The following is a 72,089-nucleotide window of genomic DNA, read 5'->3' on the forward strand; positions in this document are numbered from 1 at the left end:
GCTTTGATCAGGCTGTTGGAGAGCTTTTTTAACCGAGGCCACTGTGTATAAGCCATTAGAGTTTAGGGTCCACGCTGGAGAGTCTTTTCCATTTTCGCAAAAGCTTGCATTTAGGGAGTTTTTTAACTCAGCCCACAGAGGATATTCCCACTCTCTTAACTGTCTTCTTGGATTTAGATCCCAATCCATCAAGGTATTATTCCACATGTCTCTTATTGAGCTGTCCTTATTTGTAGATAGAGCAAATAATCTGGGGTAGTGCAAAGACAGAGGACTATTTTGATGCCAGTGACTATGCCAAAAGGAGAAGCTTCTGCCATTTTTAATTTTCCAGGAAACATGTCTTTGAAACCACTCCAAGCCTTTGCAAATGGAAAACCATGGGGAACGGCTGCTGCTATGATTGCAAACACAAGGAATGTCCCCTTTGGATAGGCTTCTATATTTTGCATTTATTATTTTCTTCCATAGGGGGGAATCTTCATGGATGTATCTCCAGAGCCATTTTGTTAGAAGAGCAAAGTTTGTGTCTTTCAGTCGACTTATGCCCAGCCCTCCTCTCTCTTTTGGAGAAGTAATCTTCGCCCAATTAACTAGGTGTAGTTTATGGGTCTCTGGTGGGTTCTTCCATAAGAAATTTCTCCAGGTTTTTTCAATGTTTTTGCAGGTTGATACAGGGGCTTTGAAGATTGATAGCTGATAAGTAGGAAGGCTAGCCAAAGAAGATTTAATCAGAGTAATTTTACCTCCTTTAGATAACATAGAATATTTCCAGCTGGCAAGTTTTTTGTTTATCTTTTCTTCAACGTTCTTCCAGAAAGTCTTTGTGGTTTGTTTACCTCCGAGAGGAACTCCAAGGTAGTTGATTGGAAGAAATTTTGTAGAAATTCCCCATTGTGAAGCTATCTGTTCAGTTCTTGCAGCATCAACATTTATAGGAGAAATGGTGGATTTATTTAGATTGATACTCAGCCCCGATGCAAGCTGGAAGAGGTTGATGATATTCTTTAAATTTTGAATTGAGTGCTCATCATCTTCTACAAAAAGCAGAATATCATCTGCAAAGAGTAAGTGTGTCAGATTTATGTTGCCTTCCATTTTCACCCCTTTGATTTTTTCACCCACAGAGTTCAGCAGCCTGCTTATATAATCCATTGCTAGGACAAATATAAAAGGGGAGATAGGGTCTCCTTGTCTTATGCCACGGGAAGGTTGAATTTTGCCTCTCGGTCTGCCGTTGATGATAATAGAGTACTGCACACTGCTAATACAAGCTCTTATCCACCTCCTCCATCTGAAGGGGTACCCCTTTTTCATAAGCATGAAATCAATGAATCTCCAGTTCAGTTTGTCAAATGCTTTTTCAATATCCAGCTTTATAACAAAGCCTTGAATTTTTTTAACTCTCCAATAGTCGATGGCTTCATTTGCAACTAAGATAGCATCTATGATTTGTCTGCCTTTTACAAAGGCCATTTGATTCTCTGCCACTGTGGATGGAAGAGTTTCTTTTAGTCTTTCCGCAATGACTTTGGCAATAAGTTTGTAAATGGAGGTCGTTAAACTTATAGGTCTGTAATCCGCAGGCTCCGCACACTTTTCCTTTTTGGCAATTAGAGCAATATTTGTGATGTTTACTGCTTTGTTAATGATACAGTTTGAGTGGAAGTCTCTGAATATGTTGAGAATTTCTTCCTTGAGGTCAGACCAAGTTGATTTATAGAATTCCATGGTAAAGCCATCTGGACCCGGGCTTTTATTGTTTGAGAAAGCAGTAAGGGCTGCATGAATTTCCTCCTCCGTGAAACAAGAGCATAAATTTTGTGCTTGGGTGGTTGATATAGGAGACCAACTAAGATTATCAATAAGCCAAGGGCTTTCCTCTCCACCCCCTTTGTAAATGTCTTCAAAGTGATCTAAGAAGGCTTTTGCAATGCTCTCATTTGTTGAACAAGGAACACCATCGACGGATTTAATATTTGATATAATGCTTCTTCTTTGTCTGGCAGTGCAGATTTTGTGGAAGAAAGATGTATTTTCATCTCCTTCAGTGATCCACAACCTCTTGCTTTTTTGGTACCATATTTGAGCTTCTTTGAATCCGGACATAAGGACATCAGCTTTTAATCTAGTCCTACGGAGGCTAAGCTCTTCAGATAAGTTTCCTTCAGCTTCTATTCTGTCTATGTTGTCGATTTCTTTTATCCAAGCATTTTTATCTTCATCACTGTAGCATTTGTTTTTTCTTTGCTCATTTCTTATAATGGCAGATAGTTGCTTTAGCTTTCTCATAAAAGAAAAGCCTGGGTGCCCCTCCTGTCTCAAATTTTTCCACCAATATGTGACATTTTTTTTGAACCATGATTCTTTCAGATGTACATTTATAAGCTTAAAGGGAGAAGGGCCCCAACTGATCATGGAGGATTCCAGTGCAATTGGGAAATGATCTGAAGTAACTCGCGAGAGGGTCTTTGAATAGTGGGCAGTGAATAAATTTTCCCAATTTGTTGTATAAAGGAATCTGTCGATCCTGGAGAGAACTGGTTGAACTCTGAGATTAGACCAAGTAAATTTTGCATTTGTGAGGGGAGGATCAATAAGATTGCTGTCAGAAATGAATTTGTTAAAACATCTCATACTGTGTTTACTTGGATTTTGAGTAGAAGTCTCAGAGGAGAATCTCACTACGTTGAAGTCTCCCGCTAACAGCCAGGTTGGGGAGCATTTGTTTTTTAGGTCCAATAATTCAGCCCAAAAAGATTTCCTGTTCCGACCACCCGAGGGTCCATATATAGCCGACAACCACCAGGCCGAACTCGAAGGCCCATCAGGGGTGTTTATGTTAATGGATAGAGAGCAAGTTCCTTCAATGAAATCAGTCACATTAAATCTGAGATCATCCCACATTATAATGATTCCTCCAGAGTTACCAGAAGCACTTATAGCACGCCATTTTACACTTATGGAGCTCCACAATGATTTAATAATTTTTTTTGTAACCACAGAAATTTTTGTCTCAACTAAAATCACAAAGTCAGGAAGATAGCGGGAAAGAAGATTTTTTATTTGAACTCTTTTTGAGGGAGAGGTTAACCCTCTAGTATTCCAGCTTACAATTTTCATTTAAACATAGAATTCCCCTTTTCGAAGTTCCCAGCTGGAGATCTGCCCATGTAAGCATTTGAGGTCGGGTTCATGTTGGTGTCCCAGTCCACCGGTGCCAATTTGAGGTTGTTTGTTTTTAACCATTCAATCAATTTCTCTTTGAAATTTTCTTCTTCAGTTTTCTCCTCCCCTCTTTCTTCTTCGGATTTTTCTTCATTCTCAGAGACTAGAAGCTGCTCAATGCTGTCTTTTATAATATCAGAGTGTGTTGGAGATGTGGGCGATTGTGAGATTGATAGTTGTTCTGGGCTTGATAAAAATTCATCAGAGAAGGGAGATAAAGGCCCAAGGTCCACTGTGAGACTGAAGGAGTTTGGCTCTTTAACCTCGTTAATGGGCTGAATTTTTAGCCCGCTGCCTTTTGTCTTTTTCTCATTTTGGGCGTCTGGATTTGTATTTGGGCTCTTTATTCTGTACATCTTTTTACTTTTCCCCTTTATTTCTTCTCTGAATTTCTTCATCAATTTCTTCTTTGGGCTTTCAAGTGGGCTTTTTAACTTCATTAGGGCCTGTGGGGCACTCTTTGGATCGTATAGCAATGTCTTGGATTTCGGGGATTCAAAAGAAACTTTCCTTTTGCCTTTTTTCTGTCCAGCTGATTTTGAATTTTCCCCTCTATAAAAAAATTTCCCTCCTTTTTGGCTGATCACTGTCATCTCGTCATCATTAGCCTTCATCTTTCTTTTCTCACTTGAGTCGCTGTCGCCGTCATAATTCAAAAAGTCCATCATTGCTCCCAATTTTTTATTTTTTTCCAAATTCTGACCGTTGTCCTTCTTTCCGACCACCATGGATACTGCTTTTTCCGGCGAGACTGCGAAATTATCTTCAAATAAGTATTGCTCACTGTTCATGTTGAATTCATCAAATCTTTTGGCTGCTTCTCTAGTAAAAGTACCATGGATACTAGGACTTCTCTCCCGATGCCATTTCCCTTCAGTTTTGACTATAACTTGTACAATAAAGCTGTGTTCTTCTTTGTCAAACAGTTTGATATACGCTGGAATGAAACCCGTGTAGTTGTCCTTGATTTTGATGGAAGCTTCAAAGATGTCCGTGAGCTCCCTTGTTTCTTTTGCCACTTCAACGAATCCACCACAGGCATCACCAATTTGAATAAAACTCTCCAAATTCCACGCATGCAGAGGAACCCCTCGCACCTTTATCCATCCTCCATAACTTGGGATGACTTTTGGTGATGCATGGGTTTTCTAGCTCCATTCTTCGAACTTGACATAAAAGCGACCCACTGTGGTCCATCCTATAATTCAGCTTTCTCTTAAAAGTCGAACCCTAATTTTCATCATCCTCTAATAACACTTGAAATTAAATATCTACCCAAATTGTGGTATAAGTTTCATTCAATGAGAACATTGAACTTAGTAGTTAATTAAATTTTTTATTTAATTTGTAAATGCATAATTAAATTGGTCAATTGTAGTGTCAAAAGAGATCATATGGGATATCTTGTACCAAATAATTTTTGTTGTCAAATTTTTATTAAAAAAGAAACAATTGTTAGAAGTCCCAAATACCAAAAATTCCTTCCTATTTTTAGTTTGGAGATCTTAAATAGAAGAAAAACATTCATGAATAATGTTGGACAGTTATATATATAACTTTTGTAAATGATTGTAAAGGACAAAATTGTTAAAATTATTTATAGTATATAACAAAATTATAGGTTCTATCATTAATAGAAGAAGTCTATTCTTATTTATCAGTGATAGAATCTAAAATTTGATATATATATATATATATATATATTTTGCTATATATGAAATTGCTCCCATATTATTTTTTTTAATTATAAACTTATAATTATGTATATTTTTTTATATGATCTAACTTAGCTTGTGTGTGTACACATACATACATGTATATATATATAGTTTTGGAGAAGAGGATGACGTACAAAGTAAAAAAGATTTACACATACTTCCTACTGTACTAAAATAAATGTAGACTTCGATATCAATAAAAGGTTGTTTACATACATTAGAAACTTATCAAAGAATTTACAAAAACAACTTTGCAACTTTGTTTTTAGTAAGATAGGGCATGAAGATTTGAACATCTGTGAGTTCTTATATTATATACTTTCTTAAAAATTTATAAGATGAATTTCAATTAATAGTTTGGAATTGTCGATCCAAATAAATCACAGGTTGGTAGATATGATACTTTTATGTTACAACAACGGTAAATTTGTACCAATAAAATTATAGAAAGGCCTATGCACCAGTGTAATGGTCCTTGAAGGCATATGCATCGATCACTATTTAAATTATAGAGTGCATAAATGTAACAAGTCTAGAGTGGTTACGAAATCAACAAATAAAGAATACATTTAAAATGTAAAGTGGTAGATAATCAAAAAATAGATTTACGTGGATGAAGAGAGAATAATTTTATAAGAGAGAATGTTATAAAATACGAATTATCGATGTATCTAGGATTTGAGAGTTTATATAATGTACTTTTCTAAAACTTAAGATCTTAATAATAAATAACCATAAAAAATTAAATATGCTAAATATGAAAATTCTACCAATTAAAATTTTGGGAGGGTTAGTCTCAAATCCTACGAGTGCACCATTCTAGACCTCACAATTAGATGAGCATCTTATACTTAGTCGATCAAAGCGTGATATAACATATTTGCAAAAAGGAGTTTATAATTAAAAATACAATTGTTTACTGTAAAACTAGAACGATACATATTTATAGGAATATACGAGCTAGCTAGACTGTCCCAAGTAGGGATTTATAGTCCAATCAAGATAACCTTTCAACTCACATGTAAACAAGCCATGCTGGGATTGGGCATTTCAACTCATCAAGCTAAACCTTCTCTCTTTTGGTCGATCTGATCTAGAATGATCATCTCTGTTACAATATTTAATTTCATATAAGTATTAATGATTTGAGTGTCAAGTTGTTGAATTAAAAATAAATAAATAAACCTAGAAAGTGAGAAATTAATCATGAAGTTAACAACAGAAGTTCTCAATAATGAAATAAAATGAATCTATTCAAATTTAGTCACCAAAAAAGTTATGAAGACAAGTTTGAAGGTATATGAAAAAACAAAACCTCACCCAATGCAATTATAATATATGTAGACATAGTAACTATTTTGGAAAAAAAAAAAAAAAAAAAAGAAAAAGAAGGAACCCCCACACATAACATAACATCTCACCATGGGATGAAATAATTGTGTGTAGTTGCTTTAAAACATTGTCCCATGAATCGGTTGTTGGCTGACTTTTGAACAGCATGTAACGACCCAACTCCTTATGCTGAATCGAAGTCATTACTAAATATAGAACAAGTGGTTTAAGTCTAAAAATTTTATTAAAAGCATACGGTTCAAGAAATTCATTTATAAAAACATAAACAAGGTAGTCATGCAAAAATGTAAAAACGTTCTGAAATCCTACTCGGGCCCTATCTACATAAAAGATAGTGAAAAATAAAAAGTACTCAAACTCAAATGCTAAAATCTGAAATAAGAAATAAGCGGAAGCGGTAGTCCCTATGGCCCTCCTCGGTCTCACTTCGGGTCGCTCGCCAGCTTGCCCTTGCCCTTGCCTCGTCCTCTACCTGAAAACATAAAATGGAGAGAATGAGTATAAAAATACTCAGTAAGGGACCCACTACTAGTCCCACTAGGTGCCTGTTAACTTCCTGTTAGAGCCCTGATAACTGGTACCCAATCTCTGGCACGTTCCCGAACACGTGCAATCATGCGCTCCCGTAGGAACGTAACTCTGGTCTTCGGTGCCCGGGGACACCTAGGACAGTCGGGATGCGAGGACCCCGTCGAGTCACTCGAGTCATGTCTATATCATGCTAGACTGGCGTCCCGTCGGACCACACAGTCCTCAATAGGTGGTGATCCCGAAGGACACCCATGCAGGTACGACTCTAACAGAAATCAAGCTAACAGGTACCCTAATTGCAGTAAACATACACATGGCATCAGCATATAACATGTCACATAAATCATTTCTACACTCTCCGTCCCGACATTCGTCGTAACCATAATAGATCTTGCCACACATAACAGGCTATAGCACAACTATATCGTCATTTGCATCATACTAGCATTTATTTCAGGCATCATACTGTCAAATCCTCAACATGCAACATCGGGCATACACAGTCTCATACTTCAAACATGAAACTAGTAGTAGAATCTCTTACCTGGAGATCTACTTGTCGAGTCCTAACCGCGAGGCAGTACGCTTTCCAAGCGACGAAGTCCTAACTGTTTCATAAGTCAAAATTCGTAAATAGGTCGCCAACGACTAACGGTTCAAGACTCAATTGAAATAACTTACCCTAGAGAGGTTGCAGTGCTCGAGCCCCTACTGAAGAAATCCCGCGCTGCAGCAATTTCTTGGTCCAAGACGTCCCTTGAGGAAAAATAATTTAATTTAGACCCAAATTAATTTAACTAACGTCCGAGCATGGAGTCTTACCGGAAAAACCACAATAATTAATTAGATTACCAAAATTTAGGTGGATGGAGCCAAATTAGTCCTGGCGGCTCGGCTGGAAGAAGACAGGACCGGCTCGGCTTGGGCAGACGCGGCTCGGCTCGGTACAGGAAGCTACGCGGGCGGCTCGGCTTGCAACAGGGAGGAGATGCGGCTCGGCTACGCGGAACGCGCGGCGCGGCTTCCCACGCGGACGCGGTTCACACGCGGGGAGGGCTGGACGCGGCGCGGCTTCAGTTTCGGCTTCGGGCGCGCGGACGGTGGAGCGGCTCCGGGTTCGTTCGTCGGCTGGAGTGAAGCGCGGCGGATCGGCTTTGAGCGGCGGCTGCGGGAGACGGCTGGGCGCGGAGCGAAGCGGCTCCCTTCGGCTCGATCGGGTGGCGCGGCTGACGGAACTCCTCGGATCGACGCGGCGCTGCGAGCTTCGGCGGATCGGCTTGATCGAAGCGACGCGGCGCGGCTCAGCTACTCTCCTGATCGGAGCGGCGCGGCGTCGGCGGTCCCCCCTTAGGTCGAAGCGGCGCGGCGGGTTCCGGCTCGGCTGGCGGCTGCGGACTCGGCTGCAGACGCGCGGAGGATGGCTCGGCTTCCCTTCGGCTTGCAGACGCGCGGTGGATCGGCTCGGCGCTTGTCGAAGCTGGCGGCGTGCGGCGTGCGGCGGCGGCGTGCGGCGGCGACGTGCGGCGGCGCGGAGGGTGGCGGCGGCTAGGGTTTCCCTTTTTTTTTTTCTTTTCTTCTTTGGGGAGATGAGGAGTCTCACGTCTCCCAATGCCTCTTTTTAAAAGAAATCCCAAAATAAAAAAGAATTTAATAGCCCCCTTTTCCTCTCTCTCCACCCTTGACCCTTTCCAAGGCAATTAATTAATTTGCCACTCCATTGATTTACTAATTTACCCCTAACTTCAATAGTTTATAAAAAAGGAAACAACTTTAGTTTAATAAGGATAATATTAACTACACTTAGTATTAATATTATTAGTGGTCCAAAATAACAAAGGAAACCGAAAAATGTTGGGCGTTACAATCTTCCCTCCTAAAAAAAAACTTTCGTCCTCGAAAGTTCTAATCCTCGAACAGCTCGGGGTGCTGGGCTCTAATGTCCTCTTCTTTCTCCCACGTTGCCTCTTCCACTCCATGGTTTTGCCAAAGGATTTTGACCAGTGGAATTTCTCGACTGCGAAGCTTCTTGACCTCCCTTGCCAGGACCTCGACAGGCTGCTCCTCGTAGCTCAGATTCTCGCTAACCTGCAGTGGCTCGAAGTCCACCACATGTGTTGGGTCTGCGACATATTTCCTCAGCATGGAGATATGGAATACGTCGTGCACTGCAGCAAACGATGGGGGGTAGCGCCAAGCGGTAAGCCACGGGGCCAATCCGCTCCAATATCTCGAACGGCCCTACGAAGCGTGGGCTCAGCTTCCCCTTCTTTGCGAACCTCAGAACACCCTTCATGGGTGCAACCTTCAGAAAGACCATATCTCCCACTTCAAACTCGAGGTCCTTACGTCGTACATCAGCGTAACTCTTCTGTCTGCTCTGGGCTGTCAGCATACGAGCTCGGATCTTCTGTATGGCTGCGTTGGTCGTCTGCACTAATTCGGGGCCTAGCATCCTCTGCTCTCCAACCTCGCCCCAGCAGACAGGGGATCTACAGCACTTGCCATACAGAGCCTCGAACGGTGCCATACCGATAGTAGCCTGGTAGCTGTTGTTATAGGCAAACTCCATCAGATGCAGATGGGAGTCCCAACTTCCTGAAAACTCTAGTACGCAGGCTCGCAGCATGTCCTCCAAAATCTGGTTCAATCTCTCTGTCTGACCATCAGTCTGAGGGTGGAATGCCGTGCTGAAGTCCAACCTCGTACCTAATGCAAGTTGAAGTCCTTTCCAGAACTTCGATGTGAAACGGGCGTCTCTGTCTGAAATGATGGATACGGGTACTCCATGTAGTCTCACAATCTCTGTCATATATAGCTGCCCCCACTTACTGGCAGTGTAAGTGGATTTCCCTGGCACGAAATGGGCCGACTTCGTGAGTCTGTCGACCACAACCCAGATCACCGTGTAGCCCCTCAGGGTCTTGGGCAGTCCCGTAATAAAATCCATCGACACACTCTCCCACTTCCACTCTGGCACACTCAAGGGTTGCAACAACCCTGCTGGATGCTGCCTAGGTGCCTTCACCTGTTGGCACACCAAGCATCTACTGACAAAGTCTGCCACATCCCTCTTCATGCCCCTCCACCAATAGACACTCCTTAAGTCCTGGTACATCTTCGTACTCCCAGGGTGCATGGTAAACGGGGAACTGTGGGCCTCAGTCAAAAGCTCCGTCTTAACTGCGCTGTCTTCCGGCACACACAGGCGTCCCTCAAACATAAGGCCACCGTCAGAGGATATGGAGAAGTCTTCACCTTCCTCTGTCTCTACCACGCGACGCTTCTCTGCCAAGTAAGGATCATTCAGCTGAGCAGCAATGATCTTTTGCCTCAAGGTTGGCTGAACTGTCAACTGAGCCAACTGTGCGGTAACTTCACCTACTGAGACTGCAATCTCTGCCCTCTCAAAGTCCCTGAGTAAGGGGGTCTGCTTGGTGATTAGCGCTGCTGAATGTGCAACTTTCCTACTTAGCGCATCAGCCACTACATTCGCTTTACCTGGGTGGTATAGGATCTCGCAGTCGTAGTCTTTCACCAACTCAAGCCACCTCCTCTGCCTCATGTTCAACTCCTTCTGGGTGAAGAAGTACTTCAGGCTCTTATGATCGGTGTAAATCTGAATCTTCTCACCGTACAGATAGTGCCTCCATATCTTCAGTGCAAAGACTACAGCTGCCAACTCCAAGTCATGGGTAGGGTAGTTCTGCTCATGGATCTTCAACTGGCGGGAGGCATAAGCAACTACCTTACCCTGCTGCATCAGGACACAACCTAGTCCCTTCTTGGAGGCGTCACTATAGATTACAAAGTTTCCCGAACCATCGGGCACTGTCAGGACCGGTGCAGTCACTAGCTTCTGTTTGAGCTCCTGAAAGCTCCTCTCGCAAGCTGGGCTCCAGACAAAAGGGGTTCCCTTCTTGGTCAACTGGGTCAACGGGCTGGCTATACGTGAGAAGTCTTCCACGAACCTCCTGTAGTAACCTGCCAAGCCCAGAAAACTTCGAATTTCACTAACCGTGGACGGTCGGGTCCAGTTGGTCACCGCTTCAATCTTTGCGGGATCTACTGAAACTCCCTCACTGGAAACCACGTGGCCAAGAAACGTCACCTTCCTTAACCAGAATTCACACTTGGAGAACTTGGCATACAACTTGTTGGCTCGAAGGGTCTCCAAAACTTGGTGTAAGTGCTCCTCGTGCTCAGCCTCAGTTTTTGAGTAAATGAGGATGTCGTCAATGAAGACTATGACGAACGAGTCTAGAAACTCCTTAAACACCCTGTTCATCAGATCCATGAATACTGCAGGAGCGTTAGTCAAGCCGAAAGACATCACAACGAATTCGTAATGTCCGTACCTCGATCGAAAGGCCGTCTTGGGGATGTCACCGTCCCTAATCCTCAACTGGTGATAGCCTGATCGCAGGTCGATCTTGGAGAAGACGGTGGCTCCCTGCAACTGATCGAACAGGTCATCAATCCTGGGCAAGGGGTAGCGGTTTTTGACTGTCACCTTGTTCAGCTCTCGGTAGTCAATACAAAGGCGCATTGACCCATCCTTCTTCTTCACGAACAATACTGGGGCTCCCCAAGGCGACACACTGGGCCGGATGAAGCCTTTGTCCAGCAACTCCTGTAACTGGACCTTCAACTCCTTTAGTTCGGCTGGAGCCATTCTGTAAGGGGCCCTCGAGATTGGGGCAGTGCCCGGCTCTAACTCGATAGCGAAGTCTACTTCTCTGGGAGGCGGAAGTCCTGGAAGTTCGTCTGGAAAAACATCGGGGTACTCTCTTACCACTGGTTCGGAAGATAGGGAAACTTCCGGCTCTCTCACATCCACTACGCTTGCCAAAATACCCCAAGTACCCTGGCTGAGTAGTTTACTAGCCTTCATGGCTGAGATGACCTTGGGTATACATACCATGCCTGCCCCCCTGAATTTGAAACTAGCCTCGGAGGGAGGGTTGAAGACAACTTCCTTGCCATAACAGTCTATATTTGCATGGTTGGCTGATAGCCAATCCATGCCTAGTATCACATCAAAATCCTGCATGTCTAACACTAGCAAGGTCACGTCTAACATACGATTCGCTATCTCTACCCGACATGCCTTTATTTGTTCTTTGGATAACAGGACCTCCCCAGATGGAGTAGAAACCGACAAAACACTACCCAAAGGCTCTACCTCTAAACCCACATGCTGAACGAAAACGGAGGATATAAACGAGTGGGATGACCCAGAGTCAAATAGCACAAAAGCATAGTGCCCCAAAATTGGGAGCGTACCTGTCACCACAGTGCCAGCTCGCTCGGCCTCCTGCCGGGTAGTGGCGAAAACTCTCCCCTGCTGGGCCGCAGAAGGCTGGGGCGGTGTCGTCTCAAAGGGTTTCCGAGGACACATATCAGCAGTGTGCCCCGGCTGTCTGCACCTAAAGCAGACTCCACTTCCAGCCAAGCAACGACCTCCGTGGACTCTCCCGCAGGTAGTACAAGCGGGTAGCTCTCTCAGAGTCCTCCCGGCTGCTGCAAGCTCCCGTCGGTGTCTCTGGAAGACACCTCCTGACCTCAGTGTTCGCTGCGGTGCTACGTCAGGCTGCGTCTCAACCTTTCTCTTCTGTCCCAAGGCTGACCCTCTGCCGGCAGCCTTAGACGCATCGGCTCTCTCAGGCAGGCTCAAATCCAGTGCTATACGTAGTGCATCAGCATGCGTGGCTGGGCGGAGGGCTCTGACAATGCCCTGAAGGTCTAGCCTGAGTCCTCTAACAAATTTCTCCGTCCTGGCAGCCTCATCTCTTACCATATCGGGAGCAAAGCGGGACAGCATATCGAACTCGGCGTCGTACTGCTCCACCGTCATGTCGCCTTGCTCCAAGTTTAGGAACTCTTGCAGCTTGGCGTGCTTCACATTGGCGGAGAAAAACTTAGCATAGAAGTTCTCCTTGAACTGCTCCCATGTTATTTTGCTTACATCGCCCCCTAGCATTCTCTCCGCGGTCTCCCACCAGGCGGTGCCCCTGTCCTCCAAGAAGAAGACTGCACACTGCACCTTCTGGTCTTCTGGGCACTTCATGTACCGGAAAATAGTCTCTATGGACGTCAACCACATTTGGGCCTTTGTGGGGTTGTCCATGGATCCGTCAAAGGTCTTGGGATTATACTTCCTGAAATCCCGTAAGTGTTTCGCCTCGGCCGACAGTTGAACTGGTACTGGTTGAGCTTCCTCAGGGGCTGGAGGAGCGACGGCCTGAGCCTGAACAGGGGCGGCCTGGGCCTGAGCAGGGGCGGCCTCGGCCTGAACAGGGGCGGCCTGGTTCTGCTGGGCGGCAAGGAAAGGCGCCAGAGCAGCTTGCAGCATGTCCTGATAACGCTGCTCCATTGCGGCGAGATCCGCCTGGGTGACCGGTGCGTTTGGGTCGACTGCCGGTGCAACAGGTGGCGCCTCCGGCTGGCCACGACCGGCTCCTCTGCCTCCCCTACCACCTCCTCGGCGTGTACCTCTACGTGGCGGCATTCTCCCTAAAATTCACCAACAAACTTCTCACCACAAGAACTTAACACCCTATATCTAGGTCTTAGACTATTCAGGCAAAATTGTAATCTTAACATTAGCAAGGCTTTAGACATACCTGGCGAGTGCCGAAGGACCGTATAGCCATAGGGTGAAGTAAAACCAAACAAAAATGACTTACATCGTAGGCCAGTCTACAGAACCTAAAACACTGTGCTCTGATACCAACTGTAACGACCCAACTCCTTATGCTGAATCGAAGTCATTACTAAATATAGAACAAGTGGTTTAAGTCTAAAAATTTTATTAAAAGCATACGGTTCAAGAAATTCATTTATAAAAACATAAACAAGGTAGTCATGCAAAAATGTAAAAACGTTCTGAAATCCTACTCGGGCCCTATCTACATAAAAGATAGTGAAAAATAAAAAGTACTCAAACTCAAATGCTAAAATCTGAAATAAGAAATAAGCGGAAGCGGTAGTCCCTATGGCCCTCCTCGGTCTCACTTCGGGTCGCTCGCCAGCTTGCCCTTGCCCTTGCCTCGTCCTCTACCTGAAAACATAAAATGGAGAGAATGAGTATAAAAATACTCAGTAAGGGACCCACTACTAGTCCCACTAGGTGCCTGTTAACTTCCTGTTAGAGCCCTGATAACTGGTACCCAATCTCTGGCACGTTCCCGAACACGTGCAATCATGCGCTCCCGTAGGAACGTAACTCTGGTCTTCGGTGCCCGGGGACACCTAGGACAGTCGGGATGCGAGGACCCCGTCGAGTCACTCGAGTCATGTCTATATCATGCTAGACTGGCGTCCCGTCGGACCACACAGTCCTCAATAGGTGGTGATCCCGAAGGACACCCATGCAGGTACGACTCTAACAGAAATCAAGCTAACAGGTACCCTAATTGCAGTAAACATACACATGGCATCAGCATATAACATGTCACATAAATCATTTCTACACTCTCCGTCCCGACATTCGTCGTAACCATAATAGATCTTGCCACACATAACAGGCTATAGCACAACTATATCGTCATTTGCATCATACTAGCATTTATTTCAGGCATCATACTGTCAAATCCTCAACATGCAACATCGGGCATACACAGTCTCATACTTCAAACATGAAACTAGTAGTAGAATCTCTTACCTGGAGATCTACTTGTCGAGTCCTAACCGCGAGGCAGTACGCTTTCCAAGCGACGAAGTCCTAACTGTTTCATAAGTCAAAATTCGTAAATAGGTCGCCAACGACTAACGGTTCAAGACTCAATTGAAATAACTTACCCTAGAGAGGTTGCAGTGCTCGAGCCCCTACTGAAGAAATCCCGCGCTGCAGCAATTTCTTGGTCCAAGACGTCCCTTGAGGAAAAATAATTTAATTTAGACCCAAATTAATTTAACTAACGTCCGAGCATGGAGTCTTACCGGAAAAACCACAATAATTAATTAGATTACCAAAATTTAGGTGGATGGAGCCAAATTAGTCCTGGCGGCTCGGCTGGAAGAAGACAGGACCGGCTCGGCTTGGGCAGACGCGGCTCGGCTCGGTACAGGAAGCTACGCGGGCGGCTCGGCTTGCAACAGGGAGGAGATGCGGCTCGGCTACGCGGAACGCGCGGCGCGGCTTCCCACGCGGACGCGGTTCACACGCGGGGAGGGCTGGACGCGGCGCGGCTTCAGTTTCGGCTTCGGGCGCGCGGACGGTGGAGCGGCTCCGGGTTCGTTCGTCGGCTGGAGTGAAGCGCGGCGGATCGGCTTTGAGCGGCGGCTGCGGGAGACGGCTGGGCGCGGAGCGAAGCGGCTCCCTTCGGCTCGATCGGGTGGCGCGGCTGACGGAACTCCTCGGATCGACGCGGCGCTGCGAGCTTCGGCGGATCGGCTTGATCGAAGCGACGCGGCGCGGCTCAGCTACTCTCCTGATCGGAGCGGCGCGGCGTCGGCGGTCCCCCCTTAGGTCGAAGCGGCGCGGCGGGTTCCGGCTCGGCTGGCGGCTGCGGACTCGGCTGCAGACGCGCGGAGGATGGCTCGGCTTCCCTTCGGCTTGCAGACGCGCGGTGGATCGGCTCGGCGCTTGTCGAAGCTGGCGGCGTGCGGCGTGCGGCGGCGACGTGCGGCGGCGCGGAGGGTGGCGGCGGCTAGGGTTTCCCTTTTTTTTTTTCTTTTCTTCTTTGGGGAGATGAGGAGTCTCACGTCTCCCAATGCCTCTTTTTAAAAGAAATCCCAAAATAAAAAAGAATTTAATAGCCCCCTTTTCCTCTCTCTCCACCCTTGACCCTTTCCAAGGCAATTAATTAATTTGCCACTCCATTGATTTACTAATTTACCCCTAACTTCAATAGTTTATAAAAAAGGAAACAACTTTAGTTTAATAAGGATAATATTAACTACACTTAGTATTAATATTATTAGTGGTCCAAAATAACAAAGGAAACCGAAAAATGTTGGGCGTTACACAGCATCATCGTCCATTACACTAATTGTGTCATCTATTCCTCCCAATATTTCCATGTTTTTGTCCCTACACCCATGCCATCCCATGTTTCCCAATTATCTTTTAATTAATTTCATCTTGTTCAATTTTCACATACTTTGACGAAGAGGACTTGAGAATGGTGCAGTATTATTTTCATTTTTGTAATAGGAAAAAAAAAAAAAAAGAGAGAAGAACATTCAACCATGTATGGTGTTTAATCATATACTTAAAGCCACATACTATGCTAAATATGGGTATATAATTTTGTACCTCCAACATCAATCAAATTGACTGATTTTAGAATTTTTTTTAATAAAATTTGTTCAAAATAAACTTCAAACTTAAATTAAACATTTAAAAAGTTAAACTAAAACTAAAAGGCATCCACTACTAAATTAAATTATGTTAATTATGTTTACTTTTAACAATTATAGTGTATGATAGTATAGCTTCATTCTGGTTGGGTGTTACTTTTGTTTGACTTTGTATGTAGAGCCACCAATATAATATTAAGAGACATAACATCTCTTATTGTGACATCTTTTTGTTGTTGGTCTTTCACTTATTTACTTTTGTTAATTTTATTGTACCTTTAATTTGTTGTCTAATGTCAAAATATTTAAATTGAATTAAAATATCAACTATTTTTATCAACAAATTTAACTTAATAAAAATCAAATTTAGTTGCTTTCTATTTAATAAATTATGTTTGAAAAAATATATTTCAAGTTGTTTATCCATCTCGAATATCGATTTGATTTTTTCTTCCTTTTTTCTTTTTTTATTTTTTTATCACGAGTTTAATTAATCGAGTACAAATATATAGTTCTCTTAAATCCAAGTAAGTATACAAAATTATTCTTCTATCTTAACAGCAACACATTGACTATTGTGGCATGCAATATTACATTTCCACTAATTATTTGTATCCATTTAATTAAAGTTTAATCCGTTTGCTTAATGTTTTTAGTTCATGTAGTATATTATCCATAAACCATTTTGGTTTGTGTATTTTGAATTTTCTTCTATTTACTTTTCATCCCATTTTATTATTTATCTACGTCTTTTCAATAAAACTTCAATTTAGTTATTAAAATTAATTTTTCTTGAAATTTGTTATCAAGACAATTAAAGACACACTTAGTAAACATATTATGGTAACGCGAATAAAGATTCTTTTTATTTTAGCAAAATATGAATTGAAATATAAATATCAAATTAGAAAAAAAAATAGTCGTATTTGAACCTAATTTTTCCTATAATAATTTAGGGATTTTTTTTGAAGCAATATAATTTTATATTTAGGGCATTAAACAAGGTAAGAGTAATATGAATTTGGACAATATGACCCTTTTCTTTTAGAAGATCACTATTATCCCTTTCCTTTTGGTACCTCTCATCTTCAACTATATTCAACTAGAAGTAATTAAAGAAAAAGGAGATGAACCAAACGCCGAGTTTCTATTGATATGGAGTTATTAACCATAATCAACTAAGGTTATTTTTCACATTTTTCTCATCAAACCAAAGACGACAGATTTCAAAGTTGCACATCTAAACTTTGTTTAAGAAGATTGATATATACAAATAATAATAATAAAGATGAAGAAGAAGAAAAAGTGGGGTAAGAAAGTTAGGTAAAGAAGGTGGGGACTTTTCTATCTGAAGGGTTTGAAATTTGAATCATAACACCGTTATATCTTTACAACACTTCTAATTTGTAGTTTGAATTTTAATTTTAAAGATATTTTTGAATATATCAAAATAAATCAAAATATTTACATGTATAGTACAATTCAAAATCTATCCGTATTTATTATCGATAAAATATAAAATTTAATTACATTTTAAAAATATTTTAAATGGTTTAATTATTTACAATAATTTTTTTTTATTTAATTTAATTTAATTAATTTTAATATGAAGCGACTAAACTTTAACCATAGCCTTCAATAATATTTAATTTTGAAAATAAAACCCACGGAATCAAATGTCAAATAAGATAATGCATGATATTTTGTTTGATGGGATTTCATGTATATATATATATATATATATGAATATAATATTTCAAATGATTAACGAATATTTAATATTTATAATATTATTCCTTTTTCTTCACTAACATCCAAGTTGAAAGACAAAATAAAAGGTGAGGTTTTAGCAAAAGAGAGACAGCTTTACCCTACATTTATATTCTCCATGAGATTCCCCTAAATTATATTACCTCATCTTTTCAAAATCATTCTCCTTTTTAAAAGCTCATTATCATCACTAATATCCTATTCTTTTAATCTTTTTAGTTTACTCAAAATATATAATTTATTTCGATTTTTTTCCTACGTGGAAAAAATAATTATAATAATAAAATGCGGTGAGCGTGGATCGAACACGCGACCTTCAGATCTTCAGTCTGACGCTCTCCCAACTGAGCTATCCCCGCTTGTTGATTTTAATGAAAAACTAATATAATTTTATAACTTTTCAAATAATATATTTGATTTTGTTTCACTTTTTGCTTGACCAAGTTGTTGTTGAAAAATAATTCTTAGTTTTCTGTTTATTTTTAATTTTTTTTAATAAAAATTGTTTTTAAGAAGTAAATATTCAAAAGGAAAATTGTCAAAAGTTACAAAATTGAACCATTTATAAACAAAAACCTATTAGAAACTCTAAGGTTATAATTATTTTCCATACCATTTTATAAGTTAAAAGAGAGAAATTGAAACGATACCCTTTTATTTATATTTGAATAATCTAAACAAGGAACAAATGATAAAAATATTAAGTATTATTAAAAATTTTAAAACGTGAAGGAGGAGAATTGAACTTCTAACTTCGAAATTGATGATAAGATCGCTTGACTTATTTAGTTAGGTTTATTTAAGCTATATTTTTATAGTTAATTTTCAAAATTCATATTTAAATTAATATTAAAAAGTTTATGTACTTAAAGAAATTGGGAAAAGGAAAATAATAAAATCCTTACTAAAGAAAGGACTTAAAAGTCAACCCTTAGTCGAAATGAGGATGAAAACATGTTAGTATAGATTGAAGTCCTGGTTTTCCGACTTTCGCTGTTTCTTTTTTTCTTTTTCTTTTTTTAAAAAACATATTAACATATTTCGAGTTTTTTTAGATTGGTCGGAACTTTTTGACTCTTTTGTTTCATATAGGAAAAGGAGAGCTTGAAGTTCAACTTCTAACATCGACATTGATAGTGCATGTATTATATCAATTGAGTTACATTTATTTTCATTAAAGTAGTCAAGATAAATGAAAACATAGATGTTTGTAACTTTGTATAAGAAAATTTGTTAAAATATGGATATATAAGATTAATTGATATCATACATCTAGGTTGCTACTGTTCTATGGACTAAGTGGAATGAACGTAACAAACAAAGCTTCAAGAATACTCAAAATAGGTTCATCAACATATGGGATGACATTTGCTCCTTGGTGGGAGACTTGTCCCAAAGAAAAAACAAATTAAACTCTTTAGACTACAATGCTTCAAATATTGCTATTAATAATTTACAAAGTTTTTTATGTAATCCTTTCTTGTGCTTAATTAAATATCTTCCGGGAGACAATGAGGTCGTACTAAGAAGGTACCTTTTGGAATATTTATACAAATAAATTTAAAACCATTTTTCATATTGGAACACATTTCCTTTTGATTAATAATGAAGAAAAAAGTCCAATTCGATCGATATTCATATATGTATATATAGTAAGTAAACATCTAGAAGAAAGCCCATAACTTTCTTAGTAAAAATCTTATTTCAAATGGAATTAAACTTTATCATTTTAAAGAGAGGAAAGTTCTCACGAAACTCCAAACCCAAGGAAAAGAAAGACACATATGGCAAGAGGAAGGTGACCATTAACAATGGAAAAATTCAGTCATACCTTCCAAATGAGAGTAGCCAAGAGATGACTTCTCCAAATTTGTTATTATTATTTTCTTTTTCTAAAAGGATTGTTAAAACTAATAATATATAGTTTGAATAAGGAAATATTTAACCATTTTAGAATAGTTTTGAGCACATTTAAAACACTAAATTTAAGAAAGGAGTTGTTACAAAAGGTATCCAACTAGGGTTCAAGAATCTCATCATGATTATGCTAAAAACCCTAATTCAATTAATGTTTATGTGCAATGTAACATTACAACAAATATATATATATATATGAATAGAAAAGGGAGAGGAAAAAATGGGCAAAAGGTGAATGAAAGGAGGAAGAAAAATGAACCTTTTAAGAATAAAGTAAATTATAACATAGAGAAAAAAAAAAAAAGGAAATGCAATATAATTATAATTAAATTGTGGACCCTTCTCAACCTTAACATATAGCTTTAACATTTTTCTTCTAGCAATTATTTCTCTACAAGATTGGCATCTTTTTCCTTTTTCTTCCCACATTATTGAAAAGGTAGACAAAATTCATTGAAAAAAAACAATTTTTTCCTTTTTTTTTTTTAATAAATAAAAAAAAAACTTTGGTTCTTTAATCCAACAACCTAAAAGGAAAAATTAAATCATATGGAAAGTTATGTTTAACTTCATCAATAGCCTCCTCTCCACTCATTTTTCTTGCACTTTTTTCTTTTACTTTCTACCAAATAAAATAGTAATTCCATCATAAAATTTACACCTTTTAATTTTATATATATTTTAAAAGATTGATCATGAATTTATAAATATTCTTTTAAATTTTACTCTAATTAATATTTTGACATAAAACAAAAGTTTTTCCCTCAGTCTCTTATTTTTTTGGTTGAATAAACAACAAAAGCTTCTTTTCTTGCTTTGCTTGTGTATATATTTATTCCATCACTTTTAGATTTTTGGTATGAACATTAGTATCTATTGATCTCTCTATCTCTAGTATTATTAAAGATGTGTCAGCCTAGTTAAGATATTCAAGTATATCTACTAATCCTTCGACCTCTAGTACATGTTAAAGAAACATCGTCCCAATATTTTTCTTGACATGTCACCTATTTTAGCAACCCTTCTTACACACCAGACCAAAAGTGTTGTCATTAATCCCCTCATGCCCTTGTGAATACTTTTTATATAATCTATGTTCTTATATACTAATAAACCTTCTTTTTAAGTATAACATCACACCAAACAATTATCGGTGGCTTCATCTAATTAGTAATATCATCAATATACACATATTATACAAACATATGTAATTGATTTCTTTAGAACGAAGTAGAAAATTAAAAAAACGTCAAAATCGTTGGGGAGAATAAGTCGAAATTTGAGAATGCAATCCCATGGGAGCAGAGAGCATGAAAGCACGATCAATGGACTTGAAGAACCATACCCTTTTGGATCTGAAATCATAGAAGAAATAAAATGGATAGAAACCGATTGAGGTTTGGATTTTTTCGCCTACTTCAATGCTTCCAATTATGCATTCTTTTCTCTACAAAGTATATATTAACCAAAATGTTAATTCCTATAGGTAGATGTATAATTAGTTTTACGTGTTTTAAACCCTACTTTTTTGTGCCATCCGAAATATATATATATATATATATATATATATATATATATATATATATACATTTTACATCATTAACTCATAATTCTTCCAAATTATATACTCTATTTGAAACACACTCTAACAAATTAGAAATGAAATATGCCTACGAAATTAATGATATAATAATGATCAATAACTTAAACAATAATAATATATAATAATGAAAAACATACCATTATTGTAGTAAGAGTAATGACTTTCCTTCCAACAGATACCTTGATGCGTGAATTCGTTAGAACTTAGAACAACACCGACTGTCACAAAAAAAAAGATGATACAATCACACACTAAATTTTTTTTAGAAATTAAACCGATATAGCCTTTATTCTTAAAGAAATTGAAGATGGAAAGGGAAAAGGAGTTCTTTTAATTTTATTTTAACAAAAAACAATAGAGGTTGAGTGATCATCCCCTAGCTAGGGATATATATATTTTCTTTACCAAAAGAAAATGTTCTTAGAACTCTCACATCGACTTCAAATTTATAGGAAAATATATAGAAAGAAACTGCAATTGTAAGACATTCTAAGAACCATGGAAGTAAATTACACAACGTACTAACACACACAAGCATAAAGATGTCCAAACAGATAGGAATTGATCTACTATTCCTTAACATATATTTTAACTAAATCACTTATAAATAGATCCAAAGGTCGTTCATAACTACACAACAAAGAGTACTCGTAAAAGTCGAATTATTTGAGCCTTTCGTACTTGGTTTCTTCTCGTACTTATTAACAAATATATATTTCTGGAAGATAATGATAATATGAATGTACTACGGAGTTTTACCCCTAATACAAACATTCGTGCACCTCTAAACCACGTGTAAAAAGATAAAAAGGATTCTTAGAGTTAAAAGATTCAATTTATTGAAACAACTTTAAGCTTGTTCCAATTAAAGAAATTTTTTGTGTTATCTATATATGTTAATTCTTACCCCAAACGACTTAAATCCTAACAGAATTTATATAAGGTGTGACAAATGAAACTAATTTAAAAAGTGTACAGAGTTAGCAGATAGAAAAATATAAATTGATCATGATTAATTAAACTTCAAATGTAACACAAGAATCACCAACACACACCAAACACAAGGACACAAATGACAAACTTCAAAAGGAAATGAAGGATATAAAAGGTGTGTGGTCATATACGTGGTTGAACCGCATTATTCTTTATTACCACACACACACACACATATCAGACTAAAACACACAAGACAATGCCAATAATTTGCCTTTTATTCAGACAGGCAGTGCTTCCTTATCAGTCCTTATCTGAAATTGGTACGAATTAACGCCGGTGAAAACTCCGTCGTTGCATGGCAGTACCATGCGGTTTTTTAGGCTAGTTGCGATTTGAGTATACGAAAAAGGAACTTCGCTAAACCCTCGTTTGACGACGACATTAACTTAAACTTTCGACATGGGAGGTACGGTGATGGTGGTATCACAAGACATTGGCCATTGACCAAACTCTCTCCCCATAAATCCTTCCATTTCCAAGCCTATACTGAATGTTGATATCGATTTTTCTTCTATAGATTATATAATCTTCTGAAACTTCAAATTGGGTTTCTTTAGTAGGATCTGATTCAGTAGCATTCAAACAAGGAAAATCTGATTCAGTAGCATTCAAACAATTTTCCTTGTTATCTGTTTGATAGTATGAGGTTCTATCTTAAAACCAATTGGTAATGAGAGGAGTAAGTCATCTACCTTATAAGGGGTGTGAGTCCCAACATCTCAACATTATCCACGGATACAACGGCGCAGAATGCAGTGTTTCCTACGCTACAAAGAGCCACAACGTTGTCGTGGAGGCTCACAGGTTGAAACGACAAGTTCGGATCATCTCTATTCCCATGTTCAATCAAACCATACAATTTAGGTTAAATTACATTAAAGTCTGTTATTTTTAGAACTCGAGGACACAATTATAAAACCTAAGAACATATCCATTAAAAATTGGTTTTATTCATCTCTTTTTGGAAAACATACTGTTTTTGGTTATATATAGGTTTAGGGCTATAAATGTTTATATATGCTCATCTCTTGTTTTAAAGTTTCTTAACAAAATATCTAATTCTAATCTCTTTATTTGAATAAATCTCAAATTTATTCCTTACGGTTAGATTATATTTTTATGCTTCTTTTTTTTAAAAAAAAAAACTATTTTCTATTATTTTTACTACAGGATTTGGAAACATACTGCCATATTATATTTTGTAGACTGGAAATTATTATTACACTTTAACAAATTAAGAATAAATTTAAGGTTTATAAAAGAGATATATAAATTAAAATTCGACAAACTTTGGAGTATACCAAAATGGTATTTTAAGTAAGAAAAGGTCAAACCTTATTGATGTTGGAGCCCCATTTAATTACATTGATTTTATTCTCAATAGAATTAAGGGGATTACAATGGATAACAATTTTAAGAATAATAATTAAGGGTTTTTTTTAAATAAAATATTTACACTATATATAATAATTTTAAATCCGAAAAATGTTCACCAGGGTCTAAATGAATAATCACTGCTATTGTTCAGGTCCTTTTTTGTTAACTATCTATCACAAATTTAAATGTCATCAATATATGATTACCCTCGGATATTAAATCTCATAGCAAATAAGCATACAAACAATAATTTGGGTGGAAAACTAAGCAAAATATAATTTATATAAATTCATAGTTATTAACGATATATCAAATAGTATAAAGGAAATAGTAAAATATAATAATTATTGATAAAAACATAAAATATAAATATTATAAATAGACCTTTTGTATTTAATAGTATTATAACCTAATAAAAAATGGATATGCAAACAGCTACTAATAAAAATAAACAAGGATAAATATATACTTCAAAATTATCATGATTTCTAATTTATTGATATGAAAAACCAATGATACACCTCATAGCACATCATGAGCATCAAACCTAATCATGCATAGAAAGAAATTTCAAAATATATATAACTAATATAAAATTTATAATTCTGGATATGGTGCTATATAACAATTAATAATGATAAAACATGAAAAAAGAAAACAATTGAACATTAAAAAAATAGTAACTTTAGTAAACAACATGATGTTAATTTGTAAGCTATTGATATGATAAACCGATGATAATTAAAGATAATAGTAAATTATGAACATGTAAAGACACCTACTATCACATATTGGATCTCTGTCAATAATAGTCTTTGGTTAATAATATCTATCAAAACTGTAGATATGTCATTGCTAAGTTTATTGTCAATACATCTTAGTCAATAATATCTATCGAAAAAACAAGTTAAATTTTTGTCATAGGTAATAAATGGATTAGTGATATGTATCAAATTGTTCTAAATTTATCATTATTTTGTTTTAGATTCTCATATATGTAATTGCACATGACGAAAAAGTAGTGAAAGCTAATTTAATTCTAACAAAATTTTTAGAATAACAAAATTGACTATTAATGAAAATCAATGGAAAGAAAGTAAATCGTAAAATCTAAAGACTAAATAAATGATACAAACCTCATATGTCAATGTTGAAAATATAGATTTTATAAAAATAAATCAAATAGAAATCCAATTCTCGAAGTAGAAAATGTAAAATTGTAGTCCCCTCGCAGACATCCAATAAAATTGGAACGATAAATAGAAGATTGATATGGTTCCTGTGCAAGGATGACACGTGCAAATCGAGAAATGATCTAAATTTAGGGAAAAAAAGGAAAATGTGAAACTGTAAACCTAGCAAGCATTTAGATTTAGTTTTTGCTTTCATCCTTAATCCCTACGTAAAAGAGTTGAATTTTTTTGTCAAATTCTACAAATGAGAACAAACTTTTAAAATGTAGGTTTCTTTTTTTATCTTTAAAATTAAGTTTGGTTTTTTTTAAAAGGGACATTTGTAAAAATAGCAAAATTTTTGTATGATAATAAGACTCATGTAACTCCATTTTTCAAATGTAAAAATAGCAAAAGAAAATTATGATAATAAGACACATGTCACTCAATTTTTTAAATTGAAAAATTAACAAATTTAAAAGTAGATAACCTCTAATAGCCATATTTGTCATATTCGCAATATGAAAAAAAATGTTATGAGTTTTTTTCTTTTAATTTTTTTTATCATATGATGTAATTTTACTTTAAAAAATTGATAAACAATATATAACGAATAAGAAAAATTTAGTAGTAGAATAAGTGTTTATAAATTTAATTTTCAAAAACAAAAAACTACAAACAGGCACTTTTGGCTTTTGTACCTCTCGCGGTAGCGACTATCCAATTAGGAACATGGATCCAGAACCTTCCGGACTCAACATTCTTGAGATGAAGATTTCAATCTTTCTGAGGGAAGATCTCATGGATAAAAGATGGATGATTTTTCTCTCCAGATACTTGCAAATACTTACCCTCAAATCTCAAGTACCTGCCATTGAAGCCTTTAAAGGTCACATGTTTTGGGAACACACATAACGAATTCCAATCAATAACTTTGGTGAATACACCATATGCATCCTCCCGTTCAGAATCTGGTCTACCATTCTCTATTGCCGATAACCGGTTTGTTTTATCTCGAAACAACTCGTAACCGAGCTGCACGTGCCGAAAGCGATAAGCTTTATATTTGGCATCGCAGATTGGCTCAAACAAAGTGCACGACCATTTCGATCGGTCGTCTTCTTTCTTTGTGGCAGTGGGTACAATGTGGTTGGAGTCGGATGATTTGCGAACCCAATATCTGTTGTTGTTCGTACATCTAATGTGGATGAGTTTGGGGTCGGAATCGGAGATCTCGGATTCGAATTTTGAAAATGGACTGAGGAGGCCGTGTGTGCCATTGAACTCAAGGGATCTACTTTCACGTATATTCTGTAGAAATGGTGCAGTTATTGGCTGGGGATGTCTTGGACTATAGTTTTGCAAAGCAAAATATTTTGGGATTATGGATCTGTCGTCGGAGGAGGACGACAAGTCAAGTTTGTAGCTTTTTATTGCTTCTTTCTTGGGCGTCTCCGGCGCCGGAGCACCTTTAGGCGGGGGTAATGGAAACATTTTGTATTGTGTGTATAATGTTAATGCGTCTCCAAACTCTTTTCTCTATGTTACGTTTAAAACCCTCGATGAACCTAAAGCCTTTTTATATGCAACGAAAAAATTATACTTTTCTTAAAAAAAAAAAAAAGAGAGAGAGAGAGAATAAAAATGATAATCGTTAGTGACAATGTTAGGGACGATGATGATGTTGTGTTCTATTGAGTTAGGCAACGTGGGTATAATAATTCTTTTATAGTATCACAGTTTATATGTTATAGAAACTAAAATTCCCATATAATTGTAAATAATTTTAGCAAAACATTAACTTATAAGTTAATGTTTTTTCAGCAAGATTTTAGTACGTGGAAAACCGTTTTTGCATTAATGTTCCGATCATGAAAACTTCATTTTTTTGAAACGTTTTTTCACGCTATTAAAAAAATCAGTATTCCTTCTTCTCACCTTCATAGAATGACACGATCTTCTTTTATTGTTGTGGTCATACTGAGGGACATAGCAGACATATAAGGGATGGCGATTTTGAAAGAAGGGGAGATAAAAAAGGAAAAAGAGAAAAGATAAGAAAGAAGAACCCGAGTCATGAAAAATACGATAATTATTAAATCAACAGTCTTTCTCATTTGAGTGAACAAGAAGAAAAGATCGTATCAATACTATTCAAACTAAGCTCACTTTAACTCTAATTTTATTAGTTATAATATACTAAGTAATCAAGTTATTTTAAATTTGTTTAATTTTAAATTTTGTCTATAAATTTTTTTTGGATAGTTACAAATATAGTAAGTATATTCAAAATAATTAAGTATATAACAATATTTTTCTAAAAATTACAAATATAGTAAAATAAAATCTATCAATTATGTTACTGATAAACCATGTTGCAAATATTGATTTATCTGATAAAACCTTTAGACTTTGTTATATTTACAATTTTTTTTAAAAAATATTGCTATATACTTAATCATTATTTCTAAAATTGTTACCCATTATAACTACCTTAAATTTTTTTTGTCATTGTGGGGTTTTTAAAATCTTATTAGAGGCTTAGTGAATAAGTAAGTGAGTCATGATGAACCATGAAAGATTTTTTGTTTTTCAAATATCAAGAACCTCATTCGTTATTGTAAATTGCTTTTCTGTGTTTGAATTGTTAAGATGGAAAAGAAAAAGTAAACAATGCTAGAAAGCGATTATATGAAATATGAAAACAAAAATACTAAAAGGTGTTAGAAAAACTAAAACTATGTAACGTTGAATGTTAATAGAGAGGAACGAGACGAAACAAATGTATGTTACTAAGTAGGTAAATGAAAAAAAAAACCTATACATGAAACAATTTTTTTAAAAAAAATTAATCAAATCACGTCTTAAATTTGTGGATCCGATCATAGTCCCCAGTGAGGACAACTATCGTTATTGAGGCATTTTGGGATGATATCAAAAACATAGTCATGAAGGTGTACACCCAAAGTGGACAATATCATACTATCTGGGAGCACACGATTGAAAACCATTTCAATTTTTTGTTTTTGTTTTTCTTTCTGTTTTTTAAATTTTATTTATTAAAACCAAAAATTTGGTAAACATAATTTGTTTTATTGTTTTTTGAAAAACAAAATATATCTTTTTTTTCATTTTACACATGCCCTAAGTTATTTTAAGTTTGTAAAATTAAAAATTTTGGTAGATGAATTTTTAGATATATGGCGGGGCTTCTAAAGTCTTAATTATTCGAGACACAGTGAATAAGTTGGTAGATGAATAAGTCTTAATAAATTCGAGACACAAAATTTATTATACTTGATTTTTCTATGAAACGGAAATATTTTGCAAAATGTTTTATTTTTTTTTTTACAATTTTCCTTCTTAATATGGGTCTTTTATTTTCGAAGTGTTTCTATGGAGAAAAAAAAATTGGAAAATGTTATAAAGCAATTATATGAAATATGAAAAATAAAAATGCTAAGAGATATGAGAATAATTACTAAAACTACGTAAAAATGAAAGTTAAAATCGATAAATTAGATTTGACATAAATTCTTCTCAAAGGCACACAACGAAAGGACATAGTAAAATAGCGACAATAATGCTTTTGATGATATAAGGAGATTTAGAGAAGAGAAATATATAACACCTATTGATCATAATTAATGAGTTATTTCTAAATTATTTTTCTTCAATTACAAACTTTGGTCAAAGTATTTTTTAAGATATGACGGGGGATTCTAAAGTCTTATTCCATACTTAATAAATAAATAAGTAAATGAGTCACGATGAATTTTAAATTTTAATTTTTTAAATACGAAGTAATTCTTTTTTTTATTTTACATTTGTTTTATTATTTTTAATTGTTACTATTTATGGATAAGAAGAAGTTGAGAATTATATGAAATATGAAAAATTGAGTCGTTACAAACGTGTGAATTTATTAGATTGACATGACTTTTTGTTCTACCATATTATAAGAGAGATAAGAAGGATACTTTTGACGATTAGAAAAATGTGACAAAAGTATATTTATATATAGCAAAGACTGAGATAAAAAATATACAATTTATGAAAATAATTATATATGAACTTATATAGAAAAAAAATGGGATACTTATTAAATCAATCTCCTCTCAAACTTATTAACTTTAAATTACATTGGATAATCAATTTATTTTTAATTTTTGTTCAATTATAAACTTTGGCTTATAAATTTGTAGACATTGTGGGATTTATAATTAAAATCTTACTTGAAACTTGATAAGTGGGTAAGTCATGATGAACTTCGAAGATTTTTTTATCTTCAAATATCAAGCACACATATTTCTTCCTTAGGATACATATCTTGATTCTTTTTTCCTTTATGAATTCTGGTTAATTTGTCGAAAAAGAAAAAGTAAATTGTACTATGTTCGATGAGAAATATGAATCTTTAAGAATGTCAGAGCTTCTAAAATTAATCTTATTCAAGACGTAGTGAAGGAGTGAGTAAGATAAGAGATAGAACTTTGAATTTTTATTTTTGAAATATATGCAATGTGCCTCCTTTCCTCGTCGAACGTGTGGCTATTCAATTTATTCATCATTATTATTTTTTTTTATTGTTTTGAATAGTTTTAATTAGGCCATGTTCTGAAACAAATATAAGAAATATAATAATAAAATACTAAAAAAATGTATAAAGTAAAGAAAAACTATAACCAAAACTATGGGAAATTTTTTTTGGTCAAATAGGAATGGTGCTTTTAAAAAACGTGAGAATGAGAGAAAAAACCTTTTACTCTAAATAAGTGGATAAAATTATTCTCTATATTTACAAATATTACAAAATATTAGTGTTTAACGACATCTATCATATTATCAAAGTCTATTATCAATAGTTTCTATTATTTATAGTTTTGTAATATATTGTTATATTTGTATTTTTTTTTAGTTGTTATTGTTCACATGAAATTTTAAGAGAAATGTAATTCGTGGAATTGAACTTTGTATATTGATTTATTTGATGTTGTGAATACAATCTCTAATATTTACTCATTTGATGTTTTCTCTCAAATACAAATTAACTAGACTTTAGAACTTTTTGATCTTCAATATCCAGAAAGTTGTGGTTGCAAATTTATTTGAGCTTTAATCTTCTGAAATTCAATAAAAGTTTGATCTTCCAAGTCTTTAATTTTTCAGAAGATGATGATCTCGATGTTAATAAGAACTTGCACGTCTTGAGGGTTTCTTTTGAAATTTGAATCTCTTAGAGCTTCAATTCTTCTTTCAACCAAAGATTTGTAAATGAATGGCAAAGATCTCTCTTTATAGAGAATTTTACTGGGCTTTAGATGGGTTTGAGCCTATTTGCTTATTGGGCTTGAACCCATTTTCTTAGTGGGCTCGAGCTCGGGCCCACTTTGTTTGGTAGGTTTAGGTTCATTATTTCTTTGGCCCAATTTTTTATCAGGGGCTTGAACTGAGTTGGATATGAGAAACCAGACTACCAAAATCCAATCAAATTATAATCATTACAAATTTTACTGACGTAACACGATTTAATTGGCCAAAATTTATTGTTTAACAGTTATCTCCTTTGTAACAATTTTTCTCAAATTATATACGCACTTTTGGAAGGAGAAAATATTTACTATCTTAACTATAACTGTTAATTAATTTTGAAATTGTGCTAGCTATCGAAAAAGAAAATAAATTAATTAATAAATTAGACCTTCTTATATGGAGCAATCATTATAACTATTACCCATGGTGAAATAGTATGAAAATACTATACTTTTGTTAACGGGTGCGAAAGTACTCTTTATGAGTTATGGCTACGTGAATTAGTTGATATATGATTAAATTTTCAAATTTTTAATCAATTGGTGATTTAAGATGATATCATCCTAGATGTTTCATAAAAGTCTATATTTAAATTTGCCTCCACTTATAAACTTAAGTTTTTTAGTGATGATCAGAATATTGATCAATACATTTGAGGTTAAGAAAATTTATTTACTAAAAAAGTTTGAGCAATATTAAATAAAGTTTTTGTTCATTTCTTTAAAATGAATATTTTAGATTAAGAAAAATAAAAATTTCAGCAATTTTTTTACCATATAATTATATTAAAAAATAACTAAAGAAAAAATTGTTATATTACAAATTGTATAGTTGAATAAGATGGATGATATATACAAAATACATAACTATCTTAAAATAGAGGGCATGGACAGAGTTATATATAACTTTAACTTGTTTACATTGCACAACCTCTCTTATATTTTGACATTATTAATATTTGTTTGATATTAATGATTTCTAGCTATTCGATGGATTTTAAATTTAAATAGTCGAGCTACTAACAAATTTTCTTCTACTTTTGAGAAGAAAAAAATATACTTTTATCTAACTTCTCTTGTTTATAAAATTAAAATAGATTTTATAATGTAGATGGTAAGTTTAACTCAACTTGCATAAAAATTTGTATTATGATATTCATAAAAAGAAAAAAAAAGTCCAATACGGTTCGATATTCCATCTCACATGTCGTTCAAAATAATATAAAAATTCTCATTACTTATTTACATTAGTGATAGAACTTGATATCAATGATAAAAGAGTGCTATCAATGAATATCAGCAAAATCTTTTAATTTATTTAAAGAAATTGACATAAATATACAATTTTAGACATATTCTATTACTGATAATGACAGTGATAGAAGACAATCATTAACTTTGAATGATACAAGTATATCACTTTCTATTGCTAATAAACAATGATAAAAAGATACTATGACTAACTAATTATACGAGATAAAAAAGATGCAACCACAATGGTCTATACTATGTTGATAGAGATGGGTAGAATTATAATTAAGTATACAATTGTTGATGTTATAAAAGTATATATGTGACTAACAAACTCAAATAGACTGATATCTGCAATTGTATTTAATATTATTGATAGAATATAATAACAATCTATGATAAGAATAATATGATAGTAACATTACATAACGATAACGCATTATTACACACACGTACGTGCACGCACATATATATAATTACAGATGATCATAAAATTCATACCCTCGAAGCTTTACACAAAAATTCACAATATGAAACAAAGAATTAAATAGAACAACACAATTTTATCATATAAACATAAATCATCACAACATAAGATGAAATGAAAGGAAGGAATATTATGGAAATTCTCTAACACTCTTAACACCACACAATGCACTCAATAACACACATCATAATTATAATGACACCAATGGTTTTATAGTAAACCTTATTTCGTGCCCTCTTTGATGAAAACACAGATCAAACCTTTTCAACGACAAAGTGAAAATTGTAGGAATTTACGACGTTATAAAGACCGTCATGGTAACGCTGAGTACTATACCCTCCATCGTTGAGTTTGTCGCGTTGAATGTACGAGAAAGGAATGTCACAACTCGCTTGTGTTGCCACTACACTAGCCTTAACTTTAGTCCCAGCAGGCACAGTAACCTCATGCACAAACTCAGCATGATATTTCATTTGATGTGTTTCTCCCCAAGTGTAGTAGTCCTCAGATAACTGAGAACAAAATTCAATCTCTTCTTCAGAAACTTTTGGAACAGCGGTTTCGAACTTCATCTTGATGCCTAACATAGGGTTCACGTTGACCCTCCACGTCGAGGTGGTAGTATCCTGATAAGAGAGTTTGATGGTGAATTTTTTATCTTGAGAATTGTTGTTCTCAACAATAGTGCTTGTCATCAAAAGGGGCTTCTCATTATATCTCCTAGCATCGGAAAGATGGAATCCGACATTATAAATGTGACGTGAAAGCACAAAATCCATTACTTCTAACTTTGCTGAATCTTCAATGTTCTCGAGATCAGCTTCAAAACCATCTTGATGTCCAGTTAACGCTGATGACATGTACGCGCAAATGCGATAATCTTTAGCACTACGAAGGGCCACCACATTGTGATCAAGTTTGATAGGCCAAAACAATCTTCCTGGATCGTCCTTTGCCGTTGACGAATCATTGTCCAATACAATCCAAGTGCCGTCGGTAACTCGAGTAAAAAACTTCCTGTGAGCAAGATTCTTCAAACCAAAGTGACCGTCGGGTGTCTTTATCACCTCGTGGAGCATTTTTGGATCTGCCGTATTTGAGCCGTTTAATGCCAATTGATACGTCTTTTCGATGAGAAAGCTCTTTGGTTGAAGGTATTTATTGTTTTTTAAGCTTTTGAAGGCAACATGTCTAGGTAGGAAAAGATATGTATCCCAATTGATGACGGTCGAGAGTTCGTTTGGTAGAGCGTGACCACTTAACATTAAGCAATCATGGTAGGCCGATTCTCGGGCTGGTTGGAAAAATACACAGGAGTTGAGAAAGACGTGTCGAAAGCGGAATGTATCGTGTTTATTGTCGTTGTCCTTGTAATTCGGCTTGAATAAGGTGCAAGAATGTTCTGATAGAGTTTCATCTTTTTCATTGGCAGTGGCAACAATGTAGGAGGAAGATGGAGATTGAAGAGCCCAATATTTGTTGTTGTAACAACATCTAATGTGGACATATCCATGCCCAAAGCTGGATTCTTCAATCTCAAACATTGTGTATGGACTCGCAGCTTCTTTTGCAGAGAATTGGAGAAATCCATTTAATTCATTTCTTCCATGAACGTAACGAAGATATAAATTGTTGGAAATAGATTTAAGGGAGAACCGCCTTGGGAATGAACTCATCTTTTCTCAAACCCTTTTGATTCTTTCAATGCCTTGCTAGATTTTAGATATATCTTTACTCTTGCCGTGCCTATCCATATATAAAGATAGCAAAAATTCAAAAATTCAAAAAAAAAAAAAAATATATATATATATGTAACAGAAAAGAAAAGAAAAGAAATATATATATATATATATATATATATATATATATATATATATATATATATATATATATATATATCAGTTGAGTGTGTATGACTTCATATAAAGACAATAATAATAATAATAAAAAAAAAAGTTAAGATATTATTTGTTTTTTGTTTTAATTTTAAAATACAAAATTTATATATACAATGTTATGGTAGGGTTTTTTTTAAAATAGAAAAAATTGACAAAATATTTACACTCCACCGAACAAAACTATTAGACAAAATTTATTACACTTGATTAATCTTTATATGAAATGTAAATATTTTGTCAAATGTTATATTTTTGACAATTTTCCTTAGAGTAACTTATTTGTTTAAATAAAAAAAACACTAAACCAATAGGTTTGGTTTCCATACATGTGTGTGTATATATATATTAACAAATATAGTAAAATATCATTCATGGATGTTGATATATAGATACTAATTGACTACTATATCATCTATTATTGATAGTTGTTGATAGACACTAATCATAGATAGATTATAAAATCTCACAGTATTTGTTATATTTTTCAGAAGTTTTGTTATTTACAACAATTTTCTAAAATAAAACATGGTAAATAGTTATATATATATATATATATATATATATATATATATATATATATATATATATATATATATAAAGTTACCAAAAATATGGTAATTTGAATTTGAGTTAAAGGGAGATAAAAGATTTATTAATTTAAGACAATAACAAATCGTGGTGCCATTTTTCAGATTTGTAATGGTGGACCGGAGGCAGCATTTGATGTAGAATCGCTTCGGTGTGGTATGTAATGGATTACTGTGGTGTCGTCTTTGAAATGTGTAATGTCATTGTCACGATGGATTGCTTTCTTATTCTTATCAGTAATATAGTAAATAAGTCTATTTGAGTTCATTAGTGACCAACTTTTATAACATAAACAATTGTGTATTTATAATTCTATCCATGTGTCTATCATTGTGGTTGTCTCTTTGGCCTCATATTAGTTAGTAATAGTCATTTTATTATTGTGTATTAGTGATAGAAAGGTGTATACTCCTATCATTCATGGTTTAATGATAATCTTCTATCACTATCATTATCGGTCAAGACAATTTTTTTTATATTATTTTGAACTATATGTGAGATAGAATATTAATAATATCAAAGTATAAGAGAGAGTTGTGCAATGTAAAAAAGTTATAAAGTTATATATACTCTATCCATTCCCTACATTTTAATTATGAAAAAAAATTCTATCCATTTTGTATATCTCATCCATCTTATTCAACTATACCATTTGTCATATAACAATTTTTTCCTTTTAGTTATTTTTTTAATATAATTATATGGTAAAAAAAGTTAGTTTCCAAATTTTCTTTAACTTAAAATATTCATTTTAAAGACTGCAACAGTTTCAAGATAAATGAACGTAAAAAAAAATTATTTAATATTATTACTCAACTTTTTTAGAAAATAAATTTTCTTAACCTCAAATGTATTCACCAATATTCCGATCACAAAAAAAACTTAAGCTTATAAGCAGAGGCAAATTTAAACATAGACTTTTTGAAACACCTAGAATGATATCATCTTAAATCACCCATTAACCCAAAAATTTAAAAATTTAATCATATATCAATAACCCACGTAGAAATATAACTCGTAAAGAGTACTTCCATATCCGTAAAGAGTAATTCCACACCCGTTAACAAAAGTATAGTATTTTCACCTTGGGTTATAATTGTTGCTCCATATAAGAAGGTCCAATTTATTTATTTATTTTCTTTTTTAATAGCTAACTAACTCAATTTCAAAAAGAAAGAAAAATAATAAAGCAAGATGTATGATAAAAAAGGACGTGAAAAACAAAAACAAATTCTTCAAAGTTCTTTCATCTCATAACTCACACGCTTGTTTACTACGTTTTGAATAAGATTTTAAAAGTAGCATCATCATTCTTGAAAATCTAAGGAATAAGTTTTGTTTTTTTTTAAAAAAAGCTTAATTACTAATTATAGCTACGATAGTAAAACAAAGAGGAAATTATAGTCATGATTTTAGAAAATTATTATAAATGACATAATTATTATCAAAAATATAAACAAATATAACAATATATTATAATTTATTAGTGATAAAAGACTACTATAATAAACTTTGATATATTATTATCATTTATCACAAATAGATTAAATATTATATAATATTCGTAAATATTTTGCATAAATTTATTCACTTGTTTAGAGTAAAAAGACTATTTCTCTCATTCTCACGTTTTTCAAAAGCACCATATACCTATTTTGTCTGTCCCATTTGACTATTACTGTTTTTCCATAGTTTTAGTTGTAGTTTTTCTCTACTTTATGCCTTTTTCGTATTCTATAATTCTCATATTTCCTATAATTGCTTCAGAACATGGCCCAATTAAAACTCTTCCAAACAATAAAGGGATAGTTGCAAATTTAGCAATTATATTCAAAATAATTAAGTATATAACAACATTTTAAAAAAATTGCAAATATAGCAAAATCTATCAAAATCTATCAATGATAAGAGTCTATCATCGATAGATCATGTAGCAAATGTTGGTCTATCACTGATAAACCATAAGAGTCTATCAACGATAGAAGTGTATCACTGATAGATTTTGCTATATTTGCAATTTTTTTAAAATATTGCTACATACTTAATAATTATTCTAAAAATTGCTACCTATCATAATTACCCAACAATAAAATGATAACAATGATGAATAAATTGAATAAAGCCACATGTCCAATAAGAAAAGAGGTATTTCACATATATTTCAAAAGTAGACTCCCTCGCTCATTCACTAAGTCTCGAACAAGATTTTAGAAGTTCCTATGTTTCTAAAGATTCATGTATTTCATCGTAACATAATACAATTTACTTTTTCTTTTTGTTTTTTGACAAATTAACCCGAATTCACAAAGAAAAGAATCGAGCAACGTACCACAAGGAAATATGTGTGCCCTGATATTTGAAAATAAAAATAAAAAAAAAACCTTCAAAGTTCATCATGACTCACTCACTTATTAAGTTTCAAATAAGATTTTAGTTATAAGTCCACGATGTCTCCAAATTTATAAACCAAAGTTTATAATTGAACAAAAATTAAAAATAAATAAATTATCCAATGTAATTTAAAGTTATTAGAGTTGGGAAGAGATTGATTTTATTAGTGTCATGTTTTTCTTCTATGAGTTCATAAATAGTTATTTTCGCAAAATGCATTTTTGATCTCGTCTTCGTGCTTGTATGTATTTTTTGTCACATTAATCATGAAAAGCATCTTTCCTATTTCTCTCATGTCCCCAATATTTTTGGACAAGAAGTCATGTCAATCTAATAAATTCATACATTGTAACAACTCAATTTTTCTTATTTCATATAATTTGCTTCAAAATGTGTTCTACTTATTTTTCTCCATAATAACAATTTAAAAAAAAAAAGATAAAGCAACGTACAAAAAAGAAAAGAGTTGCTTCTTATTTGAAAAGATAGAATTCAAAATTCATCATGACTCGTTCACTTATTTACTAAGTATCGAATAAAGACTATAGAAATTCCGATCATATCTAAAAAAAATTAGACCAACATTTGTAATTAAAGGAAAAAGAAAAAAAAAACTTATCGATCATAACTCTAAAATGATCGATAAGTATTATATATATATGTCTTTTCTCTAAATCTCCTTATATAATCAAAATCATTGTTCTTGCTATTTTAGTATGTCCTTTCATTGTGTCGTGTGAAGAATTTATGTCAAATCTAATTTATTGATTTTAACTTTCATTTTTACGTAGTTTTAGTAATTATTCTCATATCTCCTAGTATTTTTTTTTTTATATTTCATATAATTGTTTTATAACACTGTCCAATTCCTTTTTATTTTTCCATAGAAACACTTTGAAAATAAAGAATAAAGCAATGTCCAATATCAAGAATGAGGTGCTTGATATTTGAAAAAAAATCATCTTACTTATTGTTCACTACATCTCGAATAAGATTTTAGAAGTCCCACCACATATCTAAAAATTCATCGACCAAAAATTTTAATTTAACAAATTTAAAATAACGTAACTTAGAGCATGTGTATTGGTAACTCTGTTTTTCATTTTTGAAAATTAATTTTTAAAAGAAAGTGTTTGTAACTAATTCATTTTTTTTTTATTTTAAAACAAGAAACTTGTTTTTTTTGAGTTATGAAAAAAAAATTGAAAATTAAAATTAAAAAAAAAACAATAAAACAAATTATGTCACCAAACATGTATGGTATTTGCTATTTGGTTTTAATAAATAAATTTTAAAAAACAGACAAACAAAAGCAAAAACAGAAAATTGAAATGGTTTCCAAATCGGACCTTAATTATCAAATATAGTTTTAAGGTATTAAATTTGAGACATGATTTGATTAATTCTTTTAAAAAAATTCGTTCCATGTATAGTTTTTTTTTTTCATTTACTTAGATCAGTAATATACATTTGTTTGATCTCGTTTCACTCTATTAACATTCAACTTTACATAGTTTTAGTTTTTCTAACACCTTTTAGTATTTTCTTGTTTTCATATATTTCATATAATCCCTTTCTAGCATTTGTCCACTTTTTCTTTTTCATAGTAAAATTTCAAACATATAAAAGAAATTACCATCAGGAATAAGGTTTTTGATATTTGAAAAAATAACCTCAAATAAGATTTTAGAAACCATATGATCTCCAATAATTGATAAAAAAATTTAAAATTAAACAAATTAAAAATAACTTAATTACTATTATAATTAAGAAGATTAAGAGTCAATCATCATCCTAACTCAGAAGTATTGACATGATTTTCATCCGTAGAGATTGAAAATTAAATCACACATCTCATAATTATTGTACTAAAAAAAAGTTAGAGAAATGAGAAGACTGTTGATTTAATAATTATCGTATTTTTCATGACTCGGGTTCTTCTTTCTTATCTTTTCTCTTTTTCCTTTTTTATCTCCCCTTCTTTCAAAATCGCCATCCCTTATATGTCTGCTATGTCCCTCAGTATGACCACAACAATAAAAGAAGATCGTGTCATTCTATGAAGGTGAGAAGAAGGAATACTGATTTTTTTAATAGCGTGAAAAAACGTTTCAAAAAAATGAAGTTTTCATGATCGGAACATTAATGCAAAAACGGTTTTCCACGTACTAAAATCTTGCTGAAAAAACATTAACTTATAAGTTAATGTTTTGCTAAAATTATTTACAATTATATGGGAATTTTAGTTTCTATAACATATAAACTGTGATACTATAAAAGAATTATTATACCCACGTTGCCTAACTCAATAGAACACAACATCATCATCGTCCCTAACATTGTCACTAACGATTATCATTTTTATTCTCTCTCTCTCTCTTTTTTTTTTTTTTAAGAAAAGTATAATTTTTTCGTTGCATATAAAAAGGCTTTAGGTTCATCGAGGGTTTTAAACGTAACATAGAGAAAAGAGTTTGGAGACGCATTAACATTATACACACAATACAAAATGTTTCCATTACCCCCGCCTAAAGGTGCTCCGGCGCCGGAGACGCCCAAGAAAGAAGCAATAAAAAGCTACAAACTTGACTTGTCGTCCTCCTCCGACGACAGATCCATAATCCCAAAATATTTTGCTTTGCAAAACTATAGTCCAAGACATCCCCAGCCAATAACTGCACCATTTCTACAGAATATACATGGAAGTGGATACCTTGAATTCAATAATTATCTTTGATTATTATTAGTTTATCATATCAATAGCTTACAAATATAGTGTATAACATCATTTTGTTTATTAAAGTTACTATTTTAGTAGGGTGTAATTTTTCTTGCATTTTCAATTTTTTAGATATATTATGGATATACATTATCGATGAAATACTTCATAAATGCTATTTAATTTTGTATTTTCTACCTTTATTTTCACGTTCATTTGTTATAGCACCATATCTCCAAAATTATTTATTGTTATAGCATATGTTCATATCTAGGATAATAAATTATTATATAGCACCATTTTCTTCCTGTTGTTTACTAAAGTTACTATTTTTTTTATGTTTTTTTTTCCTTCTTCTTCATGCTTTATCATTGTTATAGCACCATATCCAGAATTATAAATTTTTTATTAGTGATATATATTTTGAGGTAATTTCTTTCTATGCATGATTAGGTTTGATGCTCATGTGCTATGAGGTCTATCATTGGTTTATCATACCAATAAATTAGAAATCATGATAATTTTGTAGTAATATCCATTATACTTGTTATTAGGTTTCATTGATATATCATACTATTAAATACAAAAGGTCCATTAATAATATTTATATTTTCTATTTATCAATAATTATTATATTTTACAATTTCCTTTACTATTTGATATATCGTTAATAACTATGAGTTTATATAAATAATATTTTGCTTAGTTTTCCACTCAAATTGTTTTTTTTATTAGAGGTGGAAGAATAATCCGACTAACCCAACAACCCGGACTACCCAACCAACCCATATTATATGAATTGGGTTGGATTAGTTTAAAATGTGGTTGAGTTGGATTGAAAAATTTTGATTTTTTTTTCGGGTTGAGTTGGGTCTCAGGTTGAAGGGCTAAAAATTTCGGATCAACCCAACCCAACCCAATTTGAATTAATATAATATATAAATATATATTATTAATTTATTTAATAAAAGTTAGACAATCTCATGAGTTTCAAGAGTTTTTTTTTTCCTTAACTTAATGCGAAACATATTTGATTTATTTTTAATGATTTTCATTTACAAATATTAAAATTTAGAGACAAAATAATAATAATAATATAACCCGACAACCAAACCCAACCCAACCCATATTTTACAAGTTTAGTTGGATTGAAAACTTAATTCGAGTGGACAATTCAACCAATCCAAAAATACGGTTGATTGAATTGTGAATGTCTTTCAACCTAACCCAATCCATTTACACTACTCCTAGTCTAGATGCTTATTTGCTAAGAAAGTTATACTTATATAACTTGTTAATAAGTGATAAATTGATGTCATTTAAATTTGTGATAGATAGTTAACAATAACGCTTATAATTTGCTATTGCCAATATATCAATATGATTAAATGGGCTACATCATCAATATGATGTTTGACCTTTTCTTTTTTAATTAAAATATCAATTTGATATACTTAGAGTTTGTCCAATTTTAATCTTTATACTTGAGAGTTTGTCCAATGTTAATCTTTGTATTTTTTTTATTTTTTTTGGTTAATGTTAAATTTAGTTGTTAATTGGTTAAATTGTTACAATAATTTCCAGGCTAGAAAATATAATATGGCAGTATGTTTCCAAATACTGTGGTAAAAATAATGATAAATAGTATTTCTTTTTTCTAAAGAAACATAAAATATAACCTAACTGTAAGGAATAAATTTGAGATTTGAGATTAAAATTAGACATTTGTTAAAGAACATTTAAAACAAGAGATGAAAATAGATAAACATTTATAGCCCTCAACCTATATATAACCAAAAAAGTATGTTTTCCAAAAAGAGATGAATAATACCAATTCTTAATGGATATGTTCTATAGGTTTTATAATTGTGTCCTCGAGTTCTAAAAATAACAGACTTTAATGTAGTTTAAGCTAAATTGTATGGTTTGATTGAACAGATGGAAATAGAGACGATCGGAACTTATCATTTCACCCTGTGAGCCTTCACGACAACGTCGTGGCTCTTCGCTGCTTAGGAAACACTGCCTTCTGCACCATTATAACCGCAGATAACAAGGAAAATTGTTTGAATGCTTCTGATTGGGATCTTATGAAAGAAAACCAATTTGAAGTTTCAGAAAATTATATAATATCAAGCAGAAGAATAGACTCATTTCAGTACATGCTTGGAGATGGAAGGATTTATGGGGAGAGAGTTTGGTCAATGGCCAAAGGATATGCCATTAACAAAACCGAAGAACCTGAACAAATCAAATTCACTTTCTCTTTTGAAGACAAAAGGAACAAGAAATGGACCAGCATATTTGCTAAACAATTTCAAGTCATTAAGCGTTTTAATGTTGAGTTTCCTTCGATAAAAGACGGCGAAGTTGTTATAGGAGATCGTATTGCTGGACCATACACATGGGGAGAAACTGATCATAACGATAAAATTTCGATGTCTTGTAATAGCACCATCACCGTACCTCCCATGTCCAAAGTGAAGGTCAATGTCGTCGTCAAACGGGGGTTTTGCGAAGTCCCTTTTTCGTATATTCAAGCCGAAATTAACCTAGAGGGACAACGCCAGCTAAAGCCATACATCGACGGAGTTTTCACCGGCTTTAATTCGTACCAATTTCAGATAACGACTGATAAGGAAGCACTGCCTGTCTGAATAAAAGGCAAATTATTGGCATTGTCTTGTGTGTTTTAGTCTGATATATATGTTTGTGTGTGTGTGTGGTAATAAAGAATAATGTGGTTGAACCACGTATATGACCACACACCTTTTATATCCTTCATTTCCTTTTGGAGTTTGTCATTTGTGTCCTTATGTTTGGAGTTTGTTTGTGATTCTTGTATTCCAATGAAGTTTAATTAATTATGATCATTTTTATATTTTTCTATCTTCACACTATACGCTTTTTAAATTAGTTTCAATTTAGACATTGAGACTTGATCAAAACCTTATATAAATTTCTGTTAAGATTTAAGTGGTTTTGAATAAGAATTAGGAGATATAGCACTCAGGAAAATTTTCTTTAATTTAAACAAACTTAAAGGTTGTTTCGAAAAACTCTCTTAATTAAGAAGTTCTTATCTTTTTGAAAATGATACGTGAAGTAGCTCCATCAAGTGAAAAACTTTGTCCCGAAAATATATTATATTCGTGAGGCATGGAGAGAAACCAAGTACAAAAGGCTTAAAGTACATTTACTAAAAACGGTAAATTAATTCAAGTTTTGAGGACTTTGTTGTGTTTCTATGAACCTTTAGGGGCCGTTTTGGCCCAAAGGTTATCAATGTGGAGTTGGGTTATGGTAACTCAACCTTTGTTTGGGGAAAGAGTTATCATAACCCATGTTTTAGGGTTACTATAACCCCTCTTTCCTTTCTCTCTTTCTTCTTAAACATTTTTCAATTCCCCCCATAACCCAATCTCTTCAACTCCATCATAAAAAAAATCCTTCCCTCAAATACATCTTATCATAAAATTACTTTTTTAAATCATTCTTCAAAACACATGTTATGTACTAGTTTTATTATAACACTAACTCTCCATGACTCAACCCTTTCTCCCAAACTTTAGTTAAAATATATGTTTAGGCAAGTAGAATTCCTACACGTTTGGACATGTTTATGCTTGTGTGTTAGTATATGTTATGTAATTTAATTATATAATATAATTAAAGACGTGGAGAGCCGAAGTTTTGTGTGTTGGGCTCTTAAGGACTCAACGTGTGGAAAGGTTATTTGCTAGCAAATATCTTTTCTAATGAAAATATATTAAAAAAAATGTTATTTGATCTAATTTCATTTTTTATTATTATTTTAATTTTACCCGGATTTTAATTTTGAAAAATGTTGTATCTACGTATACTTTTTCTCTTACATATCAAATAATGTGCATCGGTTTCATCTTAAAACTAATTGACAATAATGTGAGAAGTATTCTACGTTTTTTATAATAATTACGAGGTCTCTTAATCTTTTCATTGTCGGATATCTTTAACTTTAAAATAGTGCCTCTTTAAGTTTATCATTCTTAGATAGAATCTCAGTTTTTATTTTTAGATTGAATACAATGTTCATTTAGATTTCAATAATCTTAAATACCATGTTAGATAACATCAAGAAATTGTTTTTAACTTTTCGAGGATCAAATTCTTTCCTTTTTGATCTATTTATGAGGAAATTCTAATATTATTTAACCCACTTTCATTCGGATTCTATATATGCTTTATACAAGTCAAGTCTGCGTGTAGATTAGTTTATGAATCTTTCGCTTTTGAAATTTCTAGTGTGTTTAAGTTTTGATTTTATTCCTAGAGTTTGGTTCACTTCTTAAAATTTTACTCATATATCTATATATATATATATAAAATTTAGTTTTGGGTTAATATTAAATTAATTTGAGTGTTTAGTTGTTAAATAATTTAATGGATCATTTGAATGTGAATTTGATGTTAGTAGGTCGGACAGGAGATGGAAAAAGTGCAAGTGGGAACACTATTCTTGGGAGGAAGGCATTCAAGTCAAGGCCAAGTTCATCATCCGTTACAAAAGTTTCTGAGTTACAAAATGGTGCTTGGGAAGGGGGCCAAATCGTAAATGTCATCGACACCCCGGGTATGTAACCTAAACATATTGGTCATTTAGGCTCTATTTGATAGCTATTTGCTTTAGTTTCCAAAATAATTATGCTTATAAGCCTATAGATTTCTAATTTGTTTCGTTATTTTAAAAACAAAATCAAGTTTCGAAAACTAAAAGAAGTTGATACAATTTGGTAATTTTTTTGTTTTTTAAAATTGTGTCGTAATTTCATTTATAAATATAAGAAAGAAACTAAAGAAATTTTTTTAATTTAAGTGGATAATCAAAATGTCGTAATTACAAATGAGTTTAAGAGTATAATCTAACGATCGAGAGAAGTAGCCAGTGTGGTAGATACTCTCTCTTTGGAGAAGAATCTTGTTGTGTTCCTTGAAGATTATGATGTTGGTTTTGCTTTGAGCCGAATTGATCCAACACTACAATTTTGGGTTTTATTTTTACAACCAAAATTGTATAGTAGTGTTTTACAAGCATTAATATATGTAATTTTAAATTTTAAGCCAAAAGTTTTGAAAACTAAAAAAAAAAATCTAAAATCGGTTTTTATTTTGAACTTTGGCCCGATAATTAATTGTTTGCCCAAGGAAGATGAAAATTATGGTACAAACATTATTTAAAAAAATTTCCAGCTACAAATTTGGGTTTTGTTAATGCACAAATGTTCTTTCGTTTCATTGATTTTGTGTAAAAAAAGCCATTAATAAAATTTTGGAATGGTTTCAAATATAGCAAATTGAATGAAATTTTTTGACAAATATAGTAAAATTTTACAATAGCATCGTAATAGAAATCATTTTTTAATATCACTCATATTATTACTAATAACGATCACCTATTATCATAAATAATAACTTATTTTCTTTCTTATACAATAACTCAGGAGTCTTTGATTTATCCCTTGGAGTAGACTATGCAGCAAGGGAAATAGTGAGATGCATTAACATGACAAAGGAAGGTATTCATGCTATTGTAATTGTTTTCTCCGTAAGGAATCGATTTTCTCGAGAAGAAGAATCGATCGTTCGAACCTTACAAGTATTATTCGGAACGAAAATTATAGACTACAGCATTCTCCTCTTCACCGGAGGTGATGATCTCGAAGAAGATGACAACACCCTAGAATACTACTTAACACATGATTCTCCTGATTCCTTAAAGGACATCGTAGCATCTTGCAAAAACCGTTGCGTACTTTTCGATAACAAGACCACAAGTGAATCGAAAAAATCTGAACAAATGGGGAAGTTGATGGGGATGGTGAATGAGGTAAAGAAGGGAAATGGAGGACAACCTTACATGCATGACTTATGTTCTACTATGACAGTTGAAGCAAAGTTAAAAGAGGTTAAGACCAAACTTGAAAAACAATTGGAAGAAGACGAAAAGGAAGCAAGAATTATAGGTGAAAAGAGAGGGGAAGAGAATGTAAAGGAAAGAAGTGGGAACCTTGAAAATCAATTGGCAAAAGCAAGAGAAGAAAGGGTAAAAGCAGAGAATAGAGCACAAGAGATTCAACAACAATATAATGAGGAAATTAGGAGGCTCAGTCACCAACTACAAAGTGCACTTCAATGAAAGATTATTATGATTGTGTGTTAATTAATATATGAATGTATATGCGTATGAATAAAAGTTATTGCATATGGCATGCAGCTACATATGCTGGTGTGTTATTACTAAGATTGTAGTATTGGCAATAATAATAAGAATTCAAATTGTTGCAACCCAAACTTTGTATATTTATTATTATGTGCAAGGCGTTATATTGTTGGGGTTATGCTATGTTAGAAGATACGAATTCACGATATTTTTCTTATACGATATAATGGGTCACTTCTTTTTAATTAAGTTTATAAAAACTATATGGGGTTCCTTGCAAATTTTGCAAAATAAATTCTAAAAATTAGATTCTAAATATTATTTTTGTAAAAAAAGAAAAAAAAAAAGAAAAGTTCAGCCTATGAAATGTCTAAAAAGTATGGATACGCCCGATACACATTTATATACACTTAGATCATCTTGATACACTTCATACATTGAAAGTGGCCTATTTATAAAATATGAAACACATTTTAAATATCATATTCTTAATTTGTCAATCACTACCCAACTTTCCAATTATATACGTGTACCTATAATTCTTTTATATTGAGTAATCTATTTCTAGTAAGGAAAGTTTCAAAAACTAAAAAATAGTTTTTTTAAACTTATTTTTGTTTTGAAAATTCTCGTTAGGATTTTAGATGTTCTTTTTTTCCTTATAAAAGCTAAAGGCTACGATCGAGAAAAAAAATAGGTGAAGCATGCACAACTTTAAGAAAGGTCCAAATTAGAAGGGTTAACTTTTGGATTTAGATCTTTTGTCATTAAAAATTAAGTTTATATGAGTTTGTTTGAATTCGGTTAAGTATAGATCTATTCTTTTACGAACCATAAAAGTACCTTTGTAAAGAAAATAAGAAAATAAGGTGAGAAAATAAGTGATTTTGAAAAAACCAAATAGTTATTAAACATTAATTACTGTTTTATAATTAATTGATTTCACATAACTTCCCATTATTGATCTCAAGTTTGATATTACATAGTTTTGGATTGTGCTAGATTTTACTGTTATTTTGTGTTAGATAATTGTTATAAAGATGATATAGAGATTATTGATATGATCTTACATTACAATCTAATGGGAGTAGTTGGAGTACACTCTAAACACCAGTAATATTAATTGTAAAATATTATATATATAATTAATTAATCTTAGATTACAATATATATTTCTAAATCATCTCCACATGACTTGTAAATTAATACCCCAATAACTTTGCTTTAGAAGAATTATCCCAACATATAAAACACTCTCCTTCAATTAGGGTCTACCTTTACCAAACCTTTGTGTGAGTGATGACTTCAATGCCTTTTTAGTTCTCTCTTAAAAATTTAAAAAAAAAAAAAAAAAAAAAAAAAAAAAAAAAAGCCATGTGGTATGAGATAAATGTAGTGAGTGGTAAGAGAGCTAACATATCTCTCTAATTTATATTTGATAGTTGAGATCTCTTTTCAAAGTGCATATGCTTTTTGGGGAAACATTCAACCAAGAAGTGTCATGTCCCAAGATGCTTTCACTTCATTTTTTTTTTCTATCCCATTTAATCAAATATTACCTATTAAAATCAGTTAAACATCATGACCTAATTCTAATCACCAAATCATCTTTTCCAAACAAAAAATTTAAAGGTTTTCCACATTGTTTTTAATATTAGAATCAGACATGCAGCTACATAGCATTACAAATATTTTAATTACTTCAAACTTTGGTTTTTGTTTATGCATCAACAGTTTATTTTGTGGAAGAAAAATCATAAAGTTATCATAATTTACATGTTCAAGACTAGTAATGAATTAAAAGAAATTAAGTTACAAAATATCAATAAATGTTTTACTTTTTTGTTGGCACCAAATACGTAATTTTCCTTTTATTTTGGCTAATCTTTGGTTAACTAAAAAGTCATTATGATAAAGAAAACTGTCATAAAAAATATCAGTTTAGATGGACCAAAACAGTGGATTAACTAGCTTTGTTGACGATCTTTATTCGTCTAACTATGAGATTCGTACATATTTTAAAATAACATAAATTAGTGAAAGAATATCCTTTGGTTTTCCCCAAATTTTGATTTAATTCTCTTTTTCCTTTCTAGCACTTGATACAAACGTAACCTTCCTCGATCTCCCAATCCCATTACCGTCAGATTACCAATTGTTTCTAACTATATATGAGTTGATTTTAAAATACTTCAATAAGTTGTTCTTGGCATGAAACATTACTGAAATTTATGGTATTTAAAATTGTTGTTTCGGTGGGTTTATCTAGAAAATATTTGAAAGTTTTCTTGCAGCTCAAATATGACCACCAACAATAACATGAATGGCCGAAATATACTATATTGTTTATGGTTAAAATTTATGGTTTCTATGGGTTTATTTGGAAAAATGTTAAGTGTTCTTAATTTCCTCAAATATGACTGAATTATAGCTAAAGCTTATGGTTTCTATCTGTCAAGGTGCATTGTGAGCTTTTTTAGTTTAAGTGTTGGTTATTTACCCTTATTTAATAGAAGGCTTAGTAATTTAGTTTGGCATTTGAGATTCTATATTTTGGTGTTTAATTATAAAAGCAATATGGGGAAGAAAAAGCCTAGACATAGAATTTCTTTGTCCCCTATCTAGGGCAAAGTTGACATGCTCGTGATTTATATCTAATGCATTAAATTAACCATTGAAAAATTGTATTTAAATTGCTTCTTAAGTCTTCTAACGATGTTCTCAAACAAGACCAAAATATGTGTTGTATTTGACTAATATCTCTAGCATTTACTATGTAACTTTCTTGATTAAATAAAATTGGGATACAAGACCTAAAAAGTTTCATATCTCTCGTAAGTTTTTTATTAAAGAAAAAGGTTCAATTAAGATAGACTACAGAGGTAATTTGATTGCGTACAATTGAACGGTCCCGGTCCTTCACGTTCAAAAAAAGATACGGATTCATATAGATGATATATTAGATTGTGTTTGAGTTTACTTGAACAAAGTAATTAATGGCACAAGGTAGATATGCAATTATCCTGTAAGTTGAAACAGCTTTGAATCCCAAGTTTTATTCTCTTTTATCTTTTTACACTATTTTATTTTCCTTACCATTTTTCATTAATATTTCCAGCCCTTTACTTTTATCTTTATTACGTAAAGACTCAAAACTAATTACTTTGTTGAGGAGGCCTTTATCTGTGATAATTCAATATGTTTGGACTCAATATCGAGAAGGAAAACTAAAGTGTCATTTAAATTAGCAATTTTTAAACTAGGAAATATGCACAATAACTAATACCAAAAACTTTCTTTTTATTGAGGTCCTAGATGATCTTAATTATGATCATGTTAGTGCCCAAGTGACTAAATAGGAAGAAAACTTGATTAGATTATCTTCTCATAATTACTTATCTATTATATAGATATATACAAATTTAAACATCAAATCGTTGTTATTATTGATATATATTATTATAAAAATAATATATACAATTGATTAATATATGATAATAAAAAGAAATTGCGTGTCAAGATCGTTTCTAGGTAGGCATGTAGAAAAGTTAAATAAACATCACGTCTTCTTCAATACTACAATATTGTTGCGATATTTTCAAATATGATAACATGAATTGCTACCAATTAAAAATTTCTAACATAATACCCTAATTGCCACGTATTAATAAATTTCTTTTAAAATTTAGATAAGTGATGTACATAACATGTCCAATAACATTCTAATTCGTTAGAGCTAATTAGTGTTATTTGGGTGACAACACAATCCAAGCGTGCAAGAATTATCTTCAAATATTAAAGTAGGGATTAAAAAGTAGGCAATTAGCCAATAATTTAAACAAAAACCAAACAAAATTAGAAATGATCTGAATCCAAAATTAAAAAAACAGCTACTTGTCAATCATATTTCATCACACAAATCTTTTTCTCCATTCTACAATGTCCTAACTTCCATAATTTATCAAAAAAAAAATAACTAAAGACCATTTCTTAAAGAGTTAATGGTTTTTGTTTTTTTTTTTTTCTCTCTCTTTCCATTGCCACCACATAATCCACTAAATGAATATTTATAGGATGATATTACTACAAAAAAAAAAAAAAAAAACCAATTTCTATATCTTTTTAGGCCACACTATATAATTTTTTTTAATTATATTACTTCTCTAATGATTCAAAATTTTCACTAACCATCAAACCATTTTTTAAGAAAATCAAGACCATGGTTGTGCAATTTAAACCCCACTTTTTAGAAGAAAAAACAAACAATCTTTTTGGGAAAAAAAAACAAACTTTTTATTGAGTATTTTATTCCCTAATGTCCTAACTTCTAAAACACAAACTTTTTTAAGATAAAGCAGAACCAAATGACAAGATATATATACACACACTAATATAAAACTTTGTTCTAAGCTTCAAGAGAGAGGCCTTAGAGCATATGAAGAAGTAGTGTCCTAAAAACTTTTGGCCATCTCTCTCTAATTCTCTCTTCTCTCTTCTCTCTTTCAATTACTTGTCAAATTTAATTTGATCGAGGCATCAAATCAACAATGGCATCAAATGGAAATTTGGAATGGAGGGTGAATATGGGTGATGGAACAACAGAGATTCTAAGGCCACAAGCCTCATTTATGAAGAACATAATGATGAGAATCAAGGATTTTATTTGGGGAGGATTGCTTTTGAAGGCTTGGAAGTTCTTGGAAAAGGCATGGGGAATTGCAAATTCTGAGCCAAAGAAGGTTGTTCATGGCCTTAAAGTTGGGTTGGCTCTCACCATTGTCTCAATATTTTACTACATGAGACCTTTGTATGAAGGAGTTGGAGGAAATGCCATGTGGGCCATTATGACTGTTGTTGTCACTTTTGAATCAACTGTGGGTTAGTCTTCCAAATTACCCTTTTTTTTCCTTCTTTTGCTCTTTATAAGTTCATCAAAATTTATTCAATGTAATATTTAACCCATTAAGCTAAACTTTTAGACCATAGATAGGTGAATTCATAGAAGCTCAATTTTTTAAAATTAATATCAGTATATCATAAGTATGAGGTTAATATTAACTATGTATTTCGAGTACTAAATAGTTAGTTATTATAGTATGTAACTATGGATTATAATACTTCGTGTTTTTGAGGGGTAAATAACAAAGAAAAACAAAAGATGTTGAGTAGAGAATATGGTGTAATAAAATTGGACCTACCCACTACACCACTCAAAATTGGGTCCATACATAGGAGAGAGAGATAAAAGAAATTATATTAATAAAAGGTTTGGTGAAAGGTATTTATAAGTTAAAGCAATGGTTTTAAGAAAATTGATCTTAATTTGCAGGTGCAACTTTTTACAAATGTGTAAATAGAGTTATAGGAACTTCTCTTGCTGGTTGTTTGGGCATTGGTGTTCATTGGATTGCAGCTGAATCTGGTGATAAATTTGAGCCAATTATTCTTGGAATCTCTCTTTTTCTTCTAGGTAAATAATTACTTAATTAATTAATTTCAATTATTACAAAACTTTCAAACTCTCATTCTCATATTGATCACCTTTAACGTTAATTATTTCCATGCATCCATGCAGCTTCAGCAGCCACATTCTCCCGGTTCATACCATCAGTGAAGTCGAGATTCGACTACGGCGCCATGATCTTTGTCCTCACTTTCTGTTTAGTTTCAATTTCGGGTTATCGAGTTGAAAAGCTGTTGGAGCTGGCCCGGACCAGAATCAGCACCATTGCCATTGGAACTTCGCTGTGTATATTTGTCAGCATGCTTTTCTGTCCCATTTGGGCAGGCAGCCAGCTTCAGAGCCTCACTGCCCGTAATTTGGATAAACTTGCCCTTTCCTTGGATGGTAATTAATTAAATTCCTCACACATTATTCATAAATATATTAAAATTATTGGTGATGAACATATATATTATATATAATATATGTTGTTCAATTTCAGGGTGTGTTTGTGAGTACTTTGAGAACGATGATGATACTGGAGAGATGAAAAATGAAGATCAAAAGAATAATAATTCCAAAGTTGAAGGCTATAAATGTGTGCTCAATTCCAAGGCATCCGAGGAATCAATGGTAATAAAACAAATATATTATATATTATTGTTTCTTGTTTCTTGATTAATTTATATATCATCTCGATCCACACTATAAATTTATTATGAAGAACTTTGAAATCCCACCAAAGTTATGGTTTCTAGTGATATTCTAACATGTTAAAGAAAAAACAAGTTTGATATATATTAATATAGCTTTAAGGTTGTTTGATAATGACAATTTTGTTTTTATTTTTATGAAAAGGCTGGTTTCTCTTTTTAAAAAATATTTGAATTCTAAAGTCCAATCCTAAAAATAAAAACAACATTACATTCTAGTCCTCGGAGTTTTTGAAAATTAACGTTAGGATACATAGCTAGACACCACTTCTATCTATGTAGACTTCTATGGTTTGTTGTTTACATTAAAAAAAAATAAAAAATTTGGATACGATTAGCCTTAATTATGTATGCATATAATGGAAAAGCCCAAAGACTAATCCCGACCTTATAAGAGGAGATAGCCAACCTTCTCTCCTTTAAGGAAGGAATTCACTTTCAAATCCTTTGAACCTCATCTCTTCTGGGATCGGGATGGATTCTGAACTTTGATTTCTGCTACTTATATTGAACACCTACATTTCATAAGTGTTTTCAAAATCAAAGTCAAATTTTAAAAACGAAAAATAAAATGTATTTTTCAAAAACTTGATTTTGCAGGCTTTTAAAAATTATCTGAGAAACCAAATATTCACCGAATTTTTTAAAAAAATTATGAAAAAATAAGTATAATTTTTAAAAACAAAAATACAATTATTTAAATAGTACCTATATTTTAAGTTTTCAAAACTTAAGGTTAACTTCTCAAAGCTAACCAAGTAAAAAGTGAATAATAGGTAAAAATAGTGTTAATAAGTTATATTCTTAAAAATAAAAACTAAGCCAAAGTCTTTTACAAATATAAAAGATCAAAATTAAAACACCTAACACACCTATAATTTAAGGTTTTCAAACTTAATGATAGTTTAACAACAACTAGGAATTTCAAATATTAATTCAAACAAACACACATAAGGGAGAAGCATTAAGAACATAAATAAAAGATTAAATATATGTAGACATCACATTATAATAAGTTTATTATTATTATCTACTTTTAAGTTGAATGGTGGTTTAATTATAAGTATATTATAATTTCAAGATCAAAATATAATTATAAGATAACTTATCATTTAATTAATTAAGTGGCACATAAAACTTTGAATTTAAGGGTATAAAAAATAAAATGATGGTAATTTTATAACTTATATATACATATATATATATATTATATGTAGGCTAACTTTGCAAGATGGGAACCAGCACATGGGCGTTTTGGGTTCCGACACCCATGGAAAAAATATCTTGAAGTTGGAGGAGTAATGCGCAAATCTGCATATTGCATTGAGGCCCTTCATGGCTGCCTAAACTCAGAAATTCAGGTAAATAATAAATACTCGAGTAAACACTTTGATTAGGTTACACTCGTATTCATGTTTTTTTTTTTTAATCACAAAGAATTTAAAACGAAGATTTTTTTACGTGACAACGTTTGTAAATAAATATTTTGATGAATTATATAAAGATAGGTGTGGGTTAGGATGTACGGAGTATTTTTATACAAAAAAATTGTCGCGAACCGTTGGAGAGGAACCATCCCACTAATACTTGCCACTAAACTTTTTGAATTTGTTTAAAGGAAAAAATGTTTTTAAAATTTGTAAACTTTTGAATTTGTTTAATAGGAAAAATGTTTTTTAAAAATTGGGTTTAGTGTATGTATATTTGAATTTATAACACTCGTGGTTCTTGTATTTTATCATCTTATAATAATTTGATCTACGAATTTGTAATTCATAAAGCATGTGTAGATTGATAAGTTGATTAGGGATCAAATTTATTCATAAACTTGAGAAAAAAATTAAGCCTCTCGATGAGATTTATCAAAGTAGGAATTTGTTCATAAATTTAAAAGTATACAAATTAAATTATTATATATTAAATGGATCAAAATGTGTTTAAAACCAATTTTCTATATTTTGTTCCTTCATTTTTATTTCAAAATGTAATATATATTGATGTAATTCTTTTGTTGTTGGGGACTCTCATGTAGGCACCAAACTCTTTAAAATTGCATTTGGCTGAACCATGCAAAGCACTAAGCAGCTCTTCTTCACAAGTCTTGAAAGAACTATCAATTGTAATCAAGAAAATGAAAAAGTCAACAAAGATAGACTTTTTAGTGTCAAATATGAACATTGCTGTTCAAGAACTTCAAAATGCCATAAAGTCACTTCCAAGTACTCAAATGGAAGTCTCATTATCAGAACAAGATCATCAGGAAGCCAACAATGAGGATCATCATAAAGCAACAACAGCAGCAACAATTCCACCTCTAATGGAGCTTCTTCCACTGGCCACATTGGTATCTCTTTTGATAGAAACTACGTCGAGAATCGAACACGTCGTGAATGCAGTTGAGACGTTAGCAAATGTCGCTGATTACGATTCGGAAGACGAGAAGAAGAAGCCATCTTCTTCAGATAACCATGATCATAATGTAGCCATGAGGGTCTTTCCAGAGGCCTGAGTTCATTAACATCATCAAATATATAGTTTCATATATATATATATATATATATATATATATATCATATATAACTGAAATCTCCCTTTAGTTCTACTTCTAAACCCTAATCATATATGCCTTGTGGCTTGTATGGCTATAATTTATTTATAATTCTGGAGTTTTAATTTTTTCCCCCTTTTGTTGGGAATTAAAATGATGACTACACTGTATATATATAATGTCTCATACATTATACTCCCCTAATATATATATGCCATTGTACTATATTTGAGAGTCCTCAATGAACTAATAACAAATATTTTAACTTCCATATTTCCAACTCCAATTATAATTGTAGTTTATGTTTTAAATTATTATAACTTACGAAATATTACGATTTCAAAAATCTCTCTTTATTATATACGTTACTTTTCTTATATTGATCATTCTTTGATCTTTTTTCACCTTTAATTTGTTACAATATTTATCATATTCTATCCAAATTAAAATAGTCTACCACTTCAGACATGAATTATTACTGTTGAAATCTCGGTACTTCAAACCGTGCATAGAATACATGCATTTTAAAAAGTATCAACACATTTTCTGAAACAATATTCTTTTTTGTTTTTAAATTTCTTAAAATATATTTTCTAAATCGAAAAAAATTGAAAATTGAAGATACCCATTTTTTAGAAAACTAGTTAGGGTAACTCCTTCAAAGACATGAGAATGCTATGGGCATGTCTATCTAGTGGAAATTTTCAAGTACACCTACTAACTTATCATATATTTCTTTAAAAATAATGACTCCTTCAAAGACAATAGTGAAACTAATAGTGAAAGTAGACTTACACGTTGACACACAGAAGAACTAAAAGATCGTATTGTAGTACATTTTAATGAACATTAGAAAACCTACCTAAAGACACGTATGTCTTAAAATGAACAGAAGTGTTTTTTTTTTTTTTCTTTCCGACCTAACTTCTTTTTACACGTGAGCCATAGAAATTCTTTTGTTCTTTTAGTCTCTCTCTTGGATACATACATGTGGATGTAAAGGGGGAAAAGAAAAGAGATGGGGCCAATCAACCATGAGTGATCACTTTTCAAAAGAGAATAGTAGAAATGGACACCAATAATGTTTCCTTTATGCAATATTATAACAAATCAGATGCAGAAGAATCCAAATACCACATAAATTCAAACAACGAAACTCCTAAGAAACTTCTTAAGAAACTCCAAACCCCTTCCATCACCCCCTTATGATTATCCTTTCTCTCAAGAAACTTCCTCGAACCTACCTTCCAATTCTTATTCCATTTTTTCTCAACTCTACAAACGTCCATTTTCTATATTTCATACAAATTCAATAAAAATAATCTGAAGAAAAAAAAGAAAGGAAAGGAGGGGTATCACTGTTATTTCAGTTTTCTTATACATAATATATAAAAATTATAAAGTTGAAACGACTCGATCCTCTCCAAACCTATATTAATCCGTCGGTGCTTCTCTCTACGCTCACTCCAACACCGTGAAAAAGAAAAAAACTTCATATTATTACATAAAAAAGAAATTGCATCGCTCCAAATGTAGGAAAAAGAAATAATTTCTCTTTGTAATTTTGTTGTTATATGAAACGTAAAGATTAAGCAACAACCCTCCAAAATTTTCCAAATATCGAAAGATTATACACATTAGAAGTTAGCATAAGGTCCACCCATTTCATGTCGCTAGCTAATAACCATGGAATAAATATTTAAAATGTTATTGTGCTTTCGATCTCATACATCCAACCCGTTGTCACAGCCTTCTCCAATTATTTCTTGTGGTTGTTGACGACCTTCCAAAATTTTGATAGTCAGTAATTTTTTAGCAGCAATCAGATCAATATTAGAGTATTAGTATATGATATTTAGATCCGGCTCTAAATGATAGACTATATATCCATTGGTCAGAGTCTATTAGTTACAAAAAGCATTAACTTTTGTTTTTGGATAAAAATCTGTTCTCTCTCACACACTCATCTAAAACTTAACTATGGTTAGACTTAGACATTTAGTATAGGGAAATATTTTGTTCTCCTGTGTGTCGTCCTTTTAATTTATATGTATTTAGAGATTGTGGGTATCTTAGACAGGTAAGATTTGGGATGATTTTGAGGGATGAGTTGACATCAAGAATTGTCCTTTCCAACCAAACCAATCAATAAGGCTTTATATATATAATTCCCTCTTCATCTTAATTTTTCATCTTCAGCAATGGATCAAAATCATAATACCTCAAGTAGAGTGGACGAAGGGTATGAAGACTTGTTGCCGGTGATGGCACAGAAGCTCGACGTCGAGGTGTTTGTGTCTGAGCTTTGCAGCGGTTTTCGGCTGCTTGCTGATGCAACGAAAGGGCTGATTACTGCAGAGAGTTTACGGCGAAATTCAGCGCTGTTGGGAATGGAAGGGATGAACGAGAACGAAGCGGAGTCGATGGTGAGGGAAGGAGATCTTGATGGGGATGGAGCTCTTAATGAAATGGAATTTTGTATTTTAATGGTGAGACTTAGTCCAGGAATGATGGAGGATGCTGAGGCTTGGCTTCAAAAGGCAATTGATGAAGAGCTAAGTAAATCTTCTTGTTAGTATTTATATATATATATATATATATATATATATATATATATATATATATATATATATATATATATATATATATATTTGTGTTTGTAATTTATATTTGAATTGTAATAAACTCAAATATAAGTGTAGTTGTTGATTAATGGTTAAATTATATGAGAGAAAGATTTGTGATCTCATGCCATGTTAATTAAGAACTGCTTATAGTTTAATTTGTATAATTATACAGTAAGAGAAATATTTAGGTTCATCTTAAACTTATTGCATCTCCATAACAATTATGGTTTGCCAAATGTTATTATTATTTTTTTTTTTTACTTTCATATCTGTTTGAGATTGAGATTTTGGTGAATATATATACATGGAAATTGAAACAGGTAAGTCTTGTTTAGTGATCTTTTTTTCTTTTCATTTTTAAAACTAAACCTAAAAATGCTACTTTTTACTCCAATGTTTCCTTTATTTATTATATACCTTATATTAATGGTTTAAAAAAAAACCAAAATTTAAAAACTAAATAAGTTGACTTTTAAAAAATTGTTTTTATTTTTTAAAATTTGGTTAAGAGTTTTTTTTATTTAAGATGCATACAAATCATTATAAGATAAAAAAAGAAATTATATTTAATTTTTGTAAAAATAAACAAGAATGAAATTTGATAACTAAATATTATTTTCATTCGTGTTTCCTTTTTCTATTTCTTATCTAAAAAGTCATCGTCGAAATTGTCTCTCCTTCCATTTCGTTAGAGGTGAGCACACTATAAAAGTGTTTGTTTGACATTAGAGCACAAATTTTCTTTTATTGTCTTGAGTACTCGAACCTACTTACATGCACTTCGATTAATTTTATTGGACAACTCATCTGGCTCTATGGATGTAAAACTTGTAGAAAATTAATTTTCATTAAGTGACGACTAAGTGAAAGGTTTTTATTGTGATTTTTTTAATTAATAGGAAGTCTTTTTTCCTAATCCTTTGTATGCATCTTTTGGTTTCTACAAGCTTCACTTTTAACTCCCTTCATATATTTGATTGCATATCTATTCAACCCTTTCCCTTGTACTTTTGTTCAAAAAGAATAATTTTTCGGTAATCTAATTTTTGTAAGTTTTTATAGAAAACTATCATTTTATCGTTAAGTTTTAGATCTTGTTTTATTTGGTTCTTAAAATTTTAAATAAGGTAATTTTAGGTTTTTAAGTTTTGAGTTTGATTTTAATTTATTCGTTAAATCTAAAAGGCCATTTGGGAGAAGGGTTGAGTTATGGAGAGTTAGTATTATGATAAAATTAGTGTTATGATAAACCTAGTTTTATTATAACATGTGTTTAGAAAAAGAATTTAAAAAGGTAGTTTTACGATAATATGTGTTTGGAGGAATTGTTTAAAAACGTAGTTTTATAGGAGAATTGAAGAGATTTGATTATGGGAAATTGAAAAAGGTTTAACGAGAAGAAAAGAGAGGTTATGATAACCGTAAAACAAAGGTTATGATAACCCTTCCCTCAAACAAGGGTTGGGTTGATAACCCAACCCCACATTGATAACCCACGAGCCAAAGAACTCGACAAATTTTATATATATATATATATATATATATATATATATATATATATATATATATATAATAACAATAATGTTTATGTAACTGGGCCTACAATTGTGCACATGACTTCTGGGCTTTTATTGAGAAGTCAAGGCCTACTTCTAGAATAATAATGTGGCAACTATATATATATATATTAAACCTATTTAATTAATTAGTCCTTTTGAAAGAAAGAAAAAATGTCACACTTTTTTCTTTAAAGAAAAAATGGCCAAATCCTAAATCAAGAAAAAAGAAATTAAGGGACCAAATTACCACTCATCCAAAATCAATAAACTACTCCCTAAAACAAAACATTAAAGCAAGATCTTAAATCAAATCAAATGAAATATGTATGCTATCTAAGTCATAAAAACTAAAACCTATAAAACTAAAGAGACAATATCTTGTAGTTCAAAATTAAAAATCCTTCTAAGTAATCTAAAATAACATAATAGGAAAAAAAAGTTCAAAGTAAAGAGGAAAAAAAAAAGTCAATATGATATTATAAGAAATAAAAATTCATAATTTGTCTGCCTAAAAAAAGAAGAAATGTTAACCTAACTCGTAGGGTCACCTATAAATGATTTATTTGTGGGTGATTTAGAACAAGTGGAAAAGTGGCCAGAAGTAACAAAGATTCGAGTCGAAAAGTGACAACATAAAATTAAAATGAGTCTAAAAAAAGGGAGAATACAAAACTAAAGTTACTAGCAATTTTGTCAAAAGTGCTATTTGATTTATGTGCAAGTGTTGTTCTCCCTAGTTTTAAGAAAAAAATAAACTAAAAAATTTGATTGCAAAAATTGAAGTTTGTAGTTGGGCTAGATTGGAGAATGAGATTGGGCTTGCTATGGGAGAAAAATACAAAGTAATGATGGTAACTAACCTAAGCAAACTTTTACTAATTTTATTATTTTTTAGTTGAATTTTTTTCTCCTTTTTTCTAAATCAATCTATCTTGGGTATGTTTGGGTCATGATCGAAGTCGGATCTAACTAAATCACACATCCTATGAAAAAATTGCATTAAATGACAATAAAATTTAGAAAAAAAACAGTTCATGACACATCTTTTTTATATATTGCGAATATGACAAATATGATAAGTAATTAATCATATCACAAATAACTATGAAACGGCTATTAGAGGATTATTCACTTTAAAATATGCTACTTTTCTAATTTAAAAATGTAATAACATTGATCTTATTATCATAAATTTTTTTACTATTTTTTTAGATGTCCCTATCCTATGATCAATTTGACAACACTATGTCCAATTCAACTATTTTTTTAGTATAACGATGGATAATTAAATCTTCAACCATTAAAAACGGAGATTGGCAAGTAAAAAAAGTTATTAAATACTAATTTAGATCTTACAAGCAAATCTTAAATAAAGTTGCAAGCTTTATTTTTTAAACCTTAAACGTTAAAAAAAATAAATAAATAAAGACTAAATATTTAAATTTACAGTTTACTTAAAATTACAATTCAAAAATCTAAATGGAAAATAAAAAAGGACCAAAAGCATAATTAAATATACAAGCTGTCCAAAAGCATATTTATATATATGTGTGTGTGTGTATGTATATATATATATATATATAAATAATTGTAGAGGAAAATGAAATTAGGTTAAAAAAAATTGAAACATGGTTACATGACCTAATTGTAGAAGGCATTTAAGTGCTAATTAATAAAAATGCAGGGAGTGATCTGAATTTTTCCACAAAATTTTGAAGATCATTAAAGACAATATAATAATTGAACCCTAAAAATTAGCCAACTGAAAATTGGGTCAATTCTGAAGTTGGATGCATGAATGGACCCTTTAACACTAACCAATGAGAGAAATGGTCAAGTTTTGTAGTTGAGACATCTCATTAAAATTAAACTATATATAATATATATATATATATATATATAAATTTAATTCTCTTATGGAATAATATAATGTTTGAGCCCTTTTATTACTAATAACATCATCACCCTCTTAACAACTATACATTGCAACTATTACCTAATGGTTATTGCACCTACATATATACTAGGGTAAAATTACATTATTGTCTCTTTAATCCCTTTCATTAACCTTGTTTTTGCGTATTGTAGTATTGTGAAAAATGTGTGTTTGGTTTACTAGCTTGAATTGGGATGACTTAGTAAAAATTATTAACTTAATTAGTGTTTTATTACTTACCTCCAAACTCAATTCATTTCTCTATCTCTCTAATGTTTTCATCGACTCTAATATTTTTCAGCTACCGTGAGTGAACCTATTTCTAGAAAATACCACATCGTCATCTAGTGAGATTAACTTTTGCAACCATCTCTTATGACAACTCTGACAACAACTCACTGGTTCCAACGATTAAGTACGTACCACCTTTGCACAACTACATTTGATGACTAACTTCGATGATTAGTTTAAAAACCTAATTTTGCCAATCATCTCCGGGAACTAACTCTCCAAAATTCCCAACTTGATGAAACATATACTATAAATTTATATAAAAAAACATTTTGAGAAAATATTTTTAATATAAAATTGAAATTGTTTTTGTTTTTTATAGTGATCTTACATTGAATATTAAAACTTTGGGTATGTAATAAACCAAATAAACTTACGTAATAAACCAAACAAACTTATGTATAGAAAAAAGAACACTTTAGAGAAAATGCATCCAAACACATGAATTTTTTCTAAAAAAAATTCTTGAACAATCTAAACATTTTTTTCAAGAAAAATAAATACATTATTCTTTTTCAAAATATGCATTTTCAATTTTATACAATAATGCTTTAAATCAACTAACATATGTCCATTGATATGATGTTCGAAGTGTCATCTTAAGGTCAAAGATTCAATTCTTCCCCTTATATTTTAATAACAATACAAATTCTATATTATGTGTCGACCCATTCAATTTTCTTTTGTTCATATTTTTGTCAAACATCCACATTTCAAACACAATTCAAAGTTTAAAAAGCTTCCCTATCCTAAATAATTAAGTTGAAAGTAAAGTGATAAAATTTAAACTTTCATTATATATACCTTTTATCTTCAACCCTATTTTATTAATTTATCTACTTCCTACCATACAATTATGGCATTAGTTTATTACGTCTTGGTGTCACATTATTCTCCTACTCTATAATAATGTTGCGTTTGTCATAATTGTCATAAATTTTTTGTTTCTTTGGTACTAACCTCAACCTTTTTGCATATCTCGACAAGCTCCAACAACATTTTATTTGTTGCTTTGGTTTGTACTTAAAACTTATCGTCTCAAAATCTAAAATATACAAATATTAGGTTTCCCTTTGTCACCATTGGCCGATGCACAAAATTTTAAAGGTAAAAAGTGAGGTTGAAGCCTTCATACCAACTAATGATATTGATATAAAGTCAATTATATACATATATTCAGAAAGTATAAAGATGAGGGAGAAGTTGATCGAACACCGATGCCTACACTAATCTGTTGGTGTTTGTCAAATGGAAAACAAAGTATTCATTATAAAAAAATTATGAAAAATGCCTTAACAGAAGGTTTTGGAATTTTCGTGTCAAAATTTTCTTTTCATTTTCACTTGAGTTTTTTAGTCAATGATTTAACATGATATCAAAGTATATGTTGGACCTTTCACAAATTTTCAAACCCACAATAAAGAAGTTAACATTTTAAGTCGATCAAAATATATATTTTTTTTTTTTTAAAAAAAAAAACTTTTTAGCTAACAGAATGACTATAAATTTTATATATAAACTAAGAAACAATGATGTTTGTTATATTCGTAATGTTTTTGGGTACTTCTTTTTGCATTGTTAATAAAATAAATTGATGAACATTATTATAATATGATTCATATTGGATGTGGGAAACCTTCAACCATATAGCAAGGCTAAAGATTAGGTATTTAAATTTGAACCTATATGTTTGTTTCTTTGTTTTTTTTTTAAATAATAAAAACTAAGATCTTAAATAGAAAGGTGGGATTTTTAATTAGTAATTTCCCTAGAGCATAAACATCACCATGAATTGAATTTAATTGTTAGTGTACATCTTAAAAAGGTTGTTAGACCTGCTCCATTTAATTAGCAACCATAATATATACAAATAGTTTTAGGGCCATAAATTTTAATAAGAACCTTTTTTTTTTTTTTTTTTACCTTTTAACTATGTCTAGTTTTCCATTTATGACCTTTTGGTCAAGGTGGGAGAGTACTAAATTTGTAAATTAAAGAAACCAATCAATTTTTGTTTCAAAACTTGACGTTGGTGTTCTTTTTAGTTTGCTAGATATTATATATTTTTACTAATTTATTTAGTTGTTAATTTGAAAAAAAAATTATTGTTAATGACGAAACTGCTACAAACATATGTAGTTATTACAAAACTTCAGCGTTTATTAATGATAAACATCGATAAACTTCTTTTTTTTTTAAAGGATGCAATGAGTTTAGTAGGTGCATTTGGGCATTTTCACTAAGTGAACCCTCCTAGCACCATCATCATTCCCGCTTCATTAATTTAAGAAAAATATATGAGACGAAGCAAGAAAGATGAACTAACAAACAGAAAAACAAAGGGCTAAAGGTAAGTCCCAAACAAATATACCAATATCTATATATCAATGTCATAAATGAGATTGATAAAAGTTTGTCAGTTATCTATCATGAAATTTTGCTGTATTTTGCAAATATATTTTCGTTCATTTGCTATATTTGAAGATGTTCCTTAATTCACTACACATATTTTCGATTATAGTTTGGAATTGAAATAAATTTTTAAAGGAACTTAAGAGATAAATGTGAGTAGGAAGTTTCTTAGAGATGGGGAAAAGATTTATGGAGAAGAACTAATTAATAAGCAAAGGTATAGGTTTGATATAAAGAGAGAAAAAAGTCGTTATACATAGAAAATTAATATTGACTACAATTGTTTCACTCTAAATAAATATATTATTTTCAAGAAATTAAAGGTATGACCTTAGGGTTATTTCTCTTTAACAAAATATTAAAATACTATTTTATCCTTGTAATTTATTTAGGTTACATTATATATTTTAGGAGTTCTAAAAAGTATATCGGAAGTTTGGAGAGATTTCTTTCTCAAAAAAAAAAAAAACATATGTTTTCAAACTCATTAAAAAAATATTTGAAAAGTTGTTTTTTGGAAGAGATATTAAGGTTGAACAGAGCAAGAAATCAAAACTTTTTGTAATTGTGATGCATCCTACACGACGCATTTTTTTTAGGTAAGGTAGACTAATAATAATGAGGGTACTACTCCTTAGAAGTTAGAGAAGAGCTATTTTTCTCGAAGAGGATGAAGTTTCCTTCGATTATGATTTTGTGGGACGACGTTGTTGTCAAACTTTGATTCTTTCTTTAATTTTATGGCTACGTAATGGTTGAAATTCATGCTCTCCATAAAATCGTAGTTTAGTTTGATCGAGATCAAAGAATGACTTGAGAACATAGTAAAAAGAAAAGAAAGAAGCAATTTTTTTTACCAAATCTAGGACACAATCAATTGCTACATTATATAACGTTTTGTCTCTTTATTTTTCTACAAAATTATAGAAACACATAAATTAACTTAAAATGACTCTATTCACTTTCGTGCACCCTTAGCTCGCACCAACTAACTCATAAACATATAGTAACTTCTTTTGACGAACTTAAGACTTCTTGAAACTTTAACGACATACTGTGTACATATCCAGTTTTGGTTTTCTTATTAGTTCACATTAAGTAAAAAGGTAAAAAGTATGTAATATACGATCATATTTATCACTTAATATGTCATAAGTACAAAATTGAAATATAATAAAATTACACAAATTTTTCAATACAACCTACAAAATTTTAATTATTCTGGACATTAAATATTGAAAAGTTGTTTTAAATGACAAAGTTTAAAGAAATATTTATAAAAACAATATATATATATATATATATATATATTTATAAATCATGATAAATCTATACAACGTCTAATAAGAATTGCAATTTATTACTGATAAAAGAGCAAATTTTTACTATATTTAAAAACAACCGCATGCATTCATCGAACTCAATAATAAATGTATGAATTGACTCGAACAACTTATTGGAAGCTGTTATGTTTCAAAACTCCCGTAGACTCCGAAACAACTGCAATCTCCATTAAAGCTCCAACAAATGGACAATATTTGTAACTTAACCAAATAGAAACCATTCACATATATATAAGCACTTTCAAATTTTATAAAATCATCCCATATGGGTTTACTTCTCATTCAATTACGTTATATATGTTCTAATTTTTTTTCAAAGATATTCATAATAATATCGATTTAGTTTGAAAAGTAATATTCTAACATAAGTCAACAATCAATTAACGACGAAAACCATTTTAAGACGAAACTAACTCTACCGTTAATATAGACTAAATTGACAGTTGTTAAAAACAATAAACATGGAGATTCATTTCAAAAGTAAAAAATCGACCATGAAAACATACAAAATCCGAGAATATAGAAAAGAACAATACATACAAATTAGAGCTAAACTAAAATAGGTTAGAAAATGTAAAAGTATAATCACAACTTAGAGAAAAAGAAAGAAAGGAAGGTAATGAATGGCGGATTAATCTACAGTAATAAATAATAATAAAATGAATGAAAATAACAACATTACAATATATAAAAGAAAAAAGAAGAAAAAAACTTTGGACTTGGGCTGTCCTTTTGATTGCATAAAATCCAGTTTCGATTTTATGAGTGTTAAAGTACAAGCGTGCACAGAGTAAGCTCAATCCCAGGTCATCCCACGTGGCAAATCATGGGGCTTTGACGTAATGCGAAGGCATGAGAATCAGCACGTGGGGATTACATAAAGAGGGATGAAGAGAAGGTGCAGGAAATGAAAGTAGTCGGGAGCGCAGTGGAACAAAAGGGAACTCATTACATAGAAACCAAAATAAGAAAAAGAGAGAAAAGAAAAGGATATAAAAGGTAAGAAAACTGGCAAAAGACAAAAAAACGAAAAGAAGGTGCCCATAGAGAGAGGGGAAATAAAGCGGAAGTAGGGGAAGGATAGTGTGTATCACACCACACTCAAACTACAATACACATGAGTAGACTAAGTTGTAATCCAACGCCAACTATTGGTTAGATCACCATCGAGGAAGAAAATTGGATTTTATTAATGGCGGATTCTTATGGCGATTGTACATAATTCCTTCTCCTCTTTCATATTCATTTCTCAATCTCTTTCTCTCTCTCAGTTGGGTTTTTTTTTTTTTTTTTTTTTTTTTTCTCTTCAATTTTTGCATCTTTCCATTTTCTCTATATTTTTCTTCTGACTCAAATTTCTTATTCTCTTTCATTCTCTGTTTTTAACGTTTTGTTAGAGAGATTGATTTTGGTTGAGATCTGATCAGATCGGGGCGGAGGGTTAGAGGCCGTCGGATGTGCGGACTTTGACTCCGCCGTGATCCGATTCCACGCCGGCAGCAGATAGTGAGTCAGACTGGGTGGTAGGGAATTTTACGGATGGGGCAGTGTTATGGCAAGACTATTCCGACTACTGACAATGGTGTTACTCCAACTACCATTACTACCACCGTTTCTCCGCCTTCTACTACTGGATACGGTGCCGATCCGTCGCATTTCCCTTCTGGGAGTGGAGCTGGGAATGGGGTTGTTAATGTGAAGACTACTACGGCTACGACGCCGGCGAGGACTTCCTATCCTAGTCCTTGGCCGAGTCCCTATCCTCATGGAGTTGGTGCTAGTCCTTTGCCTGTTGGTGTTTCGCCGTCGCCAGCTAGGGCTTCGACGCCGGGGAGGTTTTTTAAGCGGAGGTTTGCTCCGCCGTCGCCGGCTAAGCATATTAAAGCTTCGTTAGCGAAGCGGTTTGGGTATACGAAGCCTAAGGAAGGACCGATCCCGGAGGAGAGGGGGGCGGAACCGGAGCAGTTGCTGGATAAAAGCTTTGGGTATGGGAAGAATTTTGGGGCGAAGTATGAGTTGGGGAAGGAGGTTGGGAGAGGACATTTTGGTCATACTTGTTCTGCGAAGGGGAAGAAAGGTGAGCTCAAAGATCAACCGGTGGCTGTTAAGATCATCTCTAAAGCCAAGGTACTCTACAGTGATGTGATATGTTTCTTTAAATTCTTGATTTCAATCACCTTGGTTTTTCTTTTTCTTTTTTTACTTTGATTCGCCTGCTGTTTTCTGCATTGTAGGACTGATTTTGAAGTAATTTTAAGCAACTTCTGTATCACCCATGTTTTTGTTTTGGAATTGGGTATGGTTTCTGTCATTTATATATTCGTATATGGTGTTTAGTTTGGTGTGTTGGGTCCAAATGTATTTTTGATTTGGCATTCAGAAGTTTTTGTTAAGTTCTCTTTCTGGTTTGTGGTTGGTGGCATGAAGTTGTTATATTTTGGTTTAAACATTTTGATCTTCGTGTAAGTCTAATTAGGAGCATTGTTGGTGAGTTTTACGAAATTTTGGCACTCAAAAGTTGGGAGCTTAGATAATATCCTAACCAGAACTGATGGAGGTTGGAACCACAATAGGTTGGCATAATGGTTAGGAAGGGCTTTGCAGATAATAAAGGGTTTAGAGGAAATGAGTTCCAGCTATGGTGACTTTGACCACCAGCCATGTACCTAGTATAAGTTAGCTTGGCAGTCAAATATCATAGAGTTAGGCAGTTGTACTGTGGGAATAGTTAGGTGTTCTGAAGCCAGCTTGGAAACTCACATAGGTAAAAAGAATTAAAATTTTATGGAGTTTGGATATGTCATATGTGACCTGCATAACAAAATTTTACTAAGATTTCAATATTGTAGGCCAACATGATCATTGTCTTCTGTGTTCCTTGATGGAATAGGGTATGCTCGGCATCGTAGTTGGCTTTTGGTTTGTGATTGAAGTTTCCAATTGAAGAAATTCCATTGTGGCTCTCTTTACCTAGTGAGGAAAAAAGGACTTCCTCTTGGCTGAATTGGATAAATTTTAAACAAGATATCTTCAGAGACTTTGCTTGGGGGGCAGAACTTGGAAGAAGATATTGATTGTCGTTGAAGTGGAAACTCATAGAATGCATTTTTGGTCTTTGAAGCCAATCAAAGATTAATGACTATGACTTTGCTAAATGGGTTTCTGTGCAAGTTGTGACATGTAATAAAATATTGAGGCTGGTTCCGTTGAACAAAAGGAAATGCAGCTTCCTAAACGATTGGAAGTGACTCTTATTCGTTAGGTTGCTGGGTGGGTTTTCTCTACCTGGCCCCTTGGTTGTTCTTTTGTGGCCCTCATCTTGGCTTTTTTCTAATATACTATTTCTTATCAAGAAAAGAAAAGAAAGTTATGTTATTTTACTTTTGTGCTTCCTGAATCTCCATAAAAATATTTCCTAAGGGAGATAATAGCATCTGCTGCAAGTTGTTGTGTGAAGCTGCTTGGCATGTTCAGTGCTTCGATGAGATTGCTTCCACTAGGTCAATTCTTTCGACTGGATTTCATTCTTGATGTACACCTAATCCTGGGAATTAGCAATTGTACTTCATGGTAGTCATGTGGTGTCTAATTGTAAGAAACAAGTTTCCGACTATGCTTTGAGTACACTGATCGTAAGCTCCTCCGTGTCTTTGGATCTCTCTAGTAAGCTCCTTCTTTGTCCATTAATCTTTCATATACATTCACTGAAAGATCGAAACATCTACCGCCAGTGTTTGTACAGCTTTCAACACGGTATCACTGCCAAATGCCATTCTTGTTGGGATTATATTTTTTGCATTTTTGCACAAACTTTCATTCAGCTTAAAGGTTGAGTTATATATTCAACTTAGATACAATGTCATTAGTTTCAATTAAATTCTTCTGCAGATTGAAATTAGCGTGCATTTTCATTTGTTAAGTAACATTTAAGTTTGCTTGGGCTGAAGTTTCCACATGCATAATTGGCTACTTGGAACAAGTTCTCCTTGGAGGGTTCATTGGACTACCATATATTATTGCCTCTTTTGAATCTTCCTTAATTGTTGTAGTCCATCCTCAAATATTTATCTTTTCTAGCTGGTTAAACTGTTAGGTGGTTCATTCTTTTCTCTCTATCTAAAACTGAACCTATAGCTTGCTGCATATAACATTTCTTTTCTCTGGTTCGTCGATTGCATTGCCTATAGTGTTTCTTAAAAAAGATACATTTGCAGATGACCACAGCAATTTCCATTGAAGATGTTCGGAGAGAGGTGAAAATATTGAAGTCTCTATCTGGACATAAGCACCTTGTTAAATTTCACGATGCTTGCGAGGATGCCAATAACGTTTACATAGTCATGGAGTATGTCTTTCTTCTTTTTCTTATCATTTTGTATCTGAAAAAGTTATCTTAATTCTTGTTTTTCATTTATATCATTATTCCGATGCAGTGGCAAATTCACCATGCTGTACTACATGAATAACGTCACAATTGTTGTTTTTAGTCATTGGATCTATCATCTATTTAATTATACCATACTGCATTTTTTGCCTTGCCATAGGTCTTGATGGATTCAAATTGAAATTTGTGAATTTAAGATATATTTCCTAAACGTTTAATAAATGAGTAATCATGTAGCTTTCTTTTTTTTTTTTTTTTTTTTTTTTTTTTTTTTTTTTTTGTTATTAATCTGCAGTTCTGTCTGAATTGAATGTTTAGATGGATCTATACTCTCAAGGAGCTACAAAATGATATAAATAAGGGTTAGGTTGAGGGTTTCAAAGTGGGAAAGTAGTCTTGTCACTTATCTCACAACCCTTTTTCTGCAAGTCAGCAAAACTCCTTTGTCAGTGCTAATGGGTTTTGCTCCTTCTTTGAAGCTTTCTTCACAAGTCTTACCAAATTAGCGACCCTTGGAAGGCAGGGGATAATTCAAAGTGCCATTCTTTCTGAAATTCTCTGGTAGAAAATGTTCCAGTGTATTTGGGTTCTTGGAGGTCTTAAGTGGCATCTCTAGTTATTTCACATCTTTTATTTATGATACCGGTTTAATTACTAAGGTTATTGAGAAGATGTTGCAGGATTTTTTATGGGAAGAGGTTGATGAGGGGGAGGGTCTCATCTTCTTTGCTGACCCACTGAGAGAATTAGCAAAATTTTAAGGGAGGTAGAGAGATCTTGGGATGAGGTTTGGGAGTTTGTGAGTAGGTATAACATGCTATTAGTGTCTATTAAACAACTTTTGTTATTATGAGCTTGGTTTGATTGTATCGTATTGGAGTCCGTTTCTTTGGTTTGCATTTGAACTCCTTTTCTGTGAGCTTGATTTTTCTTTCCTTTTTTGTTCTTGTACGTTCTATCAGTTCTCTTGATGTAATCTCTGTTTCTTACCAAAATGGAATAAAAATAAACCATTCTAGGTTTCTTATGTAGTTCAGTTTCTGGAGATAATTTGAATTCAATTTAAAGTTTCTTTTTATATTTTTCCTTTTAGGTTATGTGAAGGTGGGGAACTTCTGGACAGAATCTTGTCAAGGTATTCTATCTGTAAAATGATGTGTTATCTTTGACTGATTTCATTTATACTGAAGTATTTCCCTCATTGTAGAGGAGGAAGATACACAGAGGAAGATGCCAAAAATATAGTTGTTCAGATTTTAAGTGTAGTTGCATTTTGTCATCTTCAAGGCGTTGTGCACCGTGACTTAAAGCCTGAGGTCGTGATTTACATTTTTATTTTCTTTTAAATTATAATTTTGGTGGAGTATAAGCTTACCTTTTCTTTTATTGCAACTAAATTTTAGAAAGCTTCGGTCATAATGAACTTTCCTCACTTTTTGGTTTCGTACTGTGAGGATGAGTTGTTTTCTTTCCCTTGCAAAATCTAGGATCATAGCTTGGAACTCATTATAAGGCATTATTTCTATGGAAGTATTGGTGTATGTGTTTGCAATATTTGTATCATACTTCACTTCATGCAATTAGGAAGAGCTTCTTGATGATTACCCACAAAAAAAAAAAAAAAAAAAAAGGAGAAGGGTTACTTCTTGTGGTCATTTTGTATCTCCCCTTTGTTACTCATACTGTTTCCACTTTGCTCTATGCTCTACAGAATTTCCTATTTACCTCTAGAAGTGAAGATGCTGATATGAAGCTCATCGACTTTGGTCTTTCAGACTTTGTCAGACCAGGTAAAAATAGATCTATAATTGTTTTTTGTTATTTCAAGTGATTGAAAACCAGCTTTCATGGAGAAAAAAGAATGAGAAAAACATATATAAAATTCAAGGGGATACAAAAATACAAAAAGACTGTCTAAACAAGAGGAGCTAAGCTAAAAAACTGGACTCCCATCTAACAAAATTAAACTTATAAAAATGATAAACATTATATGAATTCCCATAGAGAAACGTGAGATCTCTAAAGAGGCCAAACCTCCTTCCACGGTCTCTCACACTCCTAAAAGTCTTATTGTTCTTCTCAAGCCAAATGACCCACAGAATAGTATGTATACATATGAGCCACAAAAAAAGCCCCTTCTCATGCGAGGGGTGAAGAATCAACACTCTTTAACCATGGAAAAAGGAAACTTTGGTTTGAACCCAAAACAAGTTGTACATCTGGAAAAAAACAATAGGTTTCTTTAGCTAGCGGGGCAATGCGTTTGTGGAGACTTGGGAAGTGAAGAATGATAGAATTTTGGAGAGCTCAGGAGATTCTTGAGATTTGGTCCTTTGTTAGACTCTATGAATCTCTGTGCGTTTTGGTGATACTTTCAAACTTAATTGGTGGACGAAACTCTCCTCCTAGGCTTCTTCGGTCCTCCTCTCTAGGCTTATAGTTAACTCTAACGGTGTTGCATAATAGTTGGCTCACCTATTTTTGTGATTTACAATTTCACACTCAGACTTTGGCACTTGTCTTGTGCTCTTGAGAAGACCCCCCCTTTCTGTACACAAGCTATGTTGTCCTCCACCAAGAGTTGAACACTAATAAAGTTATAATAGTATCTTTCTAGGACTGTATTTTGCAAACAAAATGCAGGATCCTTTGGTATTGGAGGTCATAGAATCTTCCTCAAAAGCTTGTCCACAAAATGCATATTTATGTTAACCTACGACAATTCTACCATGCTTTATTTACCTTTTACCAATGTCTAAATATAAAATTTTGAAGTCAACTCGAACATGATTTTTCTGTAATACACTGCCTTGAAAAGGAAAATGTAACTAGATGGTGTTAAAATTTATATGAAAGCAGTGATTGAAATTTCTTATGTTGTTTTAGAGAAAGAATCAAATGCGGAAGTCTTTCCTCCTTGAAACTGCAAATTGCTTGACAAATAATCAAAATTTCTAATTGTTGTTTGTTGATGAAATTATCAGATATTTGAACAATTTTTGTAGCATAAGTTCAATAAT

The 72,089-nt window shown here is 32.5% G+C and overlaps 7 protein-coding genes, 2 non-coding genes and 1 pseudogene across 11 annotated transcripts in view; 6 read left to right on the forward strand and 4 right to left on the reverse strand.

Moving 5' to 3' along the window:
• Positions 1-18,189: 18,189 nt before the first annotated feature.
• TRNAF-GAA (transfer RNA phenylalanine (anticodon GAA)) lies at positions 18,190-18,262 on the reverse strand. Its single transcript has one exon. It is a non-coding gene; the product is annotated as a tRNA-Phe (tRNA).
• A 6,756-nt stretch (positions 18,263-25,018) lies between these two features.
• Positions 25,019-25,121, forward strand: LOC127144107 (U6 spliceosomal RNA). The gene has a single exon (XR_007815728.1). It is a non-coding gene; the product is annotated as a U6 spliceosomal RNA (small nuclear RNA).
• A 624-nt stretch (positions 25,122-25,745) lies between these two features.
• LOC127143979 (uncharacterized) lies at positions 25,746-26,462 on the reverse strand. The gene has a single exon (XM_051079297.1). The coding sequence runs from the start codon at positions 26,460-26,462 to the stop codon at positions 25,746-25,748; it is 717 nt and encodes a 238-aa protein (XP_050935254.1).
• A 5,810-nt stretch (positions 26,463-32,272) lies between these two features.
• LOC103499071 (uncharacterized) lies at positions 32,273-33,694 on the reverse strand. Its single transcript, XM_008461963.2, has one exon. It carries the CDS (start codon positions 33,692-33,694, stop codon positions 32,273-32,275), a length of 1,422 nt encoding a protein of 473 aa, XP_008460185.2.
• Positions 33,695-39,404: 5,710 nt separating this feature from the next.
• LOC103499072 (uncharacterized) lies at positions 39,405-42,271 on the forward strand. The gene is made up of 2 exons (XM_051079298.1): positions 39,405-39,600; positions 41,553-42,271. Exons 1-2 carry the CDS (start codon positions 39,405-39,407, stop codon positions 42,269-42,271), a joined length of 915 nt encoding a protein of 304 aa, XP_050935255.1.
• A 1,691-nt stretch (positions 42,272-43,962) lies between these two features.
• On the forward strand, positions 43,963-45,938 carry LOC103498793 (immune-associated nucleotide-binding protein 9-like). The gene is made up of 2 exons (XM_008461530.3): positions 43,963-44,226; positions 45,095-45,938. The coding sequence occupies exons 1-2, from the start codon at positions 44,037-44,039 to the stop codon at positions 45,787-45,789; spliced, it is 885 nt and encodes a 294-aa protein (XP_008459752.2). The 5' UTR covers positions 43,963-44,036; the 3' UTR covers positions 45,790-45,938.
• Positions 45,939-50,208: 4,270 nt separating this feature from the next.
• LOC103498794 (aluminum-activated malate transporter 10) lies at positions 50,209-54,790 on the forward strand. Its single transcript, XM_008461532.3, has 6 exons — positions 50,209-50,691; positions 51,143-51,283; positions 51,389-51,661; positions 51,759-51,889; positions 53,187-53,330; positions 54,002-54,790. Exons 1-6 carry the CDS (start codon positions 50,361-50,363, stop codon positions 54,476-54,478), a joined length of 1,497 nt encoding a protein of 498 aa, XP_008459754.1. The 5' UTR covers positions 50,209-50,360; the 3' UTR covers positions 54,479-54,790.
• LOC127144128 (U6atac minor spliceosomal RNA) lies at positions 52,281-52,400 on the reverse strand (annotated as a pseudogene).
• A 1,470-nt stretch (positions 54,791-56,260) lies between the features above and the next one.
• LOC127151752 (calcium-binding protein KIC) lies at positions 56,261-57,264 on the forward strand. The gene is made up of 2 exons (XM_051092004.1): positions 56,261-57,092; positions 57,145-57,264. Coding segments are annotated over exons 1-2 (375 nt in total). The 5' UTR covers positions 56,261-56,718; the 3' UTR covers positions 57,146-57,264.
• Positions 57,265-65,797: 8,533 nt separating this feature from the next.
• The window catches only part of LOC103498797 (CDPK-related kinase 3), a 9,144-nt gene continuing 2,852 nt past the window's right edge, over positions 65,798-72,089 (forward strand). The window contains exons 1-6 of one of the 3 annotated variants that reach the window (XM_008461537.3): positions 66,665-66,812; positions 66,920-66,981; positions 68,900-69,030; positions 70,163-70,204; positions 70,277-70,385; positions 70,781-70,859. In XM_008461537.3, the coding sequence (XP_008459759.2) occupies positions 66,961-66,981; positions 68,900-69,030; positions 70,163-70,204; positions 70,277-70,385; positions 70,781-70,859 (382 nt within the window). In that variant the 5' untranslated portion in view covers positions 66,665-66,812; positions 66,920-66,960. Of the gene's footprint in view, positions 66,813-66,919; positions 66,982-67,579; positions 68,439-68,899; positions 69,031-70,162; positions 70,205-70,276; positions 70,386-70,780; positions 70,860-72,089 lie in introns of those variants that run through there. The other 2 variants (XM_008461536.3, XM_051092006.1) reach the window with 2 other exon arrangements.

Source organism: Cucumis melo, chromosome 11 (assembly GCF_025177605.1).
Source record: "Cucumis melo cultivar AY chromosome 11, USDA_Cmelo_AY_1.0, whole genome shotgun sequence".
Taxonomy (NCBI): Eukaryota; Viridiplantae; Streptophyta; class Magnoliopsida; order Cucurbitales; family Cucurbitaceae; genus Cucumis; species Cucumis melo.

Bases quoted from the DNA above. Each gene is read 5' to 3' on its own strand.
- LOC103498794 (XM_008461532.3), top strand. From the start codon at position 50,361: ATGGCATCAAATGGAAATTTGGAATGGAGGGTGAATATGGGTGATGGA. The intron at 50,692-51,142 runs GTTAGTCTTCCA...CTTAATTTGCAG, and splicing joins CACTTTTGAATCAACTGTGG to GTGCAACTTTTTACAAATGT. The intron at 53,331-54,001 runs GTAAATAATAAA...ACTCTCATGTAG, and splicing joins GCCTAAACTCAGAAATTCAG to GCACCAAACTCTTTAAAATT.
- LOC103498793 (XM_008461530.3), top strand. From the start codon at position 44,037: ATGGATCATTTGAATGTGAATTTGATGTTAGTAGGTCGGACAGGAGAT. The intron at 44,227-45,094 runs GTATGTAACCTA...ACAATAACTCAG, and splicing joins AAATGTCATCGACACCCCGG to GAGTCTTTGATTTATCCCTT.
- LOC103499071 (XM_008461963.2), bottom strand. From the start codon at position 33,694: ATGAGTTCATTCCCAAGGCGGTTCTCCCTTAAATCTATTTCCAACAAT.
- LOC103499072 (XM_051079298.1), top strand. From the start codon at position 39,405: ATGTTTCCATTACCCCCGCCTAAAGGTGCTCCGGCGCCGGAGACGCCC. The intron at 39,601-41,552 runs GTGGATACCTTG...TTGATTGAACAG, and splicing joins TCTACAGAATATACATGGAA to ATGGAAATAGAGACGATCGG.
- LOC127143979 (XM_051079297.1), bottom strand. From the start codon at position 26,462: ATGTTTCCATTACCCCCGCCTAAAGGTGCTCCGGCGCCGGAGACGCCC.
- LOC127151752 (XM_051092004.1), top strand. From the start codon at position 56,719: ATGGATCAAAATCATAATACCTCAAGTAGAGTGGACGAAGGGTATGAA.